The sequence below is a fragment of the Erinaceus europaeus genome, chromosome 11 (genome assembly GCF_950295315.1).
Source record: "Erinaceus europaeus chromosome 11, mEriEur2.1, whole genome shotgun sequence".
NCBI classification, from domain to species: Eukaryota; Metazoa; Chordata; class Mammalia; order Eulipotyphla; family Erinaceidae; genus Erinaceus; species Erinaceus europaeus.
In genome coordinates this window covers 54,786,832-54,857,366 of record NC_080172.1, presented here as the reverse complement: position 1 = coordinate 54,857,366, position 70,535 = coordinate 54,786,832, and the positions used below count along the sequence as shown (strand labels likewise).

At 46.5% G+C, this 70,535-nt stretch overlaps 3 protein-coding genes across 6 annotated transcripts in view; 1 reads left to right on the top strand and 2 right to left on the bottom strand.

Moving 5' to 3' along the window:
- Window positions 1–11,887: 11,887 nt before the first annotated feature.
- Window positions 11,888–12,806, bottom strand: LOC103121055 (10 kDa heat shock protein, mitochondrial-like). The gene has a single exon (XM_060201738.1). The coding sequence runs from the start codon at window positions 12,318–12,320 to the stop codon at window positions 12,015–12,017; it is 306 nt and encodes a 101-aa protein (XP_060057721.1). The 5' UTR covers window positions 12,321–12,806; the 3' UTR covers window positions 11,888–12,014.
- Window positions 12,807–29,057: 16,251 nt separating this feature from the next.
- On the top strand, window positions 29,058–50,770 carry ADAMTSL4 (ADAMTS like 4). 4 transcript variants are annotated; one of them, XM_016191886.2, is made up of 19 exons: window positions 29,078–29,213; window positions 29,538–29,714; window positions 31,620–31,732; window positions 31,911–31,968; window positions 32,128–32,456; window positions 32,698–33,340; window positions 33,529–33,631; window positions 36,717–36,853; window positions 37,853–38,057; window positions 38,241–38,413; window positions 44,241–44,352; window positions 44,434–44,619; window positions 44,714–44,846; window positions 45,874–46,078; window positions 46,205–46,381; window positions 49,133–49,318; window positions 49,404–49,583; window positions 49,769–49,913; window positions 50,029–50,770. In XM_016191886.2, the coding sequence occupies exons 3-19, from the start codon at window positions 31,710–31,712 to the stop codon at window positions 50,163–50,165; spliced, it is 3,132 nt and encodes a 1,043-aa protein (XP_016047372.1). In that variant the 5' UTR covers window positions 29,078–29,213; window positions 29,538–29,714; window positions 31,620–31,709; the 3' UTR covers window positions 50,166–50,770. The 4 variants fall into 4 exon arrangements, with proteins under 4 accessions (XP_007531647.1, XP_016047371.1, XP_016047372.1 ...); XM_060201739.1 differs by having other exon boundaries at window positions 29,081–29,213; window positions 29,538–29,566; XM_007531585.3 differs by lacking the exon at window positions 29,538–29,714 and having other exon boundaries at window positions 29,058–29,213; window positions 44,717–44,846.
- A 17,798-nt stretch (window positions 50,771–68,568) lies between these two features.
- The window catches only part of MCL1 (MCL1 apoptosis regulator, BCL2 family member), a 5,193-nt gene continuing 3,226 nt past the window's right edge, over window positions 68,569–70,535 (bottom strand). Inside the window, exon 3 of the mRNA XM_007531548.3 lies at window positions 68,569–70,535. This exon is cut by the window's right edge and continues 839 nt beyond it. The gene's annotated coding sequence lies outside the window, so the exon portion shown is untranslated.

Below are 70,535 nucleotides of genomic sequence, written 5' to 3'. Positions count from 1 at the left end.
GAGGCCACACCTGCCCAGAGAGAGGGATAGGAAGGCTCTCAGGTCACTGAACCACTGTCCTCCTGTGGTTGTGCCCAGGCCTGTGGCTCAGATCTGAACCCTCTCAGCAGCTATTTCCAACGTACTGGCTTGCAGCTTTGCCCTGAGTAAACTCCCCTTATCTGCCCACTCTCTGTGCCCCATGGAGGCTGGGATGGGAGTGTTTTTTTCCAGTTCTCCATAGAATCTTGGCTTGAATCTACCTCCCCACAAATAGGCCTGTCGCACCTGTTCCCAGCACTCATCCATCAGCAGGCGGGGGTCAAGTGATGTGTTTCAATTCCTGGTAATCTCTGGCCATGAATGGGGAGTAGAGGCAGCTGCTGGTGACAGGACCCTGGCTGTGGGCCTTCTGGTCCCTGCTTCTTTAGGGAAGGCAAAAGGAGGTCTCTGTTCAGGACAATTAGCCACAAAGCTACTCTCTTATGGGAGAACAGCTCAGACCTGTCAGAGCTGCCTCTGTAGAGGGTTGACTATAATTAATTATTTGAGTGGTCCAGGAGGTTTCGCAGAGAATGAAGCATTGGACTCTCAAGCATGTGGTCCTGAATTAGATCCCCGGCAGCACATGTACCAGAGTAAGAAGGTCCAGTTCTTTCTCTCTCTCCCTACCTTTCAAGTAAATAAATAAATCATCTTAAAAAAATATATTGGGGCGGTAAAAAAAAAATATATATATATATTGGGGGCCGGGCATAGCGGGTTAAGCATACATGGCACGAAGCGCAAGGATTAGCATAAGGATCCCAGTTAGAGCCTCCGGCTCCCCACCTGCAGGGAGGTTGCTTCACAAGTGGTGAAGCAGGTATGCAGATGTTTTTCTCCTCCCCTCCTTCTCTCAATTTCTCTCTGTCCTATCCAACAAGGGCAACAAAAATGGGAAAAATGGCATCCAGGAGTGGTGGATTCATAGTGCAGGCACCGAGCCCCAGTAATAACCTTGGAGGCAGAGAGAGAGAGACAGAGAGACAGAGAGAGAGTGTGTGTGTGTTATGTGCAGAGAGAAGCCAGAGCACCACTCTGCTACCTGTGGTGTTGGAAATCAAACTGGGAACCTTGGGCACGTAAATCCTGTGCTCTACCAGTTTAGCAATCGCCTCTGTCACTGAATTAGACATTTCCTTTTCAGTTTATGTCCCTGGCTCCTAGGATTAGTGGACATTTATCAGCATTTTTCTAGTTTCTGCTCTTGGCATATACCACCCAAACAATGACAATTTTTAGTAGAGTCATCACAGCCAGTCCCTGCAAGGAAAACCAGCAAGCTTGATGGTCAAGCTCTTCCCACCCCATCAGCTCCACGTCTGGCAATGTATCATGTGACTGCTGGGAAAGAGTGGAGGTGTAGGGGGGACAGCAGTGGTTCTGTAAAACCCTTTCATGCCTATGGCTCTCAAGTCCCAGCACCACCATAAGCCAGAGCAGAGCAGTGCTCTGATCTTTCTCTGTGTCTATATTTCTTTCTCATTAAAAAGAAAGTGGGTCTGTGTGGTGGCATAGCCAATTGAGGTTCTTACATATTGCCATATGTAAGAACCCAGGTTCGATCCCCCACTCCTCACCTGCAGGGGAGACATTTTATAAGCAGTAAAGCAGGTCTACAGGAGTCTGTCTTTCTCTCACCCTCTCTATTGCCTTCTCCTCTCTCAATTTCTCTCTGTCCTATCCAATAAAATGGGGGAGGGGGGAGGGCAGGAATGGCTGCTGGGAGCAGTGGAAAAAAAAATAAGAAAAAAAGAAATCATCTGGCAGTTGAAAAGTTCATAGTAAAGAGAATACTTGGTACAGCACACACTTTGCCTTGCACCAGGACTTGGATTCAAATCCCCAAGTCCCCACCTGCAGGGAGGATGTTTCACTAGTGGTAGAGCAGTACTTGGAGATGTCTCTCCTGCTCTCTGTCTCTCTCAGCCTTTATTAAAGAAAGAAAAAAAAGAAAAGAACATTTCTCTCTGTCTCGTTCTTCCTATCTCTCTCTGTCTCTCACCATCTAAAAAAAGAGGAGGCATTCCATGGCTGCCCTGAGCTAAGGTTGCTAAGGCTATAGTGGCCATGGAACTCTGAAGCCTTTGTGTTGTATTCTCCTGGAATGGGAGAGAAATGGAAGAAAGGGGACTCTCAGGTCTGGAAGGACAGCCCCCACTGCAGGAAGAGAGAAGTGTAAAGTGGAGGGGGGCGGGACATCTGCCTTCAGCTGCTGCTGTCCCCTTCATGACCCTGCCCTGTCCTGGCCTGGTCCCTGCAGCCACATACCAGTCTCTCCCTAGTCTCCCAGGGTGGCCACTTCCCTAGGGGGTGGGGAGGATGACCCCTGGGCCTTAGGTCCTGAGACCAGAGCACAAAGAGGAAGTGGCCTCTGCTCCTTCTGGTGGGATTTAGCAGGAAGCAGCAGTGCTACTGGGTGCTGCAGGTGAGTGCAGGGGACCCCTAAATTAACAACTGTGTTGCCCACTCCCCAGGGAAGAGGTGCTCAGAACAAATGTTAGCTTGTTAGAAGTCAGTTTTATTACTTTCTTTTTTATTATTATTAAATTTTTAAAAATACTTATTTCCTTTTGTTGCCCTTGTTGTTTTTATTGTTGTAATTATTATTCTTGTTGTTATTGATGTCATCATTGTTAGATAGGACAGAGAGAAATGGAGAGAGGAGGGAAAGACAGAGGGGGGGAGAGAAAGATAGACACCTGCAGACCTGCTTCATTGCCTGTGAAGCGACTCCCTTGCAGGTGGGGAGCCGGGGCTCAAACCAGAATCCTTGTGCTTTGCTGGTCCTTGCGCTTTGTACCACCTGTGCTTAACCCATTGTGCTATCACCTGACTCCCAGTTTTATTACTTTCTATTGAATATTGAGTCTAGAGCTTTACATGATGTGCTGTGTCCCAGGCTGATGTATTTATTTATGAGAGAGAGAGAGAGAGAAAACACCAGAGTATCACTGGTACATGCATCTTGCAAGTCCTGTGCTCTTGCCTCTGTACTGCCTCCTGTGTCTCTCTGTTTCATCCTTCACCATCATACATTTGACTCCTATTCCTCAGTTTACTCATGCACCCACCTCCTAGACCACTATTAGTGTATTCTTGTTTTTCTTTCTTTCTTTCTTTCTTTCTTCCTTCTTTCCTTTCTCTCTCTCTCTCTCTCTCTCTCTCTCTCTCTCTCTTTCTTTCTTTCACCAGAGTACTGCTCAGCTCTGGCTTATGGTAGTGCTGGGGACTGAACCTGGGACCTCAGAGCTTCAAGCATGAAAGTTTTGCATTACCATTATGCTATTATGCTATCTCCCCAGTCTTCTTCTTCTTTTTTTTGTCTCAAAGGTTATCGTTGGGGCTCAGTGCCTGCACTATGAATCCACTGTTCCTGGAGGCTATTTTTTCCCTTTTGTTGCCCTTGTTTATGCTGTTGCCATTATTATTATTATTATTATTATTATTATTATTATTATTATTATTTTACCTCCAGGGTTTGCTGTAGTTCAGTGCCAGCACTATGAATCCACTGTTCCTGGAGGCCATTTTTCCCCTTTTATTGCCCTTGTTGTTTATTGGTGTTGTTGTTACTATTATTGTTGTCATTGTAGTTGGATAGGACAGAGAGAAATGTAGAGAGGAGGGGAAGACAGAGAGGGGGAGAGAAAGACACTTGCAGACCTGCTTCACCGCCTGTGAAGCAACTCCCCTGCAGGTGGGGAGCCGGGGGCTCGAACTGGGATCCTTCTGCCGGCCCTTGCACTTTGCGCCACGTACGCCTAACCCGCTGTGCTACCACTGGGCCCCCTGTTGTCATTATTATTGTTGCTATTGCTGTCGTTGTTGTTGGATAGGACAGAGAAAAATGGAGAGAGGAGGGGAAGACAGAGGGGAAGAGAAAGACAGACACCTGCAGACCTGCTTTACCACTTGTAAAGTGACCCCCACTGCAGGTGGGGAGCCAGGAGCTCGAACTGGGATCCTTATGCTGGTCCTTGAGCTTCGAGCCCTGTATGCTTAACCCGCTGCACTTTTTTTAACCAGAGCACTGCTTAGCTCTGGCTTATGGCGGTGCGGGAGATTGAACATGGGACCTTGGAGCCTCTGGCATAAGAGTCTCTTTTCACAATCATTATTATGCTATCCATCCCCACCTCTAGTTTTATTTCTTTTAATAATTCATATAAATTTTCATTATTTTTAGAAACCATTTTTTATTTGTGATTAATAGTGGTTTAGGGGTATAGTCCGGAAGGTGACACAGTGGATAAAGCATTGGACCCTCAAGCAGGAGGTCCCGAGTTCAATCCCTGGCAGCACATGTACCAGAGTGATGCCTGGTTTTTTTTCTCTCTCTCTCTCCTGCTATCTTTCCCATTAATAAATAAATAAAATCTTTTTAAAAAATAGTGGTATAGGGGGCCAGATGGTGGCACACCTGGTTGAACACAAGTTACAATGTGCAAGGACCCAGGTTTGAACCCCAGGGGGAAAGCTTTGAGAGTGGTGAAGCAGTGCTGCAGGTGTCACTCTCTCTCTCTCTTTATCTCCCCCTTCCCTCTCAATTTCTGGCTGTCTCTATCAATAAATAAAAACAGTAAAAATATATAAAAACATTTAACAAAAAAAAATAATGGTTTACAAGGTTGTAAGATTATGGATGTAGTTTGACACCACAACCACCACTGAAGTCTGTGTCCCCATCTCCCCAACTGTAACCATTATAGTAGAGCACTGGCTTTAAAATAAATATGTTTTATATGAGACCTGGGAAGTGGTACAGAGGATAAAGCCTTGAATTTTCAAGCATGGGGTCCTGAATTTGATCCCCAGCATCACATATGCCAGACTGATGGTTCCCCCCCGACCACTAACTTCACTAATAAATAAAATAGAATAAATATTTTAAAATTTATTTATAATAAATTTAATTCATTAACACAAGAGAGAGAAGGAAAGAGAGAAAGAACTAGAGCATCACTCTGACTTATATGAACTCACACCTCATGCTTCAGAGTCCAACACTCTAGATACTGCCATACCTCCCAGGCCACAGATATTTAACAAGATAATGCCTTGGACTCACAAAACATGAGGTCCTGAGTTCAATCCCCATTATCACATGTGCCAGAGTAGTGTGCTCTGGTGTTCTCTCTCCCTCTCTCTTTCTCTCCCTCTCTCCCTTTCCCTCTCTCTTTCCCTCTCCTTCTCATTAATAAGTAAATAAGTTCTTAAACTATAATACATGTAAGGGCCAGGTGGTGGCGCACCTAGCTGAGCACATGTTAGCATGCAGAAGAACCCAAGTTCAGGTTCCACCTGTGTGTGGGGGGGTGTTCAGTGAACTGTGAGCAGTGAAGCAGGTCTGCTGGTATGTCTCTCTCTCCCTATCTCCCCCTTCCCTCTCAATTTCTGTCTCTATCCAGTAAATAACAAAACATAAATAAAATGTTAAAAAATAATAATATATGTATGTGAAAGGAATACAGGTTTTTAAAATTTTTATTGAGGGGATTAATGGTTTACAGTAAATATGTACTGTTTGTATGTGTGTACATTTTCTCAGTTTTCTGCAAAACACTCTCACTTCCAACCTAGGTCCGCCATCATCTTGCACCAGGACCTGTAAGCACTCCCCTTCCCCTGGAGTCCTTGACTTTGGTGCAATACACAGGAATACAGTTTTTGGGGTTTGTTTTGTTTTGTTTTGTTCTCCTTCTCTCTCTCTCTCTCTCTCTCTCTCTCTTTCTCTCTGTGTCTTTCTTTTTTCACCATAGCACTGCTTTGGTTTATAGTGGTGCAGGGGATTGAACTTGAGACCTTGGTGCCTCAAGCATGAAAATATTTTTCATAACCATTATGCTGTTTCCCAGTATTTGTTTATTTATGAGAAAAGAGAGGAGGAGAGAGAGAAAGAAAAGTAGAGCAAAAAAGAAAGAGAGATAGAGATAGAGAAGCAGAGCATTGTTCTGGCATTTGTGATAATGTGGTTGAGCTCAATACCTCACTGCATGCAAGCACGTTATTTAGCCACTGCGACCCTCCCAGCTTTGAATGCAAGCTAAAGGCAGGGACTTGATGCCCAAACTGTCAGGAGAAGGAGGCCATAGCAGTACAGAAAGCCCCTTTCTGGCATCAGAAGTAGAAGTAACCCTTTTTTTGCCCCTCAGGGCTTTACAGTGTCTGAGCTGGGCCTGCAGCCTGGGGGCCAAGCAAGCTGGCCTGGACTCATACCTCTTTTACAGCACCCCGCCCCCCACACCTCCTTTCTGACTTCAAGTCCTTGGTATGTATGAGAGGCCCGCCTCTTCTTGGCTGCCTGGCGTCTCTCAGCAGTGTTTTCTGTTCCCTCACTTCTTCCCTTTTATGTCTGCTTAGCTTGGGTCTCAGCACAATCTGTCAAGAGTAACCTGACACTGAGCTGGCTCTCCAGAAAGGCAGGGAAGTGCGCCATTTGCACAGGGAGGACCACCACAGCCTGGCTTGAGGCAGTCCTGAGGTCAGTGGCTGTCTCCAGTGACCACTCACTAGAGGAAGAAGCTGATTCTAGACACTCAGGTGGTGGGAATAACCTGCTCAGGTTTTGACCCATAGATTCGGCACCTCGCTTCCCTTTGCCTCACCTCACCTCACCTCACCTCACCTCACCTCACCTCACCTCACCTCACCTCACCTCACCTCACCTCACCTCACCTCCCTGCCCTGCTCTGAGGAAAGACATTCAAACTACCCACATTCTCCTCAGAACCTGTCCCTCTGTGTATCTCTGGTCTGCTTAGTGAAATGCTTGGGGCTGAGATAGTTTACATGGCAGAGTGGGTACCTTTCCATACATGGAGCCCCAGGTTTGAGCCATGGCACTACATAGGAACACATGGCAGCTCCAGAAGAGACTCCATGGATGGTATATGGGACTGTGATATTACTTCACTCTCCTTGTATATCTCAAGAAAGAAAAAAGAGAAAGAAGGAAAGAAAGAGAGAAAGAAAAAAGGAAGGAAGGGAGGGAGGGAGGAAGGAAGGAAGGAAGGGAAGATTTAAAGAATAGGGGCCAGGCGGTAGCACCCCTAGTAGAGTTCACATGTTACCACTCACAAGGTTTCCCACCTGCAAAGAGGAAGCTTCACAAGGGGTGAAGCAAGGCTGCAGGTATCTCTTCCCCATTCCACCCCCCCTTCCTCTTTGTCTCTAACAATAACAAAAATAATAGTCGCCAAGAGTAGTGGGTTTGTCTTTCAGGCACAAGTCACCCCTAGCAATAAGCCTGGTGGCAATAGCAACAACAAAAAAAAGTTAGCCAGGAGTTTGGGGCTCATGCAGGATTGAAGCCCCAGGAGAAATCCTGGCTCTGAAAAGAAAAATCCTTAGTTTACCTTTGGATTTAGGTAAGGGATTGAATATCAGGTTTAGTCCCCACGTGGACCTTTATTGCCATCCGGAGGGAGGATGAGTTTCTGTCACCTTCCTCGCATGGACTAGAGACACTTTTATTCCCAACCCCCATCTGCAGTTGATCTTGGAATTGGTCACAGTACCATGTGTGGTCAGTGTATTAAGTACAATTCCAGACCCAGGAATGAAACAATAGGTTGCTCTGTTTCTTGGAGATGCCTGGAGATCTGGTCCCCATCATGAGGCAGTGCCTTCTGAGACCTGACTTGCCTTCCCCTCAGCCCTGCCTGCTCCACAGGCCTGCCAGCTCACAGCACCTCACAGTCCTACCCAGAACCCCAAGGCATCATAGGGCATACCAAACTGGGGAGGGAACCTAGCACTCAGCCTTACTTGCTTTCTCCTTCTCCTCTTCCTTCTTCCTCTTCTCCCTCTCCTATTTCTTCTATAGGGACAAAGAAGCAGAGAGAGAAAGAGAGTGAAAGAGATCATAGCACCAAAGTTTCCTTCAATGTGATAGGAGCCAAACGTGAACCTGGATCACATAAATGGCAAAGCAGTACATTATCCAAATGAGCTATCTCACCAACCCCAGATGTTTTTTTTTTTCCAAAGCATTTATTTTTTCCCTTTTGTTGCCGTTGTTGTTTTTATTGTTGTAGTTATTATTGTTGTTATTGATGTCATTGTTGTTGGATAGGACAGAGAGAAATGGAGAGAGGAGGGGAAAACAGAGAGGGAGAGGGAAAGATAAACACCCACAGACCTGCTTCACCGCTTGTGAAGCGATTCCCCTGCAGGTGGGGAGCCTAGGGCTCGAACCGGGATCCTTCCACTGGTCCTTGCGCTTTGTGCCATGTGCACCTAACCCACTGTGCCTGACTCCCACCAGACATTCTTTCTTAGGCAAGAAGATGGCTTCTGTCCAAATAGCAAGACCCCCATACCCACCCCCCAATCCTGGCTCAGAGGCGGGGGCACCACAGTTAACCTGCTGTGTGAACACACTGATACATGTATTGTCACCAGCTAGACCTTGCCATCCTCAGCAAAGCGCTTCAGACATCATTCACATAGAGTCCTGGGCTGTGGGGCCCAGGAGCTTTGGAGAAATGTGACCAGCGTTCTCAGTCATGATGGTGACTTACCTTTCTTTCTTTATTAATATTTTATTTTATTATTATTATTTTTAAAATTCCAATTTATTTATTTTTTTAAATCCAATTTATTTATTAATTTTTTTTTTTTTTTTTACCAGAGCACTGTTCAGCTCTGGCTTATGGCAATGTTGGGGACTGAACCTGGAACTTGAGAACATCAGGCAAGAAAGTCTCTTTGCATAGCCATTATGCTATACCCCCACCCAATATTTTATTTATTTTAATGAGAGAAAGACAGAGCTACAGATCAGAATACTGCTCAGCTCTTGTTTATGGTGGTGCTGGGGATTGAACCTGGGATCTCAAAGCTTATCCATGATGCTGTCTCCAAGCATTTATGTTTCTTTCTTTTTGAAGAAAGATTTATTTTAAAATATCTAAAAAATATTTTTAAATTTATTTTGGGGAGTCGGGCTGTAGTACAGCGGGCTAAGTGCAGGTGGCGCAAAGCACAAAGACTGGCATAAGGATCCCGGTTCGAGCCCCGGCTCCCCACCTGCAGGGGAGTGGCTTCACAGGCGGTGAAGCAGGTCTGCAGGTGTCTATCTTTCTCTCCTCCTCTCTGTCTTCCCCTCCCTCTCTCCATTTCTCTCTGTCCTATCCAACAACAACAACAACAATAATAACTACAACAATAAAAAAAAAAAAGGGCAACAAAAGGGAATAAATAAATAAAATAAAATAAATAAATAAAAAATAAAAACTTAAAAAAAAATTTTATTTTGGATTGAGCTAGAAGTTGAAAGGGAAGTGGAAGATAGAGAGGGACTACAGGTGAGGACTGGAGGCTTGAACATAGGTCTTTGCATGTGCATAACTGGGTGCACCACTGTGTGGCCCTGAAGGTTTATTTATTTTTGCCACTAGGGTTCTTGCTGGGACTCAGTGCCTGCACAACTCCACCATTTTCAGTGGTTTTTTTTTTTTTCAAATTATCTTTATTTACTTATTGGATAGAAATAGCCAGAAATTGAGAGGAAGGGGGAGATAAAGAGAAACAGAGAGACACCTGCAGAACCTGCTTCGCCTTGAACCCGGGTCCTTGCTCACTGTAATGTGTGTGCTTAATCAGGTACGCCACCACCCAGCCTTTTTTTTTTTAATGGAGGGGGAGAGATATAGAGAAGAAAATAAATTTAAAAATAAATAAATAAAATAATATAAATTCTGGGGACCAGGCAGTGGTACACCTGGTTAAGTGCACACATTACAACATGCAAGGACCCAGGTTCAAGCCCCTGGTCCCCACCTTCAGGGAGGAAGCTTCACAAGTGATGAATCAGGGCTACAGGTCTCTCTCTATCTATTTCCCTCTCTATCTTCCCACTCAATTTCTCTCTGTCTCCATGCAGTAAAATAAAAATAACAACAAAAAGGCTTAAGGATTCCAGTTCGAGCCCCCAGCTTCCCATCTGCAGGGAAGTCGCTTCACAGGTGATGAAGCAGGTCTGCAAGTGACTGTCTTTCTCTTCCCTCTCTGTCTTCCCCTCCTCTCTCCATTTCTCTCTGTCCTATCCAACGACGACGACGTCAATAACAACAACAATAATAACTACAACAATAAAACAACAAGGTCAACAAAAGGAACAAGTAAATAAATTAAATAAAATAAAAAAAAAAAAGAAAGAAATGTAGCACTGCTATACCGTTCCTGAAGCTTGGCCCCAGCAGATGGGGACAGAGTTTTAACCCTGGTTCTTGTACATGGAAATGTGTGTGCTCCCCTAGGTGAGCCAAGACCCAGACCCTAATTTTTTTTATTATGAAAGAGATAGAGATAGACAGCAAGTGTGAGAGAGAGATCTGGTACCCCATGTGTCAGAGTAATGCTCTGGTTCTTCCCCCAACCCCACCCTGAGTAGGTGGCCTGAGAGGTAGCTCAGTGGATAAAGCACTGTGCTCTCAAACATGATGTCTTAAGTTACCTAATGAGTGGTGCTCTGTTCCCTCTACTTCTAATTCTCTCTCTGTTTCATTAATAGATGGGTGAGTCTTTAAAAAGATTATTGCTGGGGCTCAGTGCCTGCTTGACCCCACCATTCCAAGTGGCCATTTTATTTATGATAGAGAGCAACAAAAATAGAGAGGGAGAAAGAGGTGAGACACTTGCAGCACTGTTCCACCACTCCTGAAGCTTTCTTATCTGACTCCAAAACTTCACACATATGCTCTCTAGTTTATTATGGTTCCTAAAATAACCTGTGAAGTTGATAAGCTGGTTGGGCAATGCAGTTAACTCCAGTTTTAGTGACGAGAAAGCCGAAGTTTAGCTTGTCCAAGGTCACACAGCTCCTAACAGGCAAAATCAGGACTGGAATCCGGAAGCTGGGTGAGTGCTCCTTCTCTCACACTTAGTGACCACATAACCTAGGGGGAATCTGGCTGCCTTACAGCCAGCAGCAGCAGCAGCAGCAGCGTGTGTGTGTGTGTGTGTGTGTGTGTGTGTGTGTGTGTGTGTGTCCCAGTTTTTCAGAGCTTCAGGGCACTGGGCACTGTTTTCTAATAGCCTAAGGATGGGATTGAGTGGAAACTTTTCAGAGGGCTCTGTCCTATCCCCTGACATAGGTACAACTCCATCAAATATAAAACAGCTGTGTCAAGATTGTATAAAAAAGGTTTGAAGATCTGTACCACCATAAGCCAGAGCTGATTAGTGTTTAGGTAAAAAAAAAAAAAAAAACAACAACTACCAGGAGTAGGAGTGGTTGAATCATCATGCAAGCCCCAGCATTAACCCTGCAACCCTGGTGGCAGGAAAAACAAAAAGGAGAAAGAGCAAAGAAAGGGGTGGGGGGGTGGGGAGAGAGGGAAGGAGGGGGAGAAGAAGAAAGAAAGAGAGAGTAAAACAACAAGGGCAACAAAAGGGAATAAATAAATATTTTAAAAAAGAGAGAGAGAGAGAGAGGAGAAAGGAAAGGAAAAGAAAAGAACACACAAGGCGTGAAGCTCAAGGACCAGACTAAGGATCTGGGTTCGAGCCCCCGGTTCCCCACGTGCAGGGGGGTGGCTTCACAAGTAGTGAAACAGGTTTGCAGGTGTCTTTCCTTTCCTCCTCTCTGTCTTCCCCTCCTCCCTCGGATTTTTCTCCTGTCCAACAGCAAAGACAGCAGCAGCAGCAACAACAATAATAATGATGATAAACAATGGCAACAAAAGAAAAAAACAGCCTCCAGGAGCAGTGGATTTGTAATGCGGGCACTGAGCCCCAGCAATAACCCTGGAGGAAAAAAAAGAAAGGAAGGAAGGAAGGAAAGAAGGAAAAAGAAAAAAGAAAAGGAAAGAACTGAGCAGTCTAGGAGATAAAGCAATAGATAAAACACTGGAATTTCTTTTTTTTTTTTTTTTTTTGGATATCACAGTTTATTATAAAAGAGACATGGAAATTATTTACATGATGAAGGATTTCAACTTCCGTGGAATGAAGCAGCTTCATATGATGCCACTTGAACAGTGATTTCAGTCTACATACTTTCCAAAAATATTGCCATCTCGAAATAAATAATCCTTGTCCTCTAGAACCACTTTGGTGCCTCCATATTCTGGCAGAAGAACTTTAGCTCCAACTTTAACACTAACTGGTTGAATCGCTCCAGTCTTTCCTTTGGAGCCGGATCCGATGGCCACCACAGTCGCCTGCAACACCTTCCCCTGCGACTTCTCCAGAAGCATGATGCCTCCCTCGGTCACAGTTTCAGCAGCGCTCCTCTCCATCAGGACCCGGTTGAAGAGGGGAAGGAACTTCCTGAACGCCTGGCCGGCCATGACTGCGACACGACAGGCCACAGCGAGCTGCGCTCTCCAGCCGAGCCCAAAGGAGAGAAGAACACTGGACTTTCAAGCATGAGATTCAAACTCAGTCACCAGCATCTCATGTGCCAAAATAATGCTCTGGTTTTTTTTTTTATTTTTTTGCTTCTTTCACTAATACAACATAAAACCGGGGGCTGGCGGTGGCACACCAGGTTAAGCGCACATAGTGAGAAGCACACATAGTGCAAAGCACAAGGACCCTTGCAAGGATCCCAGTTTGAGCCCCTGGTTCCCCACCTTCACAAATGGTGAAACAGGTCTGCAGGTATCTTTTTCTCTCCCTTTTTCTCTCTCTCTCCACTCTCAATTTCTCTCTGTCCTATTCAACAACAACAAAATGGAAAAAATGGCCTCTGGGAGCAGTGGATTCATAGTGCAGGCACCAAGCCCTAGAGATAACCCTGGAGGCAATAAATAAATACTAAAATTTTTTTCATTATTAATTATTTTTGAGAGAGATGCAGAGAGAGAGAAACACCAGAGCACTGCTCAGCTCAGGCTTATGGTGGTGTGGGGGATTGAACCTGGGACTGAGGAGCCTCAGGCATGAGAGTCTGTTTGCATAACCATTATGCTGTCTCCCCTGCCCCTAAAAATTTTTTAAAAGTAAAGACATGGCCAGATTGGCACACTTGGTTGAACACACATGTCACAATGTGCAAAGACCTAGGTTCAAGCCCCTGGTCCCTACATGCAGAGGGAAAGCTTCATTATTTGTGAAGCAGTACTGCAGGTGTCTCTGTCTCTCTCCATTTCTATTTCTGCTCCCCTCTCGATTTCTCTCTGCCTCTATCTAATTAAAATAATAATAATAAAGACAAAAAAGAATTAGCTGAAAAATCTTCCCAGTTTAGCAATTCACCAATTTAGCCTGCAACATTCTTCTGTTTAATTTACTTACTAGTGAGAGAGAGAACCAGAACATTACTCTGGTACATATGCTAGAAAGAGACCAAAGTTTGGACCAGCGATCCTTGCGAGTTCAGTGTTTACCTTTCAGGCTATCTTCAAGCTTTCTGGAGACCTAATCCAGAACATCTAGTTCAGGATCACAGTTTGAAACACATCTGTAGGAAGATAGTCACATGAGTCCAAACCACATGATACAGTTGTTAAATAGCAATGAGTTTGTAAACTTATGGGCTCTCAAGATTGTGCCTGGCCAGTACATATGATTTCATAAATGTTTATCCTTACTGAGTGCTTCCTGTTTCCAGAATTTTGAAGAGCCATAGACATCTGCCCCCAGTCTCCAGAAACTGCCCTAAATCAAGGGGGACCGTAGGGTGGGAGTAGATAGCATAATGGTTATGCAAAGAGTCTCTCGTGTCTGAGGCTCCAAAGTCCCAAGTTCAGTCCCCTGCACCATCAAAAGCCAGAGCTGAGTAGTACTCTGGTAAAAAAAAAAAAAAAAAGAGTGGGGAACAGTAGATTAAGAAGAATTCTATATTGGGGAATTGAGTGAGTCTCCAGAGCAGTGACAAGGAGACTAGAACTTCCTATCTCCCTCCTGGTCTTCATCTTACCAAATGGATAACATCCCGCCTGCCCCCTCATCATTTCATCACCCCATTAGCTCAGACACCATGGGTGATACATCAACCAGAATGTGCTGGAATAGAATCAGAGCTGAGGCAGGCCACATTCCACCTTTCTCACTCATGGGCTCGCCCCACAAGCGTGTGTTCAATGAATGCCTACTGTGTGCACGTTGAGGGTGTGACTGGAAAGGTAAACATGGGCCTGGGGCCCCACCCTTGAACCTACTGGACAGGTCACAATAGGTTGTTCATAGAATTGTGGTGGGGAGGAAGTTGACTGGATTTAGGCCAATTTAAACTGTCAGAAAAATGCAATTAGTTTAAAAAGAAAAAAAGAAAGAAAAGGTGACACAGTGACACTGGGGATGGAGGCTGGAGAACAGAGTGGCTCTTCTGGAACAAAGCAGGATTCTTGGAGGTGGGAAGACAGGCTTGTTCTGAAAATGGCTGCTGTGACTACAACCCACCTGTCAGCTCTAATCCTCATGGATTAGAGCCAATGCCTCACAGGAAGCAGTTTTTATTGTACAAATTGCAGTGCATTGATTAATTGCATCAGTGTAATTAAATATTGCCTTCATTAAACATTTATTAAGTGTGATTTAACTCAATACTAATAAAAACTTCCCTAATTTACTGGCAGAAAGAAAGCCATTAAATGAATTCCATTAAATTTCTGAAAATAAGTGGACTAGGAGGTGGCATAATGGTTAAAAGCTTTGGACCCTGGTGACCTGGGAGGTGGTGCTGTTTATAAGGCATTGGACTTTCAAAGCAGGATGTCTTGAGCTCAGTTCCCCAGCATCACATGTGCCAGAGTGATGCTTTCATTCTCTCTCTCTCTCCTTTCACTAATGTTAATAATAAATAAATTTAGGGGAAAAATTAGGGAAACAACATAATGGTTATGCAAACGACTGTCAGACCTGAGGTTCTGAGCTTTCAGGTTCAATCTAGCACTACCATAAACCACAGCTGAGCAGTGTTTCCACTTAGGATACTGAAATGCAGAAGTGAGAGTCCATCACCCATGGTGTTTTTTCTCTCCTTCACTCTTTTGCCTGTGGATTTTTCATTCCAAAAGAGTTTCACAAGAAAAGAGAGAAAGAAAAGAGAGTTTCACAAGAGAGAAAGAGAGATAAAGACCAGAGCACCATTCCAGAACATTTGGTGCTGGCAGTTGAACCAGCTATCTCTGGCATGCAAGTAAAGTGGTCTCTACCAGTTGAACCATTTCCCAGTAGCTATTAGTACTAAATTGCTATACTAAACCCAAAGTCAGGCCAATACTCAGCTGTCTCTTCTTCTCACCCTTTATTTGTCCTCTCCCAAGAGGGACTTCTGGGTGAATATTATTTGTTTTAATCAGAACATTGTTTAGCTCTGGTTTATAGTGGTGTGGGCGATTGAACCTGGGATGTTTGGTGCTTCAGGCATGGAAGTCTGTTTGCATAACCATTATGTTATCTATCCCCTCCCTTGAAAGTCTTTTATATAAGCATTATATTATCTCCCTGTCCTTAATACATAATCTATTTTATTTCATGAAGGACAGACAGACACAGAAAGACCAGAGCAACACACTGGCATATGTGGTGCCAGGGGTTTGAACTTAGGATGTTATGCTTCTAGTCACTGTGCTACCTCCTGTGCTGCACCAATATAACCTTTAAGAATTTTTGTTTGTGGTCTGGGAGGTGTCGCAGTGGATAAAGCATTGGATTCTCAACCATGAGGTTCTGAGTTCAATCCTAGGCAGCACATGTACCAGAGTGATGTCTGGTTCTTTCTCTCCTCCTATCCTTCTCATGAATAAATAACTAAATTCTTAAAAAAAGAAAAAGAGTTTTTGTTTTTACCTTGAGAAAATGTTCACAGATTGAACCTGGGCCTTCACATTAGTGTAGGCATAGGAAAATCTCTTTTTATAATATTTCCAGGGGTTGAGGAAATAGGATAATGGTTATGTAAAAAAAAAAAAAAAAAAAGACTTTCATGCCTAAGGATCCAAGGTCCCAGGTTCAATCCCCTGCATCACCATAAGCCAGAGCTGAGCAGTGCTCTGGTGCAAAACAAAGCAAAACAGAACAAAACACAGTATTTTCAGACTACTAAGTCATGAGAAGTGACACCTACTGTAAGTCTCCAGCCTCCTTGGTCTACAGTCACTTCTTAATGGAAAAGACTATGCCCTTCAGCTCATGGCAGTGACAAATGTCAAAGGTGGCAAGCTCCCTCCCCCTAGATTCCCTGACTGCTCTGCCGTCCTTAGTCCTACCTGCTTGTCCTACAGCTTGACTCCCTGCAGATAAGTGGGAACTGGTGGGGTGTGACTGAGGGGCAAGGAAGGTGCCCTCCTGTGCCCTATGTACTGGGTCTTTCACCATCTGATTTGTACTTCCAGCTCAGAACTATAAATATGCCTCTGGACTAGGACTCTGTGTCAACAGAATCCCAAGATAAAGCACTGGAGGGAGGCCTAACTCATGATCTACCCAAATGCGTAGAGACATAATACTGAACCTGAGGGCATTTGAAAGCAGGATCAAAAGTCTGCATGTACATTTGATTGATAATCATGTTTGATGGAGTGTACTTGATTTTTTTCTTTCTTTTTTTTTTATTGCCACCAGGGTTATTGCTGGGACTTGGTGCTAGTACTACCTATCTACTGCTCTCAGAGATCTCTTTCTTCCTTTTTTTTAAAAAAAAAAAATATTTATTTATACCCTTTTGTTGACCTTGTTGTTTCATTGTTGTAGTTACTATTGTTGTTGTTAATTGATGTCATCATTGTTGGATAGGACAGAGAGAAATGGAGAGAGGAGGGAAAGACAGAGGGAGGGGAGAAAGACAGACATCTGCAGACCTGCTTCGCAACCTGTGAAGTGACCCCACTGCAGGAGGGGAGCTGGAGGCTCGAACCGGGATCCTTACGCCTGTCCTTGTGCTTTGCGCCACCTGCACTTAACCCGCTGTGCTACCGCCCAACTCTCTTTTTTCCCTTTATTTTTTTAAAATTTATTTATTTTCTTTTTTGTTGCCCTTGTTTTTATTGTTGTAGTTATTATTGTTGATGTCGTCATTGTTGAATAGGACAGAGAGGAATGGAGAGAGAGGAGGGGAAGACAAAGAGGGGGAAAGAAAGACAGACACCTGCAGACCTGCTTCACCGCTTGTGAAGTGACGCCTCTGCAGGTGGGGAGCAGGGGCTCGAACTGGGATCCTTATGCCGGTCCTTGTGCTTTGTGCCACGTGCGCTTAACCCGCTGCGCTACTGCCTGACTGCCCCCTTTTTTTCTTTCTTTCTACTTTATTCGACAAGAGAGCAAAGAGAGGGCGATAGAGAGGGAGAGAGAAAGATAGATACCTATAGACCTGTTTCACTGCTCATGAAGTTTTCCCATTCCAGGTGGGGAGTGAGGGCTCCAACCTGGCTCCTTGCAGTACATGGGGACATGAGCACTTAATTGGGTGTGTTACCACCTGACCCCCCCTACACTTGATATTTTATGTTGTTGCTGTTGTAACTATTATTATTATTTGTAGGTGATACAAAGGAGCATACATACATTTTGTTTACAAAGACCTAGTGAATTATTGACAAAAACAAAAAGTCAGCCTGGGCTTCACCACTCTGACAGAGACAGAGAGAGAAAGAGACACCATAGGGGTTGGGCAGTGGTGCACACAAAAGGATACATGGATGGACCCGGGTATCCCACCTGCAGGATGAATGTTTCACGAGCTGTGAAGAGGATTTGCAGGTGTCTTTCTCCCCCTCACTCTGTCTCCTCATCTTCTCTGAATTTCTCTGTTCTATCGAAGAAGGAGGAAGAAAAGGAGAAGAAGAAAAAGAAGAGAAAGGAAGGAAGGAAGGAAGGAAGGAAGGAAGGAAGGAAGGAAGGAAGGAGGAAGGAAGACACCACAGCACCCAAGCTTTCTTCATTGTGGTGGGGGCTGGGCTTGAACCTCAGTCAAGCACATGGCAAGCTTCCCACTATCTGCTGTGGCATAAATTTATAAGTATGGGGAGTCAGGTGGTAGTGCAGCCAGTTAAGCACAAAGCACAAGGACCGGCTTAAGGGTCTGGTTCCAGCCCGGGCTCCCCACCTGCTGGTCTGCAGGTGTCTATCTTTCTCTCCCCTCTCTGTCTTCCCCTCTTCTCTCTACTTCTCTCTGTCCTATCCAACAATGACAACATAAATAACAACAACAGTAACAACTACAACATCCTGCTCCCCACTTGCAGGGGAGTCACTTCACAGTGGTGAAGCAGGTCTGCAGGTGTCTATCTTTCTCTCTCCCTCTCTTTCTTCCCCTCCTCTCTCCATTTCTCTCTGTTCTATCTAACAATGGTGACAGCTGTAATAATTACAATAAACTATAATAATAATAAAATAACTATAACAATAAAACAACAAAAGGGAATGAATAAATATTTTTTAAACTTTTATAATTATGGCTTTTTGCCGCGCCAGTGAGGTAAACACCGCTCAAAAAACCGAGCCAGAGAAAACTCTCAGCTCCTAGACTTTGGTTTAAAACAATAGCAAGTGAGGACTGACTGGGATGCCTGAGGCTCCATAGGTTCCAAATTCAATCCCCAGAGCTCTAGTAAAAAAAAAATAATAAAAAAAAGACAGGGTGTGAGGATGTGAACTCTAATTCCCAGCCACCCTAAGAACCTAAGAATGTCAATAGGGAAGGCTCCTGCCCCTACCACAGGTAGTAAGACAGAAACAGACTTCTATCTCCACACCTAGTAATTGAATAAGACAGAAAACTGTCCCCTATGGAGACAAACTGCTACCTCTGCTTCCCCAAAAGACCCCATTAAAAGCATACAACTCCTGCTTAACAGTAGGCAGTCAATGTCCTCTGTCAATTTGCCCCCTCTCTGCCTCGCTTTTGGCAGTTGGTTCTTTATTTCTCGACTTGTCTAATTCTAATAAACTAAGTTTTCTGTAACTTTGCTTCATGTTGTCATAATCTCTTGGGTCCTTCCCACACTGCTGGTCAGAAACTGCAAAATACATTTTAACTATCCAGAAGAGCTGTTCTGCCAGTCCTTTATTTCTATATTAATTTGTTTGTTGCCACTAGGGTTTGTTTTTTTTTTCTGGGGTCTCAGTGACTACAGTTACTTCACTGTTCTCAGTAGCCTTTATTTACTGATTTTTGTTTTGTTTCTCTCTTTTTTTTCTTTGATAAAGGCTGAGAGACAGAGAGACAGAGAAAAGCAACATTTGCAGCATTGTTCAACCACTTGTGAAGCTTTCTCCTCTGTAGGTAGGAACCAGGGGCTCAAACCACTTTGCCCAAATCCAGGATACTCACCCACCCCACCCTACCCAAAAAAAAAAAAGGAAACAAAAAGAAAGTAACGGGAGGAGGGTAGATAGCATAATAGTTATGCAAACAGACTCTTATGCCTGAGGCTCCAGAGTCCCAGGTTCAATTCCCCGCACCACCATAATCCAGAGCTGAACAGTGCTCTGGTTATAATAATAATAATAATAATAATAATAATAATAATAATAATTTTAAAAAAGAAAAAAGGGGGATTCGACTTCCGGAGGCGGAGCTACGAGCAGCAGATCACTTTCTCTCCTCTCCTCTCCTCTCCTGGATCAACTAGGAATACCAAAGGAGACCACCCGGACCGAAACAAGACAGGACTAGAATGACCACAGAAACCCAGTAAATCACCCGTGAGTACAAACACGCGTGGCTGGTGACAGAGAGGAGAGAGGGGCCTAAGGAGAGATTAAGTGACTGCTAACAGTTCGACAGTTTGTCAGTGGAGACACCACCTCCAGTCTGCTCCACCAACAAGGGGACAGCTGAAGGGAGGAAAGGACTCCCCAGAGACTCACCAAGTACAACTCTGAGTCTCCATTGCTACTACCCTCAGAATCTGGAGCAGCAACAGGGAGGGACACCAGGGCACAGAGATCTAACCGGGAAACTCAGGAGAAGACCTATACCTCGGTGGCATAGCTGAAGGGCTGTGAAAGTCTCTTTGCATAACCACTGGATTATCTCTGCCACACCCTGCTTTATCTCTTGGTCAGGAGTCATTGATTAAGCCAAGAAGCCTATTGATAGTTTAAAAGCCCTCAGGCTACCATAGCCTACAGGGGGGGAAAAAAAAAAAGGCTTTTACACCACTGAACTCCAACTCAGGGATTGAAAAAACTGTTAACTTATATAAAATGGTTAAAACAACAAGAAAAAATAATGGAGACTCGAACCAGGACAAGAGTCCAGCTAAAAGTCCTCCAGAGGGCGAAGCACAAAACAACGAGTTCAACATCCAAACATTAGCTAAGGAAATAATAACAGGAGTGAGTAAAGAATTTGAAAAAATTGTAATCAGAACTGCAGGAACAACAAATGAAAATATGGAAGAAAATTCTAATAATCTCATGGTTATTAGAGAGCTGAAAGCTGAAATTGCTGAGCTAAGAAGGCAACTAGCTGAACAAGCTAAAACAGTATCAGAGCAGGGCAACAAAATAGATGAACTCCAGAAAGCAGTAGAGGACAGAGAGAATAGAATCAATGAGGCTGAAGACAGAATTAGCAAGATTGAGGATGAATTAGAGACAACTAAAAAAGAAGTCAGAGATCTCAAAAAGAGATTAAGAGATGCTGAAAACAACAACAGAGTCCTATGGGATGACTTCAAAAGAAACAATATACGCATTATTGACTTACCAGAGGAAGAAAGAGAAGGGGAGGAAGAAACCGTTCTCCAGGCCATAATAGCTGAAAATTTCTCTAGTCTAGACAACACCAAAGACATAAAGATTCAAGAAGCCCAGAGGGTCCCAAACAGAATTAACCCAGACCTAAAGACACCAAGACATGTCATACTTAGATTGGAAAGGAATAAGGATAAAGAAAGGATCCTCAAGGCTGCAAGAGAAAAACAAAGAGTCACCTACAAAGGAAAACCCATAAGATTAGCAGCAGACTTCTCCATACAAACACTACAGGCCAGAAGAGAATGGCAAGATATCTATCGAGTGCTCAATGAGAAAGGCTTTCAGCCAAGAATACTATATCCTGCTAGATTGTCATTCAGACTAGATGGAAGCATCAAAACCTTCTCAGACAAGCAACAGTTGAAGGAAGCAACCATCACCAAGCCTGCCTTGAAAGAAGTTCTGAAAGGTTTCCTATAAACAACCAGACCACCACAAATAGAACATATATCAAAACACTCTAAAACTCTACAAGAATGGCGTTAAAATATCTTCAATCTTTGATATCAATAAATGTGAATGGCCTGAATTCACCTATTAAAAGACACAGAGTAGGAAGATGGATCAGAAAACACAACCCAACAATATGTTGTCTACAGGAAACTCACATAACGCAACAAGACAAACACAGACTTAAAGTGAAAGGATGGAAAACTATCATTCAAGCCAATGGCCCACAAAAAAGGGCAGGAACAGCTATTCTCATATCTGACATGATAGACTTTAAAATAGATAAGATTAAAAAAGATAGGAATGGACACTACTTAATGCTTAGAGGATCAGTCAATCAAGAGGACTTAACAATTATTAATATCTATGCACCCAATGAGAAGCCATCTAAATACATCAAACTTCTACTGAAAGAGCTACAGCAATATATTAACAGTAACACAATCATAGTAGGGGACTTCAACACCCCACTATCTCAACTTGACAGATCATCCAGGAAGAAAATCAGTAAAGACATAAGGGAGCTAAATGAAGAGATAGATAAACTAGACCTATTGGACATTTTCAGAGTCATTCATCCCAAGAAACTGGAATACACATTTTACTCAAATCCACATGGATCATTCTCAAGGATAGACCATATGTTAGGCCACAAAGACAGCATCAGCCAATTCAAGAGCACTGAAATCATCCCAAGCATCTTCTCAGACCACAGTGGAATTAAACTAACACTTAACAATCAACAAAAGATTAGTAACAGTGCCAAAATGTGGAAGCTCAACAGTACACTTCTTAACAACTTCTGGGCCAAAGAGCAAATCAAGGAAGAAATCAAAATGTTTCGAGAGTTCAATGAAAATGAAGACACAAGCTATCAAAATATTTGGGACACAGCTAAAGCAGTCCTAAGAGGGAAGTTCATAGCTATACAAGCACACATTAGGAAACAAGAAAAGGCACAAATAAACAGCCTGATTGCACATCTTAAAGACCTAGAAGAAGAACAACAAAGGAACCCTAAAGCAACCAGAAGGACAGAAATTACTAAAGTTAGGGCAGAAATCAATAACATTGAGAATAGGAAAACCATACAAAAGATCAATGAAAGTAAATGTTGGTTCTTCGAAAGAGTAAACAAAATCGACAAACCTTTAGCCAGACTCACAAAACAAAAAAGGGAGAAGACCCAAATAAATCGGATAGTAAATGAAAGAGGAGATATCACAACAGACACTGCAGAAATTCAACATATCATGCGAGGCTTCTATGAACAACTATATGCCACCAAGCTAGAGAACCTGGAAGAAATGAATGATTTCCTAGATACCTGCCAACTTCCAAAATTAAGTAAAGAGGAAGTGGATAACATGAACAGGCCCATCACAGCTAATGAAATTGAAACAGTTATCAAAAATCTTCCCAAAAATAAAAGTCCTGGACCAGATGGTTTTACAAATGAATTCCACAAAACTTTCAAAGAAGAACTAATACCTCTACTTTTAAAAGTCTTCTAGAAGATTGAAGACACTGGAATACTCCCTGCCAGCTTCTATGAAGCCAACATCACCCTGATACCAAAAGCAGACAGGGACACAACCAAAAAAGAAAACTACAGACCAATATCTCTGATGAACATAGATGCAAAAATATTGAACAAAATTCTAGGCAACCAGATACAGCAGTATATCAAAAAGATTGTTCATCATGACCAAGTGGGGTTTATCCCAGGCATGCAAGGTTGGTTTAATATACGTAAATCAATCAATGTGATCCACCACATCAACAAAAGCAAGACCAAAAACCACATGGTCATATCAATAGATGCAGAGAAAGCCTTTGACAAAATAAACATCCCTTTATGATCAAAACACTACAAAAAATAGGAATAGATGGAAAATTCCTGAAGATAGTGGAGTCTATATATAGCAAACCTACAGCCAACATCATACTCAATGGTGAAAAACTGGAAGCATTTCCCCTCAGATCAGGTACTAGACAGGGCTGCCCACTATCACCATTACTATTCAACATAGTGTTGGAAGTTCTTGCCATAGCAATCAGGCAGGAGCAAGGAATTAAAGGCATACAGATTGGAAGAGAAGAAGTCAAACTCTCCTTATTTGCAGATGACATGATAGTATACATGGAAAAACCTAAGGAATCCAGCAAGAAGCTTTTGGAAATCATCAGGCAATACAGTAATGTGTCAGGCTATAAAATTAACATTCAAAAGTCAGTGGCATTCCTCTATGCAAACACTAAGTTAGAAGAAATTGAAATCCAGAAATCAGTTCCTTTTTCTATAGCAACAAAAACAATAAAATATCTAGGAATAAACCTAACCAAAGAAGTGAAAGACTTATATACTGAAAATTATGAGTCACTACTCAAAGAAATTGAAAAAGACACAAAGAAGTGGAAAGATATTCCATGCTCGTGGGTTGGAAGAATTAACATCATCAAAATGAATATATTACCCAGAGCCATCTACAAATTTAATGCTATCCCCATCAAGATCCCAAGCACATTTTTTAGGAGAATAGAACAAATGCTACAAATGTTTATCTGGAACCAGAAAAGACCTAGAATTGCCAAAACAATCTTGAGAAAAAAGAACAGAACCGGAGGCATCACACTGCCAGATCTCAAACTATATTATAGGGCCATTGTCATCAAAACTGCTTGGTACTGGAACATGAACAGACACACTGACCAGTGGAATAGAATTGAGAGCCCAGAAATGAGGCCCCACACCTATGGACATCTAATCTTTGACAAAGGGGCCCAGACTATTACATGGGGAAAGCAGAGTCTCTTCAACAAATGGTGTTGGAAACAATGGGTTGAAACATGCAGAAGAATGAAGCTGAATCACTGTATTTCACCAAATACAAAAGTAAATTCCAAGTGGATCAAGGACTTGGATGTTAGAACACAAACTATCAGATACTTAGAGGAAAATATTGGCAGAACTTTTTTCCGCATAAATTTTAAAGACATTTTCAATGAAACGAATCCAATTACAAGGAAGACTAAGGCAAGTATAAACCTATGGGACTACATCAAATTAAAAAGCTTCTTCACAGCAAAAGAAACCACTACCCAAACCAAGAGACCCCTCACATAATGGGAGAAGATCTTTACATGCCATACATCAGATAAGAGTTTAATAACCAACATATATAAAGAGCTTACCAGACTCAACAACAAGACAACAAATAACCCCATCCAAAAATGGGGGGAGGACTTGGACAGAATATTCACCACAGAAGAGATCCAAAAGGCCGAGAAACACATGAAAAAATGCTCCAAGTCTCTGATTGTCAGAGAAATGCAAATCAAGACAACAATGAGATATCACTTCACTCCTGTGAGAATGTCACACATTAGAAAAGGTAACAGCAGCAAATGCTGGAGAGGGTGTGGGGTCAAAGGAACCCTCCTGCACTGCTGGTGGGAATGTCAATTGGTCCAACCTCTGTGGAGAACAGTCTGGAGAACTCTCAGAAGGCTAGAAATGGACCTACCCTATGACCCTGCAATTCCCCTCCTGGGGATATATCCTAAGGAACCCAACACATCCATCCAAAAAGATCTGTGTACACATATGTTCTTGGCAGCACAATTTGTAATAGCCAAAACATGGAAGCAACCCAGGTGTCCAACAACAGATGAGTGGCTGAGCAAGTTGTGGTATATATACACAATGGAATACTACTCAGCTGTAAAAAATGGTGACTTCACCATTTTCAGCCGATCTTGGATGGACCTTGAAAAAATCATGTTGAGTGAAATAAGTCAGAAACAGAAGGATGAATATGGGATGATCTCACTCTCAGGCCGAAGTTGAAAAACAAGATTAGAAAAGAAAACACAAGTCGAACCTGAAATGGAATTGGAGTATTACACCAAAGTAAAAGACTCTGGGATGGGTGGGTGGGTGGGGAGAATACAGGTCCATGAAAAATGATGAATGAAATAGTGGGGGTTGTATTGCTAAATGGGAATCTGGGGAATGTTATGCATGTAAAAAAAAAAAAAAGAAGTAGAAACGCAAAGCAGAAATTGACTGAGTTTGGAGTATGGCACCAAAGTAAGAAAGCAGAAGTATACTAGAGTTTGCAGTGAGTACCTCCCTAATACTTCCTCTCCACTTTTCCAAGCTTTGGATCCATGATTGCTCAACAATTTGTTTGGCTTTGTATGTTAACTCTCTTTTCAGTCACCAGGTTCCAGGTGTCATCAGGATGCCGGCCAGACTTCCCTGGATTGAAGACACCACCAATATGTCCTGGAGCTCCGCTTCCCCAGAGACCCATCCTACTAGGGAAAGAGAGAGGCAGACTGGGAGTATGGACCGACCAGTCAACGCCCATGTTCAGCGAGGAAGCAATTACAGAAGCCAGACCTTCTACCTTCTGCAACCCTCAATGACCCTGGGTCCATGCTCCCAGAGAGATAGAGAATGGGAAAGCTGTCGGGGGAGGGGGTGGGATATGGAGATTGGGCGGTGGGAATTGTGTGGAGTTGTACCCCTCCTACCCTATGGTTTTGTTAATTAATCCTTTCTTAAATATAAATAAATAAATAAATAAATAAAAGAAAAAAGGGAAAAAAATGACTTAGAAAAAGGTCCAGGGGGCCGAGTGCTGGTACACCTGGTTGAATGGACATGATATAATGCACAAGGACCTGGGTTTGAGCCCCCAGTTGGAGGGAAGTTTTGCAAGTGGTGAAGTAAGGATGCAGGTATCTCTCTCCCTTTCTTTTTTTTTTTAAGATTAAAAAAATTATCTTTATTTATTTATTTGGATAGAGACAGCCAGAAATCGAGAGAGAAGGAGGTGAGGTGATAGAGAGGGAGAGAGACAGACACCTGAAGCCCTGCTTCACCACTTGTGAAGCTTTCCCCATGCAGGTGGGGCCAGGGGCTCGAACTCAGGTCCTTGTGCACTGTAAGATGTGTGCTCAACCAGGTGTGCCACCACCCGGCCCCTCTCTTTCCCTTTCTATCTCCTGTTCCCTCTCAATTTCTGAGTATCTCTATCCAATAAATAAATATAATACAAAAAAATTTAAAAATAATAATTAGTGGGAGTCGGGCTGTAGCGCAGCGGGTTAAGCGCTGGTGGCGCAAAGCACAAGGACCGGCATAAGGATCCCGGTTCGAACCCCGGCTCCCCACCTGCAGGGGAGTCGCTTCACAGGCGGTGAAGCAGGTCTGCAGGTGTCTGTCTTTCTCTCCTCCTCTCTGTCTTCCCCTCCTCTCTCCATTTCTCTCTGTCCTATCCAACAACGACGACAACAACAATAATAACTACAACAATAAAACAACAAGGGTAACAAAAGGGAATAAATAAATAAAATAAAATATTTTTTTTTAAAAATTAAAAAAAATAATTAGTAGCACAGAAGGTAGTGTAGTCACTTAGGCATTGATTTCTTTCTTTTTTTTAAGTTTTTTTTTTTTTTTTGGCCTTCAGGAGCTTGGTGCCTGCACTACAAATCCACTGCTCCTGGTGGCCATCTGTTTTTCCATTGTTATTGTTGTGCTATTGTTGTTGTTGCTGCTGCTGTTGTTGTTGGATAGGACAGACAGAAGTAGGAGAGAGGAAGGAGAAGACAGAGAGGGGGAAAGAAAGACACCTGTAGGAGGTCGGGTGATAGTGCTGGCCAAGCGGTAGCGCAGTGGGTTAAGCGCACATGGAACAAAGCGCAAGGACTGGCGTAAGGAACCCGGTTAGAGCTCCGGGTTCCCCACCTGTAGTGGGGGGGGGGGGGCTCACTTCACAAGCAGTTAAGCAGGTCTGCAAGTGCCTTTCTCTCCCCCTCTCCGGCTTCCCCTCCTCTCTAGAGTTCTTTCTATCCTATCCAACAACAGCAAACATCACTCTGGTACATGTGCTGTTGGGGATTGAACTTGGGACCTCATACTTGAGAGTCCAATGCTTTATGTACTGTGCCACAGGGCACATGCCACAGGCGTTGTCACATGCCACAGGCGTTGATTTCTCAAGCACAAAATCTCAGGTTCAATCCCCAGCATCGCATATGCTGTAGTGATACTCTGGTTCTCTCTTTTTCCCCATTATTAATAAATATAAATCTTATAAAAAGATATTTTGGGGGGCGGGTGATGGCACATTTAATTGAGCACTTAATTTACATACACAAGGTCCCAGGCTCAAGCCCCTGGTCCCCATCTGCAGGAAACAAGCAGTGAAGCAAAACTTCAGGTATCTCTTTCTCTCCCAAGCCTCTCTCAATTTCTCTTTGTCTCTATCCAATAAATAGATAAATACTTTAAAATAAAGTGATTTAAATATATAAATAACTCTTAAAAGTTATTTATTTTTAGGGAGTCAGGCGGTAGCGCAGCGGGAGTATCCTCGTTCGAGGCCCCAGCTCTCCACATGCATGGGAGTCGTTTCACAAGCAGTGAAGCAGGTCTGCAGGTGTCTTTCTCTCCCCCCCTCTGTCTTCCCCTCCTCTCTCCATTTCTCTCTGTCCTATCCAACAATGACGACATCAATAACAACAATAATATTACAATAATAAAACAAGGGCAACAAAAAGGAAATAAGTATTTTTTATAAATAAATATTTCTTAAAGTCATTTATTTTTATGTTATGCTAGAAAGAGGGAGAGAGAGAAACCACAAAACTGAAGCTTCCTTCAATGCAATGGAGCCCAGACTCAAATCTGGGTCATACACATGGCAAAGTAGTGTACTATCCAAAAAAGCTATTTTGTTAACTTACACTTCTTCTTCTTTTCTTCCAATTTTTTTATTATTATTTATTAAAGAGAGAGACATCCAGAGTATCACTGGCATGTACATACAGTGCCTGGGACTGAACTCAGAACCTTATGCATGTAATTCTGTGCTTTACCACTCTGCCACCTTCTGAGCCACCATGAACTTTTTTTTTTTTTTTAACTTTTCATTCATTTATTAGTGAGAAAGATAGGAGAGAGAAAAAGAACTGGTTCATGTGCTTCCAGGGATTGAACTCAGGACCTCAGGTTTGAGAGTCCAATGCCTTATTTACTGTGCTACCTCCCGGACCACTAAACTTGGTATTTTAAAGTTGTTATTTTAGGGGGCCCAGCGGCAGTGCAGCGAGTTAAGCGCACATGGCACAAAGCAAGGACCGGTGTTAAGATCCCGGTTCAATCCCCCCCCCTTCCCACCTGCTGGGGAGTGGCCTCACAAGTGGTGAAGCAGGTCTGCAGGTGTCTATCTTTCTCTCCCCCTCTCTGTCTTCCCCTCCTCTCTCCATTTCTCTCTGTCCTATCCAACAACGACGACATCAATAACTACAAAAACAATAAAACAACAAGGGGAAAAAAGTTATTATTTTAATGCCCCTAGTGTTTAAAACCCAGAGTATTCTATAACTTCTCTTAAAAAACAAAAACAGAAAGCTGGAAATCTTACAGATGAGGAAGCTGCAGCCCAGAGAGGTTGGGATGTCACATAAACCACAGAGCTAGTGAGTGTTCCTGCAAATTCAAACCCAGATCCCTCATCTGACTCCTAACTCAGGGCCTTCCTTCCGTTGTGCCTCTTGTGTAAAGCTTTAGTGTAAAGCTTTCGGAGGAAAAAGCTGAGGCTCAAAAGTCACATGATTCACAACCAGCTTGGAAGAGCAGGGTGACAGGGTAGCCCGAGAGGTTACGCAGAGGTGGGGACCCAGAGGAGGGGATCAGGCCCGGCGCTCCCCAGCCAGCCGGCGCATCAGGGTAGGGTCAGTTCCCCAGCCACAGAGAAGTTCTGGGACAGCCGGGGCTTTGAGCCCTGCAGCCAAGGGCGAGCGCAGAGCCGGGGGGCCGGGAGAGGGCAGCGGAGGGCGAGGCAGGGGCGGGGCCGGAGCCGGCTCTATGGCTGGAGGTCGGAGGCGGGGCTGACTGTGTGGGCGTGGCCACACCGCGGGACGGGGCCTAGTGGTGGGCGGGGTCTGAGGCCGCGAGTCCAGCTCTGGCTCAGGGTCCGGAGTGGCCGCCGCGGAGCGAGGCTGCCTGCCCGGAACGCCCGGGCGCAGAAGGGTTAACGGGCCGCCGGGGCCGCGCGGAGCAGGTACAGACCCTCCCTGGGACCCCGGCGTGGCCACCTCTCCCCCGGCCCCTTGAGACCCCCTTCCCGCGCCCTGCAGCCGTGCCCGACCACGACCCCAGCCCCGCTCTGAGGACCTTCCAGTGTTTGGGGTCGAATTCCTGGGGAGGGGGCTCAGAGCCCAAGGGATCGCCCTGTCATCGGGAGGAGAATTTGTCAAATTCCTGCTAAGTCACATAGTAAAGTTGGAAAGCATGCCCAGGACCTCCCGCACGCGCCTCAACCCCGCTCGCCAGCTCCAGATGGGTGCTCTTCCTGAGGGGTGGGGACCCCCTCTTTCTCTTGCAGCGTGAGGGGACTGGGGCTCTTGGAGATATGTAAGCAGAAGTTCTTGGGCCAGTTCAGCCTGATGACTAGCAAGGACACCTGTTGACATTCCCCTTCCCCCAGGACCCAGAGTGAGGGCGAGAACTGTGCTTGCCTGTGCCCACACACGCTGTCCAGCCTCCTCCCCATTTCCCAGAGGTGGGTCCTCCAGGGTGTGCAGTCCAGCCCTGCCCAGGTCTCGTGTTATCTTCTCTGAGCCGTGTGGCGTTTGGCCAGGGTCAGGTCAGGTTTGTCCCAGCCCGAGTGCAGCCTGGCACCACAGTGCCCACTGCTGACCTCCCTTGAATGTCCTGGTTGCTAAGACCACAGAGGAGGGTTCCATCAGGGTTGAAAAGCGCCGACATGTGACTGTTTGCTGTGACGGAGGTGACGCTCCCCTGCCCAGCTGTGCAGGGTGTGTGTGTGTGTGTGTGTGTGTGTGTGTGTGTGTGTATGTGACTTTTCCAGCAAGGGAGCCAGGCCTGGCTGGGGCCTCAAGAGCTCACGTCACTCCCACCCCTCACTTCTCCGGGGAACTGCCAAGGCCAACCCCAGCTCAGGATGGGATTAGATGTACCTGGTAGACCGACAGAGAAAGACAGCAGAGTCCAGATCGGGGCAGCAGAGGGTGTGGAGAGGTGGACTGGGCTGGCTGGCCTTTACCCTCTGTCCCCTTCCTCCCCACCTTGGGAAACAGAGTTAGGCAGAAAGCCACAGCTTTGCATGGGATGTTGGCCATTCTCTGAAGCCCTTATCCCCCATCCCCACCCCCTAAGCAGGGTGGAGTTGCTGACTTCAATAGTTAGCCCTGCCAGGGGGCAGACTAGCCAGCAGCACCTTCTCCTGAGCCTCTGAGATTTAGGCTCATCCCTATGAGCTCTTCTTCCAACACTGGGTGACCCAGGGTCTCAAGCCCATCCCTGCCTGTCCCCTGTCATCTGTCTCTGGCCCATCTTGGCATTGGCTCCTTGGAACCCTTTCCTGGGTGCTTTTGAGATCCAACAGAAGGTTTTTTTTTTTTTTTTCCTGGAAAGCAGAACTAAGAACAGGGTGCGGGTGGGGTCAGGAAAGCCTCCCAGTGAGTGGGAAGGAGATGGAGGGCAAAGGGGGTGTGCCCCCTCCCAGCTCTGCTGCCAGGGTAACAGTTCAAGCCCTACTTGCCTGACACAAAACTAGATTTCAGGATGGACTTCCTTTCTCTTGAGAAAGTCAACGACTGGGGAGCAATCTGGTTTCCACTCTCCTCTCTAAATTCCCCAGCCCATCAGAGTAACCCCTGAAATACCCCCCCCCCATTCAACCCCATTGAGCTCTGGACCCTAGCGGGAAATTAAGCCGCAATAAGAAGTCACCTGCTTCTCTAGACATTAAAACACTCAGCACACTGAATTTATCCTTAGACTAAGTATGTAATGTGCCCAAGTATTCCCCCAAGGAGTTCAGCTAAGAGCAGGCCATTCAGAGGAGCAGGTAGGAAAGGGACAGGCAGGAAAGGTTGGGGGTGGGGTTCTTTTTTTTTTTTAAGTATTTTTATTTATTTTATTTTTGAGAGAGATGCAGAGAAAGACACAGAGAGAAACACCAAAGCACTGCTCAGCTCTGGCTTATGGTGGTGCGGGGGGATTGAACCTGGGACTTCAGAGCCTCAGGCTTGACAGTCTCTTTGCATAAACATTATGCTATCCACCCCTGCAGTGGGTGGGGCTCTTATCTGTGCCTCAGAGGGGGTCTGGCAGGTCCTCAGCTCTCCAGCACCCCCAGGAGGCTAGGAAGGGCAGCCAGATGAAAAGTATCCCCAGAAAGACACGTGCCAGAGCTGGCCCAGAACCAGCCCTGGCTGGGGTGGGGAGGAGCTGATTTCCTTCAGGGCCAAGGGAGGACACAAAGCCTGAGCTGGAGGCTGAGGTCAGACCCCCACCCCAGACTCAGCAGATGGCCAAGGGCATTCTTCCCTCTCATGCGCATCCCTGAGCTAGTCTCCCCACCCTTGTGTGCTTATTCTGAGCTCGGTCCTCCCAGCCCTGACTCTCTGCAGGGGTAACCACCAGGCTTCTGTCCCTGCAGTGTGCTCCCCTCTGTGCTCAGATGTTTCTCATGCCGGAGTAGCTTGCTTCTGTCTGGGCCCCTCCTCCCTGGGGCCACCAAGGGAGGAGCATGGAGAAGAAAAGGGCAGCCAGGTGAGAGGGGGTAGCACTTCTCTGGAAGTGAGGGTGAGGTGGTCACTTCGAAGGGCTGGGAAGAGATGACTAACTGTCTTTTAAGAGAAGACAGTTTCAGGATGTGGGGAGCCTGCTGGGTGTGTTGTAATACATCTACCTCCTTGCTGACACCCCAATTCCTGCCTTTGCACTGCAGGCTACACATCTGTCTGGTGCTGTTTCTGTCCCTCCCTCAGCTCTGCCTGGACCAGGAGGTGAGCCAACTCCTCGCCAAATTGCATCCAGCCCCACCTCTGCTACTGAGCGTGACCTGGGGCAGAACCAACCTCCATGGAGCCCTAGCTGTGAACTGGATACTCTACAGTTCCCACTAAACCCTTTCCAATGTTGTCTGGCCTTTTTGTCTTATGTAGGTATTGTCTGGACACTCTCTTCAGACCCCTCCTGAGGAGGCCCAGGGCACTGAAGGCATTTGGGGGCCTTGGGACCAATGGGCCTCTTGCTCCCAGCCCTGTGGGGTGGGGGTGCAGCGCAGGCACCGTGCCTGTCAGCTCCCCACAGCTCACTCCCACCAGGGCTTGCCCCTCCCTCCCCGGCCACCAAGACATCCAGAAGCTCTGGGCCCCAGGCCCCAGACTGCCCGAGAAATTCTACCCCTGCACAGACCACTGCCTCGGGGAAGAGGTGGCCCAGCTTCTCAGTCAGGAAGAGAGGAACTCCAGGAGACTCCAGGAGCCAGGAGGTGAGGGGTGTGGTGTCAAGAAGGGTATGTGTGTGGGGTACAATGAGCAGAGTGAGACTTTGAAGAAAGGGGCCTTGACAAAGTGCATGTCTTTGATGAAATGGGCGGGGTATTGAGAAAAGGGGCATGGTCGGTGAACCTTGTTTAGGGGACTTGAGTACTAAGAGATACTGGGAAGACTAGGCAAACCTGAGCCATAGCTATTCAGAGCTTTGACCTTATGTCTACCACACCTTGTCAGGTCCCGGCTTCGAGATCCCATCAAGCCAGGCATGTTTGGTTATGGCAGAGTGCCCTTTGCTATGCCACTTCATCGGAACCGCAGGCACTCAGAGAGGCCACCCAGATCTGCTCATCTCCAGACCTCAGACCCTCCATCCCTGACATCCTCTGTGAACTACAGCCCTCAAACTCAGCAACTGCCTACAGAACTACCCATGAGGAAAGCCCCAAGCCCCAAAGCTGATGGCACAGAGGTGCCTTCCAGAACTGGGCCTGCCCCCAAAAGGCCTCACTCCAGAGTCCAGGCCTCTGGCACAGAACCTCCCTGGGCCACCCCCTTCCCAGGAGAAAATAGTTCCTTCCATGCATTCCTTCAGCCAAGGATGCCAAGTCCCCAGCTCAGGACCAGTCCCCATCTGGCAGATAAACCCCCTAGTCTCTTCCTTCCCACCCCTCGGAGAAGAGGCCGAGGCCAGCAGAGCCAGGAGCATCGAAGACCTGGCTACCGGCCTCCTATGCAATCTGCTCCCCCTCTAGCCAGCTGGTTGCCTCTTCTTAGCACCAACCCCCAGGCCCCTTCCCGCTGGAGTCTCTTTGCTCCCAGTAGCCTGGTCCCAAAGTGCTCCGGGGAGATGGAGCAGCTAAGAGCCTGCAGCCAAGCGGTGAGTTCTTCCTGGGATTGCCCCCTCCCCTCGGGGCTTCACTCTTGTGTCTGGCTGCTGGGGGTGGGGGGGGTAGACCAGCTTATCATCTTTCACTCATGGAGCTCTTCCATTGACTGTACCAGCCCTAGCCCTGACCCACCCCCCATTCTCTTCCTAGCACTGACTTTTCTGTCTTCCTGCCTCAGCCCTGCCCTCCTGAACAGCCAGACCCCCGTGCCCTGCAGTGTGCAGCCTTTAACTCCCAAGAGTTCATGGGCCAGCTGTACCAGTGGGAGCCCTTCACAGAAGGTGAGACTTCTGAGCTGCCCCAACAGGTGCGCTGGAGGTTGGAGGGTGAAGAGAAACAGGGCCTGCTCCTTTCATCCCTGCAGGCCCTTGCATTTCTCCTCTGGGTCATGTTTTCCTTAATTTCTAAAGGTTTATTTAGTAAGAGAGAGTGAACAGCCTAGGAGGTGGTGCAATGGATAAGGTATTGGAGTCTCAAGCATGAGGTCCTAAGTTTGATCCTGAATATTGCCTGTGCCAAAATGATACCCTGATTCTCTCTCATTGATAAAGTTTAGCACTGGTAACATAGCTCACTTGGATAGTGTTCTGCTTTACCATGTGTATCCTAGATTTTTAAAAAATATTTATTTACTCCCCTTTTTTTGCCCTTGTTTTATTGTTGTAGTTATTGTTATTGATGTCATTGTTGTTGGATAGGACAGAGAGAAATGGAGAGAGGAGGGGGAAGACAGAGAGGGGGAGAGAAAGACAGACACCCTGCAGACCTGCTTCACTGCCTGTGAAGGGACTCCCCTGCAGGTGGGGAGCTGGGGGCTCGAACCGGGATCCTTACGATGGTCCTTGCTCTTTGAGCCACCTGTGCTTAGCCCACTGCGCTACCACCCAACTCCCATGTATTCCAGATTTAACCTTGAAGGAAAGTTCAGTGTTACAGTCTCTTTTACTTTCTCCCTTTTTTTTAATTAATTTTTTTTTTAAACCAGAGCACTGATTAGCTCTGGCTTATGGTGGTACAGAGGATTGAACCTGGGACTTTGGAGCCTCAGGTATGAGAGTCTCTTTACGTAACTATTATGCTATCTACCCCCACCCCTCTTTCATTTTTTCTCTCTCTAAAATAAATAAATAAATAAACAACTAAATAAATAAAGTTTGAGAGACAGAAGTACACCTCTCTGGCCATAGGCAGTGCCAAGATCAAAAGCAGAGCCTGGAGTTTGCAAAAGCATGTGCTCTAGGGAAGTCGGGCAGTGGTGCAGCGGGTTAAGCACATGTGGCGCAAAGCAGAAGGATCAGCATGAGGATCCCGGTTTGAGCCCCCGGCTCCCCACCTGCAGGGGAGTCACTTCACAAGTGATGAAGCAGGTCTACAGGTGTCTATCTTTCTCTCCCTCTCTCTGTCTCCCCCACTTCTCTCCATTTCTCTCTGCCCTATCCAACAAGGAGAACAACAATAAAACAACAAAGGGCAACAAAAGGGAATAAATATTTAAAAAAAAAAAAAAAAGCATGTGCTCTACACACTGAGCCACCTTCCCAGCTGCCATGTTTTCTATCTGATTCCCCTGGGCTGGGTGAAGAGGTTAGCACAGGCCAAGGAGGGGAGAGGGCTACAGATAGGGTCTTGCGGTAGTCAGCGGACGGTCAGGCTAGGAGAGGGATGTGTCTGTAGATGCTCTATGGCTGTTTTCCTCTGGTAAGAGCTCTCTCCCAAGAGGTGGAATGGGCATGGCTGAAGAGGGGTCAGCAAATCTTGTCCTGCGATGGGGATGGCAGGTGGAGGATGGGCCATGGACCCCACTGGTCACTTACTTCCAGGTTAATATCTCTGGACTCAAGACTTATATTTTTTGTAGTTATTATCTGGACACTCTTCAGACCCCTCCCAAGGAGGCCCAAGGTGCCAAGGGCCTTTGGGGGCCTTGGCACCAATCGGCCTCTTGCTCTCACCTCATCTTGAGAGAAACCCTTATCAGTTCTGAATTCATATACTTATAGACTTCAAGTAGTTCTTTTTTTTTTTTTTTGCCTTCAGGGTTATTGCTGGGACTCAGTGCCTGCACTACAAATCCACTGCTCCTGGAGGCCATTTTTCCCATTTTTGTTGCCCTTGTTGTTGTACTTGTTGTGGTTGCTATTGTTATTATTGTCATAGCTGTTGTTGTTGGATAGGACAGAGAGAAATCGAGAGAGGAGGGGAAGAGAGAGAGGAGGAGAGAAAGAAAGACACCTGCTTCACCACTTGCAAAGCTTTCCCCTTACAGGTGGGGACCAGGACTTGAACCTTGGTCCTTACACATTGTAGCATATGCACTCAACCAGATATGCCACCACCTGCTCCCCCAGATTATCTTAATTAATTTGGCTCTTAATAAGAGAGGTACAGACAGGAGAAAGAAAAGTTATAACACTGCTCACCTCTGGCATATAGTGGTGCAGGGGATTAACCCTGAGACTTCAGAGACTCTGGCATGAATGTCTTTTGCATAACCACTATGCTATTCCCCACTCTGGCTTATTCATTTGTTAATGACAGAGAGAGAGAGAACTAGAGCATTACATGCAATACCCGGGATTAAACTCAGGACCTCATGCTTGCAAGTCCAACATTATCCACTGCACTACTTCCCAGGTTACTGAATCAACTTTAAAAAAAAAAAGTTTATGGGAGTCAGGCAGTAGCGCAGCGGGTTAAGCGCACTTGGCACAAAGCTCAAAAACCAGCATAAGGATCCTGGTTCGAGCCCCTGGCTCCCCACCTGCAGGGGAGTCACTTCACAGGCGGTGAAGCAGGTCTGCAGGTGTCTGTCTTTCTCTCCCCTTCTCTGTCTTCCCCTCCTCTCTTCATTTCTCTTTGTCCTATCCAACAACGATGACATCAATAACTACAGCAATAAAAAAAAAATTTTTTTTTAAGTTTATATAATTTTCCCTTTTGTTGCCCTTGTTGTTTTTTATTGTTATTGTAGTTATTATTGTTGTTGTTATTGATGTCGTCATTGTTAGATAGGACAGAGAGAAATGGAAAGAGGAGGGGAAGACAGAGAGGGGGAGAGAAAGATAGACACCTGAAGACCTCTTTCACCACTTGCAAAGTGACTCCCCTGCAGGTGGGGAGCCAGGGGCTCGAACCGTGATTCTTATGCCGGTCCTGTGCTTTGCACCACGTGTACTTAACCTGCCGCGCTACCACCACCCGACTCCCAACTGAATCAACTCTTATGTGACCTTCACAGGACACAGTTTTCTTGTCCCCTTTCACACACAGTGGCCAAGGTAACCCCTTTAAATAGAGGTCACACTGATATCAGGACTATGCCTGCCCCAGTTAGTTTTCTGCTAACCACCTACTCTCCTGTCTCAGTCCAGGGCTCCCAACGCTGTGAACTCAACTGTCGCCCCCGTGGCTTCCGCTTCTATGTTCGTCACACTGAAAAGGTCCAGGATGGGACCTTGTGTCAGCCTGGAGCCCTGGACATCTGTGTGGCTGGCCGGTGTCTGGTGAGGGAGAAGCAGACACGATCACTTCCTTCTTTCTCTTATGCTGAATCTCTCATTCATCATTACAACAGCAAAACACCAGCCTGAGATCATTTACAGTTTTTTGTTTGTTTATGGGGGTAGAGAACCAGAGTATCACTATGGTATATGTGGTACCTGGAATTGAACTCAGGACCTCATGCTTGAGAGTTCAGTGTTTAATCCACCATGCCAACTCCCAAGCCACCTTTTCTCCTTTTTAAAGTTTTTTCTTTTTTTAATTAGTTTCACAAGGTAGGTAAGAATGGGGTGAGAGGGGTGAGGTGGGGGGAGACCAGAACACTACTCTTGTATGTATATGTAGTGCTGGGGATTGAACTCAGGACCTCATGCTTAAAAATCCAAAGTTTGGGCTGGAGAAATAGTTCACTTGGATAATGTACACTGCTTTGCTAATGTGTATGACTCAGGTTTAAGACTGGCCCCCCACTGCATAGAAGGAAGCTGTGGTCTCTTTCTCTCTCTGCCTCTACTGTTTTATTTATTTGTTAGAGACAGAGAAATTGAGAGGGGAGGGAGAGATAGAGAGTAAGAGAGACTACTGCAGCACTGCTTCACCACTTGCGAAGCTTTCCCCTACACTTAGGGATGAGTGGCCTGAATCTGGGTCCTTGTGCATTGTAACATATGCACTCAACTGGGTGTATCACTGACTAACCCCTCTCTGCCTCTATTAAAAGAAAAAAAAAAATCCAGAGCTCTACCACTGTGCTATTCTCCCATCACCCCCAGTCCGATCTCTGAGAGGGAAGTTCTTCCCTGTCAAGCAAAGTAGAACAGACAAGAAGCAAAGTGCTATAGAGGGGCCCCTTTTGTACACCAGCTTGCCTGGGGATGACTTGGGGGCTTGGTGCGACCAAGGTGCATCTTCACTTGTGCAGGGACAAGACTGGGTGGTGAACAGGAGGGCTGTGGGTGGGGAGGAGACTGGGGATGAAGAGGCTGCCCGGCCTTCCACAGAGCCCTGGCTGTGATGGAATCCTGGGCTCGGGCAGGCGCCCCGACAGCTGTGGAGTCTGCGGTGGAGATGACTCCACCTGCCGCCTGGTCTCAGGGAACCTCACGGACCGCGGAGGCCCCCTGGGCTACCAGAAGATCCTGCTGATCCCCACTGGGGCCTCGAGGCTGCAGATCACCCAGCTGCGGCCCAGCTCCAACTACCTGGGTGAGCACCGGCCACTTGAGCACAGGGTTCTTGGTTCTGCTCAGCACACCCCCATCTAACCAAGTGGGGATGTGTGTGGGGGAAGCCAAGGGGTCCCCCATCTCCACAAGGGCTCTGGGGTCTTTAAGGGGCAGGGGTGAGGGACAATTGGTGACAGCTACCTGCCCTCCTGCCTCCCCTCAGCTCTTCGAGGCCCTGGGGGCCGCTCCATCATCAACGGGAACTGGGCTGTGGACCCTCCCGGGTCCTATACGGCTGGCGGGACCACCTTCCAATACAACCGGCCCCCTCGAGAGGAGGGTGCTGCGGAGAGTCTGTCCGCTGATGGGCCCACCACCCAGCCTGTGGACGTCTATGTGAGCTGGGGCCCCTGGGCTGACCTGACGGCGACCTTTCCCACTAAGGGCAAAGCTGGGGGGGTTGCGAGGAAGCTGGTGGCAGTATGTGCTCCGTGGTCTCCCAGACATACACTACTTTCTCTTTTCATGTTAAATATTATTTATTTATATAGAGAGAGAACCGGTGGAGTAGATAGCATAGTAGTTATGTAAAGAGACTCCCATACCTTAGGCTCCGAAGTCCCAGGATCAATCCATTGCACCATAAACCAGAGCTGAGCAGGGCTGGTTAAAAAAAAAGGGGGGGCGGGGAACCAAAGCATCACTCCTGCACATGTGGTGCTCTAGAGACTGAACTCTGCTCCCGTGCTCCACCTGCTCAGAAACTTACCACTGCTTCTCTTATATTTATTTAGTTAGTTATTTACAAATAGAGTTTTTATCTTCTGGATTTGGGACCTTGCACATGCATGGTTTCACTGCTCAGCGCTGCTCTTATTATTCAGAGGGTTTCAGAGAAGGGGTGACACCACAGCCTCTGGGTCTCCTCCACTGCCATAGTGTCTCCAATGTGGCATCTGGCTGTGCTCATGGTAAGGCATGTGCGGGACCTGGTGAGCGCTCGCTAGCCTTTCGTTCCCTTTCCTTTCCTTTCCTTTTCTTCCTTCCTTCCTTTACTTCTTTCTTTTTAAAAAAAATTATCTTTATTTGTTGCACAGAGACAGTCTGAAATCAAGAGGGTAGGGGGAGACAGAGAGACACCTACAGCACAGCTTCACCACATGTAAAGTTTTCCCCCTGCAGGTGGGGACCAGGGGCTCAAACCTGGGTCCTTGCACATTGTAACATGTGCACTCAACTAGGTACACCACCACCCAGCCCCTCTGGCCTTCTCTTAAAGGCGATAGCGCTCCAGGTTACTAGCGCACATAGCGTGAAATGCAAGGACTGGTATAAGGATCCCAGTTTAAGCCCTTGGCTCCCCAACTGCAGGGGGGTCGCTTCACAAGCTGTGAAGCAGGTCTACAGGTGTCTATATTTCTCTCCCTCTCTCTGTCTTCCCTTCCTCCTTCGATCTCTCTCTATCCTATCCAGCAGCAATAATGACAATAACAACAACAAAAGGCAACAAGGGCAGCAAAAATGGGAAAAATGGCTTACAGGAGCAGTGGATTCATAGTGCAGGCACTGAGTCCCACCAATAACCCTGGATGCAATATATATAGTTCTTTTTTTTTTTTTTTTACCAGAGCACTGTTCACCTCTGGCTTATGGTTGTGCAGGGGACTGAACCTGGAATTTACGAGCCTCAGGCATGAGAGTCTGTTTGCATAACCGTTATGCTATCTACCCTCCGCAATAATAATAATAATAATAATAGCAGCTTTGTTTAGCATGAGAGAATGAACCCAGGGCCGGAATCATCTTTTGAGTTGTTTTGTGTTTTTCATTTATTTTATTTTTTAATGAAAGATTTTGATAAATTTTATTTATGTATTGGTTAGAGACAGACAGAAATTGAGATGGAAGGGGGAGATAGAGAAAGACAGAAAAAGTGGTCCAGGAGATGGTGCAGTGGATAAAGCATTAGACTCTCAAGCATGAGGTCCTCAGTTCAGTCCCTGGCAGCACATGTATCAGAGTGATGTCTGATTCTTTCTCTCTCTCCTCCAGTCTTTATCTTTAATAAATATAAAAGAGAAAGAGGGTGGGATAGATAGCATAATGGTTATGCAAAGAGACTCTCATACCTGAGGCTCCAAAGTCCTCCACACCACCATGAACTAGAGCTGAACAGTGCTCTAGTAAAAATAAAATAAAATAAAATGAGAGAGAAGGACAGAAAAACAAAAGACACTTGTGGCACTGCTCCACTGCTCATGAAGCTTCTCCCCGACTTGGGGCTTCAATTGGATGCACTCTCTGTTGGCCCTGGCCCCTCTGTTCTTTATTTTATGTGTTTTATGGACCCTGATCCTTGCATTCATGATTTCATCTCTCTGGGTTGCTATTTCATTCAGAGCTTGAGAAAGAGAGTGTGAGACCTACAGCATGGAAACTCCACTACTGAAGCACCAGCCCATGTGGTACTGGGGCTCAAACCAGGATCAAGTGCATAGCATGGCAGGGGAGCTCTCTCTCTGACCCACTATTCTTTCTTTTCTTTCTTTACTTTAAAGATTATTTATTTATTTATTTTAAATATTTATTCATTTTCTTTTTGTTGTCCTTGTTGTTTTATTGTTGTACTTATTATTGTTGTTGTTATTGATGTCTTCGTTGTTGGGTAGGACAGAGAGAAATGGAGAGAGGAAGGGGATACAGAGAATGAGAGAGAAAGATAGACACCTGCAAACCTGCTTCACCGCCTGTGAAGCAATTTCCCTGCAGATGGGGAGCCAGGGGCTTGAACCGGGATCCTTATGCCGGTCCTTGTGCTTTGCGCCACCTGCATTTAACCACTGTGCTACGGCCCAACTCCCAAGTTTATTTATTTTTTATTTGTTACCAGAGCACTGCTCAGCTTTACTTCATGGGCACAGGGGATAGAACCTGAGACTATGGAGCCTCAGGCATGAGAGTCTCTTTGCATAAACATTATGCTATCTGCCCTCCATCCTATTTATTTATTTTAGTGATTTAATATTGATTTAGAAAAGCATAAGATAACGGGTATAGCTGCACACTGTTCCCACCACACCAGAGTTCTGTGACCCTATTCCCTCCACTGGAAACAGCAGTTCTCTCAAGGTCCCAGATATGGGTTGGTGTGTGTGTGTGTGTGTGTGTGTGTGTGTGTGTGTGTGTGTACACGTGTGTACGTGTGTACGTGTGTGTGTGTGTGTGTGTGTGTGTGTTAGTGTATTGCACCAAAGTAAAAGATTCTGGGATAGGGGGGAGGGTTCAGGTCCTGGAATACAGAGGAGGACCTAATGGGGTTTGAATTGTTATTGTGGAAAACTGAAAAATGTTACACACGTACAGAACAGTGGGTTAAGCACACATGGTGCAAAGTGCAAGGACTGGAGTAAGAATCCTGATTTGAGCCCCCAACTCCCCACCTGCAGGAAGGTCGCTTCACAAGCAGTGAAGAAGGTCTGCAGGTGTCTGTCTTTCTCTCCCCCTGTCTTCCCGTTCTCTCTCGATTTCTCTTTGTCCTATCCAACAACGACAGCAATCACAACAACAACAATAATAGCAACAACAGTGATAAACAACAAGGGCAACAAAAGGGGAAAAAATAGCCTCCAGGAGCAGTGGATTCGTAGTGCAGACACTGGACCCCAGTGGTAACCCTGGAGGCAATGTATGTGTGTTAAGCTGATAAGAGGGCTCTGAACCCAATTCCCTTGGTACCCAGAGGGAGAAGAGGAAAAAAGGAAGGACACTCAGAAGTAGCAATGGGTGTAGGTGTAGGTGTGACTTAGAAAGAGAGGGAAGGTGGATGGTGGACCACCTGGCTGAGCACACGTTACAAGGCGCAAGGACCCGGTTTTGAGCCCCCAGCCCCCACCTGCAGGGAGAAAGCTTTGTGAATAGTGAAGCAGGTCTGCAGCTGGTTGTCTCTTTCCCTGTCTCGCCCTTCCCTCTTGATTTCTGGCTGTCTATCCAATAAATAAATAAAGATAATAAGAAACATTAAAAAAGGAAGGGGGAGTCAGACGGTAGCACAGAGGGTTGAGTGCATGTGACGCCAATTACAAGGACCAGCATAAGGATCCTGGTTTTAGCCCCCGGCTCCCCTGCCCCCGGCAGGTCTGCAGGTGTCTTTCTTTCTCTCCCCCTCTCTGTCTTCCCCTCCTCTCTCCATTTCTCTCTGTCCTATCTAACAACGAGAACAACAATAATGAATACAATAAAGGACAACAAAAGGGGAAATAAAAATTATATATATATATATTAAAAAAAGGAAGAGAAGGGAGGACCATAGGAAAAATGGGCCATTATATATATGGCCCGATAATATGTGATTCTATGGTCCTGCCTTCTCTTCCTTTCTAAGTCACAACTACAACAATTACTGCTTTTGAGTGTCCTTCCTATTTACCTCTTCTCTCTCCTAGTCCTGATGGAATTGGGGTTCAAAGCCTTCTTACCATCTTCCCTAACATTTTTCCCTCTCTGGGAATATGGACCAGAGTTTTTTCTGAAGTGTAGAAGGTGGGAGTTCTGGCTTCTGTAATTGCTTCTCTTTTTTTTTTTTTTTTAAAGATTTTATTTATTAATGAGAAAGATATGAGGAGAGAGAGAGAGAGAGAGAACCAGACATCACTCTGGTATGTGTGCTGCTGGGATTGAACTTGGGACCTCCTGCTTGAGAGTCCAATGCTTTATCCACTGTGCCACCTCCCGGACTTTTTTTTTTTTTTAACCGGAGCACTGCTCAAGCTCTGTTTATAGTGGTGTGAGAGATTGAACCTGGGACTATGGAGCCTCAGGCATGAGAGTCTGTTTGTATAACCATTATGCTAATGGTAGCTCCACCCTTTTTATTATTTTTTAAATTTTTAAAAAATTATCTTTATTAGATAGAGACAAGTAGAAATTGAGAGGGTAGGAGAAAATAAGAGGGAGAAAGAGGGGCCAGGGGGTAGCAGTGAGGTCAGCGCACATGGTACAAAGCAAAAGGACCAGGACCTGCGTAAGGATCCCGGGCTGAACCCCGGCTCCCCACCTGCAGGGGGGTCACTTCACAAGTGGTGAAGCAGATCTGCAGGTGTCTATCTTTCTCTCCTCCTCTCTGTCTTCCCCATCTCTCTCCATTTCTCTCTGTCCTATCCAATAATGATGACAGCAATAATAATAACAGCACCAAAGAATAACAAGGGCAACAAAAGGGGGGAAATGGCCTCCAGGAGCAGTGGATTCGTAGTATAGGCACCAAGCCCCAGAGATAACCCTGGAGGCAAAATAAATAAATGAAATAAAAAATAAATAAATAAAAAAGAGAGGGAGAGAGAGACACCTGCAGGCCTTCCCACACACAAAGCTTTCCCCCTGCAGGTGGGGGGAGGAGGCTTGAGCCAGGGTCCTTGTGCACTGTAACATGTGCACTCAATCAGGTGCAGCACCTACTGACCCCTGTAATTGCTTCTCCGTTGGACATGGATGTTGGCATACTCCCAGCCTATTTTATCTTTTCCTTCTGGGCTCTTTATTTTTTTAAAGTAAATATCTTTCTTTTTATTATTAATTTTTCCTTTTGTTGCCCTTGTTGTCATCATTGTTAGTTATTGCTGTCGTTGTTGGATAGGACAGAGAGAAATGGAGAGAGGAGGAGAAGACAGGGGGAGAGAAAGACAGACACCTGCAGACCTGCTTCACCACTAGTGAAGCGACTCTCCTGCAGGTGGGGAGCCGGGGGCTCGAACCAGGATCCTTATGCTGGTTTATGTGCTTTCTGCCATGTGTGCTTAACCCACTGCGCCACCACCTGGCTCCCTATTCTTTATTTTTAATGTGTGTCCGTTTGTTTATTTGGTTGTTTTTGTCATCAGAGTGATCACTGACTGTAGGACTCCACCACTCCTGGTAGCCATTTTCCCCTTTTTCTTTAATAGAGAGACTAATAGAGACAGAGAAGGAGAAAGAGATGAAGGGAAACACCGGTTGCACTCTTCTGCTCATAAAGTTTCCCCCTGCAGGCGGGGTCACGGGGCTTCAACCTGGGTCTTCGAGTATGGTCATGTGTGCAGTCTATCCAGCGAGCTACCACTTGGCCCTTTTCTTTTCTTTTCTTTTTTTCTTTTTTTTTTTTGTGTGTGTGTGCGCACATGTGAGTGAGAGAGAGAGGGAGGAGATTCAAACCCAGGCACGTGTCCCTTACCTTCTCTTTTACCCCCAGATGATCTTTCAGGAGGAAAACCCAGGTGTTTTCTATCAGTATGTGATCTCTTCACCTCCTGCAGCCCCTGAGAACCCCACGCCTGAGCCTCGAACCCTCGAGCTCCAGCCAAGTAAGCCTGTGAGCCCAAGCCTGAGAGGAAGCTGGCAGGGTCAGTGAGAACATGTCTGACTGTGCTGCCCCCCTGCCACAGAGATCATGAGAGCAGAGCCTCTGCCTGCCTCGGTACCCCGGCTGGCCCGCACCCCTGGCACCCTCCACCGCCAAGTCCGCATCCCACAGATGCAGCCTCTGCAACACCCTAGGATGCCCCCAGCGGCCCTGCCCGGGTACTGGAAGCGAGTGGGTCAGTCAGAGTGCTCAGTGTCTTGTGGCAAAGGTGGGCTTCTTGCACAGATTGCCTCCCTGGTCTCCCTGGGGTCCCATGAACACTGCACCCTGAGCCAGCTGCCCCCATTTCCTTTCACTCCTAGCAGGTGTCTGGCGCCCCATCTTCCTCTGCATTTCTCGAGAATCAGGAGAAGAACTGCATGAACGTAGCTGTGCTGTGGACACCAGGCCCCCAGTCTCCCAGGAACCCTGCCATGGGCCCCCCTGTCCCCCCTAGTGAGTACTTCCCATGAGGGGGTGGCAGCTGTGGGAGTAAACATCCAAGTGCCAAATGGTCACCCCTGGACTCTTTCTTTCCTATGCAGCACGGGAGAGCAAATCCAGGGTCTCACACGTGTGTATGATGCCACTGGGCAGTCTCCTGGGCCCCATTTTCTGTGCCTTTATTTTTAGAAAGGAAGAGACAGTGAAATGGAGAAACATCACAGCACTGCCCCACCATCTGTGGAGCTCCTCTGGAAACACTGATTGGTTGGTTGACTAAATGACTGACCGAGTGACTTTGCTACCAGGGAGGTGGTGCAGTGGCTAACTCATGAACCTAAAAGCATAAAGTCCCAAGTTCTATCCCCAGCATCACATATGATGGAATGATGCTCTGGTGTTTGTTATCTCTGTCTCATTCTCTCTCAAAGCAAAACCATGCTTATATGCAATTTCACTGCTCCAGCTGCTTTTTAATTCAGACAAAATGATTGAGAGGCACCCCCAAAGTCATAGCATCTCCTTTGTGGTGTTGGAGCTTGAACCTGAGCCCTACCCAGTGAGCTCCCTTTCTGGCCTTATTATCTATTTTTATGAGAGAGAGAAAGAGAGAGAGAGAGAGAGAGAGAGAGAGAGAGAGAGAAGAGCTCTGATCTTCTCTGGTTTATGGTGAAGCTATCTCCTTGGCCTGGATTGTTCACTCAACACCAGTCTGCAGGTGAATAGAAAGGTCTGGGAGATGGCACGGTGGATAAAGCACTGATCTCTCAAGCAGGAGGTCCCGAGTTCAGTCCCTGACAGCACATGTACCAGAGTGATGTCCGGTTCTGTCTCTCCCCTCCTATCTTTCTCATTAATAAATAAAATATTTAAAAAAAGAAAAAGAAAGGCAGCATCCCAGACAAGCAGAGAACCCTGGTGCCTGGGTCCCAGGGAGAGCACAGCACTAGATGCTGGCTGTGCTCACTGCCTTCAGAGGCTCCTCTCCCCTGGGGGCAGCCACACCTATCTCTGTCTTCTTGCCCCTCCCCACCCGCAGCTGGGAGGCTGGAGAGTGGACATCATGTAGCCGCTCCTGTGGGCCAGGCACCCAGCACCGCCAGCTGCACTGCCGGCAGGAGTTTGAGGGGGGTGCCTCCTCGGTGCCCCCAGAGCGCTGTGCACATCTCTCCCGGCCCAATATCACCCAGCCCTGCCAGCTGCGCCTCTGTGGCCACTGGGAGGTCCGCTCTCCCTGGAGCCAGGTGAGTGAGAGGGAGGGGCAGGAAGGCCATGGATGAAGTCCCCAGCAGACCCTGTCCTGACAGGATTGGAGGCTGCTCTGGCCCCTGTGAACATGGCCCCCTGGTTTCTCTCCCATGCCCCCTCAGTGTTCCGTGCTGTGTGGGCGAGGTCAGAGGAGCCGGCAGGTCCGCTGTGTGGGGGACCATGGTGGAGAAGTGAGTGACCAGGAGTGCGCAGCTGGCCCCCCGAGACCCCCCAACAGAGAGGCCTGTGACATGGGGCCCTGCACCACAGCCTGGTTTCACAGCGACTGGAGCTCCAAGGTGGGCCCCTCACCCCCTACAGCTAAGTCCCTCATTTCTGGTGTCCCATACCCAGGAAGCCCTCTCATTAGCTTGTCAGCAATACTGCATAAGTCTTTATATTGGGCCTAAAAGTCATCTCAGCCTGTCAGAGTACCAGTGTGTATGTCTAAGACCTCAGAGGCTACAAGTTCAATCCCCAGCTCCGGCTCATGCCAGAGCTAAGTGGTGCTCTGATTCTCTCAATAATACATATTTTAAAATTATTTTTTGGCACTCTCTGCCTAGGTAAGCCTGCCAACATGTAAGTAAGGACTGTCTCTTTCTCTCTCAGTCCACATGTTTTCCTGAATAAAGTTTAAAATTCCTGAAAAAATATTTTTAAAGATAATTTTTCAAGACTTCAAGATTTGCTTATGAGAAAGAGAGAAGCAGAGCATCACTCTGGCACATGCAATGAAGGGGACTGGACTCAAGACTCATGCTTGGGAATCCAATACCTTATCTACTACTCCACCTCTCAGGCTGCTTAAAGGAAAAAAAAAATTTTTTTTTAATTTACTACCATAAGAGAGAAAAGGAACCCAAACATCATTCTGTTACATGAAGTGTTGGAGATCAAATTCAGTGTGTTATGCTTGAGGCTCCAATGCTTTGTCCTAAGGCACATATAATTAAAAAAAATAAGGGGACAGGTAGTGACTCATCTGGTACAGCATACATGGTACCATGCTCAAAGGCCAGAGTTCAAGCCCCTAACCCTCACCTGTGGGGGTGGGGGTGGGGCTTCAGGAGCAATAGAGCAGTGTTGCAGATGGCTTTTCCCTCTCTCTCTCTCTCTTACCATCTATTTAATTTTTTTTAATATTTATTTTATTTATTCCCTTTTGTTGCCCTTGTTGTTTTATTGCTGTAGTTATTATTGTTGTTGTTGTTGTTGGATAGGACAGAGAGAAATGGAGAGAGGAAGGGAAGACAGAGAGGGGGAGAGAAAGAGACACCTGCAGACCTGCTTCACCGCCTGTGAAGCGACTCCCCTGCAGGTGGGGAGCCGGGGTTCGAACCGGGATCCTTATGCCGATCCTTGTGCTTTGCGCCACCTGCGCTTAACCCGCTGCGCTACAGCCTGACTCCCGACTATTTAATTTTTTTTTTTTAAAGATTTCATTTATTTATTAATGAGAAACATAGGAGGAGAGAGAAAGAGCAGACATCACTCTGGTACATGTGCTGCCGGGGATCAAACTCAGGACCTCATGCTTGAGAGTTCGATGCTTTATCCACTGCGCCACCTCCCGGACCACTATTTAATTTTTTTAAATTGGCTGCAAGGGGCCTAGGGAGACAGCATAATGGTTATGCAAAAGACTTTAATGCCTGAGGCTCTGAGGTCACCAGTTCAATCCCCAGCAGCACCATAAACCAGAGCTGAGCAGTGCTCTGGTCTTTTCCTTCCTCTCTCTCTCTCATTAAAATAAAATATTTTAATAAAAAAAAAATGGTCCAGGAGTGGTCCGGGAGGTGGTGCAGTGGATAAAGCACTGGACTCTCAAGCATGAAGTCCTGAGTTTGATCCCTGGCAGCATATGTACTAGAGTAATGTCTGGCTCTTTCTCTCCTCATAACTTTCTTTTTTAACATTAATTATTTTTTTAAAGGTTTGATTTTTTTTTTTTTTTTGCCTCCAGGGTTATTGCTGGGGCTCAGTGTCTGCACCATGAATCCACTGCTCCTGGAAGCCATTTTTCCCCCTTTCATTGCCCTTGTTGTTTTATTGTTGTGGTGGTTATTATTGTTGTTGTCATTGTTGTTGGATAGGACAGAGAAATCGAGAGAGGAGGGGAAGACAGAGAAGGGGAAATAAAGATAGATACCTGCAGACCTGGTTCACCACTTGTGAAGCGACTCCCCTGCAAGTGAGGAGCCAGGGGCTTAAACCGGGATCCTTCTGCGGGTCCTTGCACTTTGCGCCACGTGCCCTTAACCCGCTGCGCTACCGCCCAACTGCCAAGGTTTGATTTTTTTTTTTTGTCATAATTTTTTGCCTCCAGGGTTGTTGCTGGGGCTTTGTGCCGGCACTAGGAATCCACTGTTCCTGGAGGCCATTTTTTCCATTTTATTGGACAGGATAGAGAGAAATTGAGAGAGATGGGGAACATAGAGAGGAAGAGAGAAAGATAGACACCTGCAGTGCAGACCTGCTTCACCACTTGTGAAGCAACCCCCCTGCAGGTTGGGAGGGGCTCAAACTGGGATCCTTGCACAGGTCCTTATGCTTCGTACTATGTGTGCTTAATCGGCTGCGCCACCACCTGGCCCGATTTTTTAAATTTATTATTGTACAGACACAGCAAGAAATTGAGGTAGAGAGGGAAAGAGACAGAGAGACACCTGCAGCCCTGTTTCACCACTCATGAAACTTACCCCCTGAAGGTAGAGACCAGGGGCTTGAACCAGGGTCCTTGCACACTGTAATCTGTGCACTTAACCAGGTGCCCCACTGTCTGCCCCCCCTTTCTAATAAATAAACAATCCTTTATAAAATGGTTGAAGGCACTGAGTTTCAGTGATAACCATGGTGGCAAAATAAATAAATAAATTTACTGATAAAGCAACCACCCTTCTGGATTCTGCTGCTGATGGAAAAACTCAGAGCAAAGACCCTCTTATTGGGCTGGTCCCCACCCCTTGGGGCACCCTCACTCCCAGGGCTGGGAGCTGGGACTGCAACCTTCAGCCTCACACAGCCCGCTCCTCCTGCTTCCACCGCAGTGCTCAGCTGAGTGCGGGACAGGCATCCAGCGCCGCTCAGTGGTCTGCCTGGGCAGCGGGGAGGCCCAGGGTGCAGGAGCTGGTGAGCTGAGCTGCGTACCGGGCAGCCGCCCCCCAGACATGCGCGCCTGCAGCCTGGGGCCCTGTGAGAGGACCTGGCACTGGTACGCCGGACCCTGGTCGGAGGTGAGCTGGGGCCTGCAGAAGGGCATCTATGGGTGGGACCCGAGTGGGCAGTGAGGGACTCACCTGCCTCATGCCTCCCCATCAGTGCTCTTCAGAGTGTGGCTCAGGCACACAGCGCAGGGACATCATCTGTGTGGCCAAGCTGGGGACGGAGTTCAACGTGACTGCCTCCGAGAGCTGTGCCCACCTGTCGAGGCCCTCCACCCTACAGCCCTGCCAGGGGCAAGACTGCCGCGACCGCTGGTTCTCCACGCCCTGGAGCACAGTGAGCTCAGGGCGCTCCCAGGGAAGGGGGGGGGAATCCTCTTCCTCCCTGCAGGCAGGGAACACACACACAAGAGTCCTGTCCCTGCTGGGTTTCTAAGGCCCCAAAAGAGCCCCTCTCTGTCCCAAAGAAGGAGGTAGCCTGAGTACAGAACAGGTCTGATGGCCCGCCGGGCTTTCTTCCAGTGTTCCCGCTCCTGCCAAGGGGGCACACAGACCAGGGAGGTCCAGTGCCTGACCGCCAACCAGACCCTCAGCCTGCGGTGCCCCCTTCACGTACGGCCTTCCAAGAAGCGCACCTGCAACAGCCAACCTTGCAGCCAGCGCCCCGGTAAGGTGCCCCCTCCCCGGTCTCCGGTAGAATGGAGGAAAAGGGGGTGGGTAGCACGCCTCTGAAGGGGCGGTCTTGGTGCCCTGCAGATGCCCACTGGCCTTTCTGTTCCCAGACGATCAGTGCAAGGACAGCTCTCCACACTGCCCCCTGGTGGTGCAGGCCCGACTCTGCGTCTACCCCTACTACACGGCCACCTGCTGCCGCTCCTGCGCCCAGGTCCTGGAGCGCTCTCCTCCCGAGCCTGCCTGAAGGGGGAGCAGGAGAGCCCTCCTCCTGTCTTCCTCCAGGAGCCGCCAGCCACCCAACTGCCAACCCACTCTACTCTCCGACTCCTCCCAGGACTTCCCAGAGTGAGGTTGCCTGTGACAAGTGACTGAGAGACTCTCAGAGGGGATTCGATGGACGGCCCCCCAAAGTGTGCCCGGGCCTGCGCCGATGCGTGTGCGTTTCTGCACGTGCATCACTCAAGAATATGAGGAGTGGGGAGGAAACTTTTCTAGACTAGAGAAAAGTAATCTGCAGCTCCTTTGTAGGTGAGGCTGGCCTCCCCATCAGCCCCAGCTCCTTCATATCCAGGCCTCTTTCTTTCAGTCCTCTGAGCGTGTCCTCACCCCCACGCCCCTAGTCTGTTGTTACCCCCTCAGCACCAGCAGGGGTGGGGGGCAACCACTGCCAGTTGACCTGCCTGAACCCCGAGAGAGGGACTTCCTCCCCACAGGTGGCGCAGCTGGATGGAGGGTGGAAGAGAGAGAATCTGATTTCCTGGCCCCAGATCTCAATCCTCACCTCTGAAAATGACCCCTGCCCCAGAAGTAATTTATTTTTTATTAAAGATGATTATGATAAATGAGAAACAGGCTCTTCATTGTCCTCATGAGAACCCATTCCGATGAGTGTGAGGGCAGGATGAAGGGAGGGAGCGCAGGCACGGACAGGCCCAGAAAGGCTCACTTGAGCCCGGGCTGCATCGGGTAGAGGGATCCTGAGTGGCCACAGGTCCTGCAGGTTGGCCACCGGCCACTAGAGGTCACCACCTCCTGATTTAAGTATGGGACGGGGCGCTTGGGTGGGGAACCTCCTGATTTAAGTATGGGACGGGGCGCTTGGCCTAAGGTGGGTTTTCTGAGCCTTTCTGCCAAGTGTCTTGGCCCGAGCCGCATTTCTTTGCCTTTGGGGCTGAGCTTCTAAGGGGTCATCTCCCCTGACTCCTTTCTTCAGTTCTGCCTTCCCTCCCCCAACCTTTCTGCTATTTTCCATTTCCCGGTTAGACTGGGGTTGCTGACTTCTCACACCCGCAGGGTGGGGGGGTGTGGTCGGGGAGTGTTTGGGAGGAAGTGACCCCCCCCACCCCCACAGGAACCGGAGGGAGGAGGGGCCTGGCTTAGCTCCAGGGGACCTGGGCGGGGCCGGGGCTGTACTGGATGTCCTGCCAGAGACATTCCTGAGAGATGGCTCAGCTTCTCCCCTCCCTTAGCCTCGCTCAAGGTAAATAGCTCGAAGTGGTGGTGGCAGACTGGGCCTCTTCACCCTGCGGTTTCCAAGTCTGAGTCCACAGCTGCTTCTGGAAGGCCAGGCCTGCCAGGTCACTGTGAGCAATGGCATCACACTCCCTGTGCTGGAAGCACGCCCTGGCCCAGACACTGCGCAGATAAGGTGGCAGTTGCTGGCCACTCCAGACTGAGGACTCAGAGCTAGACAGGACTTCTCTGCTCCAGATGTCCCTGGGCTGGAAGTAGCAGAGAAGGAAGACTTTGTGCAATACCTTGGGAGGAGAGTAGGTAAGGAAGGATCCAAGAAAGAATGAAGGAAAAAGACAGGGACCATGGTCTGGGAGGTGGCGCGGTGGCTAAAGCATTGGACTCTCAAGCATGGGGTCCCAAGTTCAGTGCCCGGCCAGCACATGTACTAGAGTGATATCTGGTTCTCTTATCTCCTGTCTTTCTCATTAGTAAATCTTTTAAAAAAAAAAAAAGAAAGAAAGAAAGAATAGGAGAAAGGGACCAGCAGGGAGGAAGGGGGGGACAACAGGGAGAGGCCAGTGTAAACAGGAGGTGTCAGGCGTGTCCTCTCTTGGATGGATCAGTGCAGGGTTCAAAATTTTTGGGGCCGGGGAAGCAAGGGCTAGACACTGTAGAGATAGGAGTCCAAAGGCCAAGGGAGGGGTGCTGTGACTAGCTGGGGCCCTCCCAGCAATTATTGGAAGCTGCCAGCTGGGTGAGGCCCAGCTCAGCTGACTTAGGCCTCCTCCCTCTGCAGGGCCTCCCAGGGCTGTTGCTGGGCAGGTTTGGAGCTTAGCCTGAGCCTGAGAGCCAATCACAGGTGGGGACTACTGTGGCAGCCCCTGTTGGGCCCCCCCAGCTTGTTCTAAACCTCCTTTATTTTTTCTACTGGCTGCCCCCAACCAGCTCTCTCCCAGCCTTCAGCATCTCATCCTCAGGATGCCAGCTTTCATCTGAGGGGTGGCCTGGGCCCCTGTCATTTGAAACCTGAGCTCCAGAGTACAGCCCCTAGGATTCTTTTCTGCTGATGGCAGAGGTCAGTATGGGGGGGTCACTGAGGAAGCCTTCAGGAAGGGGAAGCTGACCCTAAGCAACCCCCTTTCCTGGCCTCTTAGATAAGGGGGGCAGTATGGCCAGCTGCCTCCTTGCTGACCTCTAAAACCCTCTGGAAGGACTTGAGAGAGAGGAAGCTGCACCCTAAGGTCAGGGAGATGTAGGAGAGGGGCCCCTGGGCTTGGTGCACTAGGGGAGTTTAGGGAAGGACTCAAGAGGAACTAGACCCCTGCAGACTTGGGGGTGGGGGGTGGAGCCTGGGTAGGAAGGAGAGCTCTGCAGAAGGACCCTGCATGGCTGTGGGAATACTATTGTGCTGCTCCTGTCAGTGCACTGATCTGAACTTGTCTGGTCTCAGAAGTTGGGCTGGATCAGAATCCCTCCCCTCCTCCCTTCTGACTCCCTCAAGGTAACTACCCAACCCAGGATGCTGCAGCCTCCAGACTAAATTCAGGTCCCAGATTTCCCCAGCCCAGGGCCTCCCTGCCAGCAGGTGCTCACAGCTGCAGGGCTGGGCTGGGCTGTGGAGAACTCCCCCCCCCCAGGGCTCCACCTCTAGAGCTGGCCTCTCTAGGCCTTTAGGGGAACGCTGACACTGGGACCTAGTGTCTGGGCCTAAAAGCAGTGCTTGTGAGCCCCTGAGGAGAGAGCTGTGATAGGAGGGTCGAAATTAAGTTTGTGGTGGATGGGGGAAGGGAGTCTAAACGGCTGAGGGTGAAGTTCCTCTCAAGCAGACCCACGGGCGGCTTGCCTTCTTTTCCTCCCCAGTCATACAAATGGAAGTTCTGTTTTAAGTTAATAGCCCAGACACACTGGAGGTACTTCTCTCCTAGCACGTTAGAGAAACTTGCCATAGAAGAACTATAGCTGGGTGAGCTGGGGTCTTTTCCCCTCCAGTGGATAGGCCCACATCTGGCCCTCAAGGGGGATGGCACACGTTTCATTGGCTGAGAATGGTGAGGGTAGCCTTGAGGGGCAGGAGGTGCTTCCCCCTCCCCCGCCCAAGCAGAAAGGCTCAGGAAAGTCCCAAAGTCTAAGTCTGCAGTCAGTCAACAAGAGAGATACAGTGAGCCTTGAAATAGCACAAATTCTCAATCAGACACTGAACTCCTTACCCAGGAGACTTGGACTGAGGTTCAAGGGTAAAAAGGTCCAGGAGGTGGCGCAGTGGATAAAGCATTAGATTCTCAAGCATGAGGTCCTGAGTTCAAACCCTGGCAGCACAAACCAGTGATGTCTGGTTTGTTCTGTCTCTCCTCCTATCTTTCTCATTAATAAACAGATAAAATCTCTTTAAAAAGAAGGAAAGAAAGGACCTGTGCAGACTAATTCAAATAAATGAGCTGTTTGTCACAGGGATTTTGCAGAGCTGGGATCTCACGCATGTATGAATGATTTCATCACTCCAAGCTGTTTTTTGTCTTCTCCTTTTTCTTCTCCTCCTCCTTCTTCTGTCTCCAGGGTTATCGCTGGAGCTAGGTGCCTGCACTATGAACCCACGTCTCCTGGAGGCCATTTTTCCCATTTTGTTGCTCTTATTGTTATTGTTGCCACTGCTGTTGTTGTTGGATAGGACAGAGAGAAATGGAGAGAGGCAGAGAAGACTGAGAGGGGGAGAGAAAGACAGACACCTGCAGACCTGCTTCACCGCCTGTGAAACGACTCTTGCAGGTGAGGAGCCGGGGGCTCGAACCAGGATCCTTAAGCCGGCCATTGTGCTTCACACCACGTGAGCTTAACCCGATGTGCTGCCGCCCGACTCCCCTTTTATATATTTTTTTATTATTGGATAAAGACAAATTCAGAGGGGAGGGGGAGGTAGAGAGGGAGAGATAGAGTCATCTGAAGCACTTCTCTAACACTCATGAAGCTTTCTCCCTGCAGGTGGGCAACAGGGACTTGAACCTGCATCCCTGCACACTGTGATGTGTGCATTTAACCAGGTGCACCACTGCCTGCCCCCCCTAATGTTTATTTAGTTTAATGAAAGAGAGAGGGAGAGAGACAGAAAGCAGAGCACTGCTCAGCTCAGGCATATGAACAGAGCACTCACTGCTCAGCTCAGTGCTAGGGACTGAACCTGGGACCTCAGAGCCTCAGGCATGAAAGTCAATTGCAATGGTCCGGGAGGTGGCACAGTGGATTAAGCACTGGACTCTCAAGCATGAGGTCCTGAGTTCATGCCCTGGCAGCACATGTGCCAGAGTGATGTCTGGTTCTCTCTCTCTCTCCCCTCCTATCTTTCTCATGAATAAATAAAATCTTTTTTGAAAACGGAAAATCAATTGCATAACCATGCTATTTCCCCAGAAATATATTTTTATTGTAATATAATATTTTTTTATCTTTATTTATTGGATAGAGACAGCCAGAAGATGGAGGGGGAAGTAGTGAGGGAGAAAGACAGACATCTGCAGAACTGCTTCACCACTTACAAAGCTTTCCCCCTGTAAGTGAGGAACGAGGACTCAAACCCAGGCCCTTGAGCACTGTAACATGTGCACTCAACCAGGTGCATCAAACCTGGCCCCCGTAAGATTTTATTTAATAATACAAGATAGAGAGGGAGGAGACAGAGAGAACCAGAGCATCACTCTGGTACATGGGATGCTGGAGACTGAATGCAGGTTCTTGTGCTTCCAAATTCAGCATTTTACTCACTGTACCAACCTCCTGAGCCCCTACCTGGGTCCTTGGGAATGGCAACATGTGTGCTCAACCAGGTGTGCCTGAGGCTGGTTTTTCAGATAGAAATTCAGAGAAGTACTGTATCCACATCCTCACCGCCAGCACTTCCCATGACGTGGGAGGGCTCAAGCCTGGGCCACAGAAAGCCACTGCACTGCAAGAGAATAACTCTACTCAATGAGTTCTCTCCAGCCCAAATACCTTGTTTCAAATTCAGTATGGCTGTGTTCCCATTAAAAAGCTTCATGACAATGAAATTTTGGGGGCTGGATGGGGTATATGTTGCAATGGTTGAATGCACGTTATAATGGGCAAGGACCTGGGTTCAAGCCCACCACAAGTGGTTGAAGCAGTGCTGCAGGTGTCTCTTTGTCTCTCCCTATCTCCCTCTTCCTCTCAATTTCTGGCTGTCTCTATCCAATGAATAAATAAAGATAGTGGTGTAGTGGTGCACCCAGTTGAGCACACACATTACTATGCACAAGGACCTGTGTTCAAGGCCCCTGTCCCCACTTTCAGGGGGAAAGTTTCATGAAGCAGTGCTACAGAGGTGTCTCTGCCCCCTCAATTTATCTCTGTCCTATAAAAAAAGAGAAGCAAACAAACATGAGGTCCTCAGCATCATATGTGCTAGAGTGATGCTCTGATTCTCTCTCATAAGTAAATTTTTAAGGGGCCGGGTGGTGGTGCACCTGGTTGAGCACACGTTACAATGCACAAGGACCCTGGTTCAATCCCCGAGTCCCCACCTGCAGGGGGAATGCGCTTTCTGAGTGGTGAAGCAGTGTTGCCTCTCTTCCCTTTACTTCCTCTTCCCTCTTGATTTCTTGCTGTCTATCCAATAAATATTATTAAAGACAATTAAAAAAAATTTTTTTAAAGTAAATCTTTTTTAAAAATGAAGAAAAAAATATCCTTGAATTAGGGCAGCTGAACCTGGGGAACTAATCAGCACCATCAACTGAAGGGGAGGTACAGAGGTGGCCATGACCCAGATAGTGCACTGTCTGTGAGTGACTTGGGGAAAAAACCTCAGGGGCGAGGGTAGCATAATGGTTATGCAAAGAGACTCTCATGCCTGAGTCTCAAGTCCCAGGTTCAAACCCCACACCAATATCAGCCAGAGCAAATGGTAAAAAAAAAAAAAAAAAAAAAAAAAAAAAAAAAAAGGAAAGAATGCCAGCACTGAGAGGAGGAACAGCTTCAAGTCCAGAAAGCCCCCCCCCCCCCCCCCCCCCCCCCCCGGTTAAGGTTAAACTGTGCATGCACTACACCCTTGTGAGCTCGCCTGGATCTTTTTGAAAAATGAAGGTACAGAATGTTGAATGAAGAGAGGGATGAAGAAAAGCAACAACTGAGAGGAGGAGCAGACTCTGTCCTTGGGATCCCTGGACTGAATGGCAAGATGGAGCAGCCAGGAGGTGACACAGTGCATAAAGCCTTGGACTTTCAAGCATGATGTCCCAAGTTTGATCCTGGGCATCACATGTGCCAGAGTGATGCTCTGGTTCGTTCTCTCTCTCTCTTTCATTCATTCATAAATTTAAAAAGCAGACTTGGAGTGGCAGCATAACGGGTTAAGCGCACATGGTGTAAAGCACAAGGACTGGTTTAAGGATCCTGGTTTAAGCCCTCAGCTCCCCACCTGCAGGGGGGTCGATTTGCAAGTGGTGAAGCAGGTCTGCAGGTGTCTTTCTCTCCTCCTCTCCATCTTCCCCTCCTCTCTCGATTTCTCTCAGTCCTATCCAACAACAACAGCTATAACAACAATAACAACCACAACAAGGGCAACAAAATGGGAAAAAATAGCCTCCAGAAGCAGTGGATTCGTAGTGCTGGCACTGAGCCCCAGTGATAATCCTGGAGGAAAAAGTAAATAAATGAAAAGCAGACATGGGGGCCGGCGGTAACACACCCGGTTAAGCGTACATAGTACAAAGCGCAAGGATACTGGTTTGGGCCTCTGGCTCCTCACCTGCAGGAGTGCAGGAGGGTCCCTTCACAAGGGGTGAAACAGGTGTGCTGAAGTCTGTCCTCTCTCTCTCTCTCTTTCTCTGTCTTCCCCTCCCCTCTCAATTTCTCTGCCCTATCCAATAAAATGAGAAGAAAATAAAAAAAGGTCTCCAGAAGCAGTGGATTCATAGTGCTGGCAATGAGCACTAGAGATAATCCTGGAGGCAAAAATAAATAAATAAATAAGGCAAGGTGGCAAAGGACCGGCCCCTGATGACAGAAGTAGAATTCATCTGCCCCTAAAGCCAAAGGACCCCTACTTTTTTTTTTTTTTTTTTACCTTCTATTCCCTTCTAAACTACTTTATTGACACTTGGTTACCTTGCTTTCACACAGTAGGACTTCATGTTAGCTTTTAGTAGGGGATTGGGCAACCCTGGTCTCTAAAGGACCACAAAATACACAAGCCTGTAATCTCCATTGCAGCTGCGTGGCTCACAGAGGCAGCCTTTGACAGCACGTCAATACACGGGTGTGGTGTGGCTATGTGCCATGGAATTGTATTTATGACACTGAGCACTTAATCTCACAGAAGTCTTAACATATCCCATGATAATTTCTTCAGTAAATAAAAAAATGCCAAAACAGGGGTCTGAGTAGTGGCACACCCAGTTGAGTAGACATTTTCCAGTGCCAAGTACTAGGGTTCAAGTCCCCTGTCCCCACTTGGAGGGAGGAAGCTTCACAAGTGGTAAAACAGTGCTGCAGGTGGCTCTGCCCCCAGCTCCCCTACCCCTCTCAATTTCTTTGTATCTATCATAAATAAATACTTTTTTTTTATATTTATTTTATTTATTCCCTTTTTGTTGCCCTTGTTATTTTATTGTTGTAGTTATTATTGTCGTTGTCGTTGTTGGATAGGACAGAGAGAAATGGAGAGAGGAGGGGAAGACAGAGAGGAGGAGAGAAAGATAGACACCTGCAGACCTGCTTCACCGCCTGTGAAGCGACTCCCCTGCAGGTGGGGAGCCGGGGTTCGAACCAGGATCCTTATGCCGGTCCTTGTGCTTTGCGCCACCTGCGCTTAACCCGCTGCGCTACAGCCCGACTCCCAAATAAGTACATTTTTAAATTTTTTTTTTTTTTTTTTTTTGTCTCCAGGGTTACTGCTGGGGCCTGGTGCTGGCACTAGGAATCCACTGCTCCTGTTGGCCTTTTGTTATTGGATAGGACAGGGAGAAATTGAGAGGGGAGGGGGAAATAGACAGGGAGTGAGACAGAGACATCTGCAGACCTGCTTCACAGCTTGTGAAGCAACTCCCCTGCAGGTGGGGACCAGAGGCTTGAACTGGGATCTTCTTTTTTTTTTTTTTTTGACTCCAGGATTATTGCTGGAGCTCCCAAATCCACTGCTCCTGGAGACTATTTTTCCCATTTTGTTGCCTTTGTTGTAGTTGTTATTGTTGTCATAGCTGTTGTTATTGGATAGGACAAAGAGAAATCAAGAGAAGGGGAGTCAGGCGGTAGCGCAGCGAGTTAAGCACTGGTGGCACAAAGCACAAGGACCACGTAGGGATCCCAGTTCGAGCCCCTGGCTCCCCACCTGCAGGGGAGTCGCTTCACAGGCGATGAAGCAGGTCTGCAGGTGTCTATCTTTCTCTCCCCCTCTCTGTCTTCCCCTCCTCTCTCCATTTCTCTCTGTCTTATCCAACAATGACGACAACAATAATAACTACAACAATAAAACAAGGGCAACAAAAAGGGAATGAATACTAAATAAATAAATATTAAAAAAAAAAAAAAAGAAAGAAATCGAGAGAAGACAGAGAGGAGAGAAAGATAGACACCTGCAGACCTGCTTCACCACTTGTGAAATGACCCCCCTGCAGGTGGGGAGCCGGGAGCACGAACCAGGATCCTTACTCCAGTCCCTGAACTGGGATCCCTGAGTGGGACCTTGCACTTTGTACTATGTGCACTTAACCCGGTGTACCACTGCTTGGCCCCAATAAATAAGTACGTTAAAATTTTTTTAAAAAAACATTATTTAATTAGATGAGACAGAGAGAAACTGAGAGGGAAAAGGAATAGAGAGGAAGAGAGGCAGAGAGACACCTGCAGCAGTGTTCATCTCTTGTGCCACATTCTATTATTATTATTATTTTTTGCCTCGGGTTATTGCCAGGGCTCAGTGCCTACACTACAAATCCACTGCTTCTGGAGGCCATTTTTGTTCCCTTTTGTTGCCCTTGTTGTTCCATCATTGCTATTATTATTGTTGTTGTTGTTGTGATTGCCATCATTGGATAGGACAGAGAGAAATCTAGAGTAGGAGACAGAGTAGGGGAAAGATAGACACCTGCAGACCTGCTTCACCACTTGTGAAACGACCCCCCCTACAGGTGGAGAGAGCCGGGGGCTTGAACCAGGATCCTTAACTCCAGTCCTTGCGCTTTACACCATGTGTGCTTAACCCGCTGTGCTACTGCCAGTCCCCCAGCTTGTGAAACTTTCTCCCTGCAGGTAGGGACCCAGGGGCTTTAACCTGGGTCCTTGTGCACAGTAACAGATGCACTTAACCAGGTGCATCACCACCCCGGCCCCTTACAATTAATTTTTTTTTTTTTTAACCAGGGTACCGATCAGCCTGGCTTATGGTAGTGTGAGTGTGGAGGATTAACCTGGGACTTTGGAGTCTGAGGCGTGAGAGTCTTTGCATAACCACATTGCTATCTACCCCTACCCCCTCATACATTTTAAAAAATTGTTGTTGTAGTTATTATTGTTATTGATGTTGTAATTGTTGGATAGGACAGAGAGAAATGGAGAGAAGAGGGGAAGGCAGAGAGGGGGAGAGAAAGATAGACACCTGCAGACCTGCTTCACCGCCTGTGAAGCGACCCCCCTACTGGTGGAGAGCCGGGGGCTGGAACCAGGATTATAATGCTGGTCCTTGAGCTTTGCGCCACGTGCACATTACCTGCTGTGCTACCGCCAACTCCCTTAAAATTTTATTTAAAAAAAAAAAAGCTGGGTGGGGGAGACAGCATAGTGGTTATGCAAACAGACTCTCATGCCTGAGGCTCCTAAGTCCCAGGTTCAATCCCCCGCACCACCATAAGCCAAAGCTGAACAGTGCTCTGGTGTTTCTCTCTCTGTGTGTGTCTCTCTGCATCTCTCTCAAAAATAAAATAAATAAAATTAAAAAAAAAAAGCTAAAACCATTCGTGGGGGCAAACACAAGACACTATTGTGGATTTGGCAGGTGTGGAGTTTACTGACCTCTATCTAGGGTTTCTTCCATCTCACTGGGAGGTTCTGTATCCCTGCTGGGTTAGAAATACAGCTGAAGGGCCTCTTAACCCAACATCCTGTCTCCTAGCCTTTCCCCAGAGAATTCAACCACTTGGAAATGGCCAGTAAACTCTTAAGGGTTATTTCCTGAAATTCCTCTCTTATTTTTAGATAGAGATTGAGAAAGAGGGCGGGTAGTAGCACATCTGGTTGATCGCACATGTTATAATGCACAAGGACCCAGGTTCGAGCCCCCAGTCCCCACCTGCAAGGGGAAAGCTTTGCAAGTGGTCAAACAGTGCTACATGTTAGAAATATGAGACACAAATGAGACAAGTAGAGTCAGGTTTGTAAACAAAGGAAAGTTTTAGTGTAGTAGCTGGGGGAGAGCTTGAGAAGTTTAGGAGCCTGCCCTGGGATAGGCTGGTAGGCCATACACAGGGCCTTGGTTCAGGGGGTCCATTCAGGGATATTTCTGGTCAGATGTATCCAGTGCAGGCAGGAATAAGAGAAGTTTTTCCTGTATGGGTGAGGGGTCTGCTTGTTGCCAGCATGTCCCCTTCAGTCTGTTTCTGTAAGGTAAGTTCTTTCCTTGAGGGTAGGGATCAGGCCTCAGAATATTTCCTTCACTGCAGGTATCTGTCTCTCTCCCTATCTCCCCCTTCCCTCTCAATTTCTGACAGTCTCTATCCAATAAATAAATAAAGATAAAAATACAAAATAATAAAAGAGAGATTGAGACAGGGTGGGGGAGAGGGGAACCAACCACAGCAGGACAGCAGGGAAGCCTGAACCTGCCAAAACTAGTCCTGCCTCTACCCTGTTTTCACATGTGCATATTATCATGCTTTAATACACTTGATATATATATTTTTAAATTTTATATTTATTTTCCCTTTTGTTGCCCTTGTTGTTTTTTATTGTTATTGTAGTTATTGTAGTTATTGATGTTGTTAGATAGGACAGAGAGAGGAGGGGAAGACAGAGAGGGGGAAAGAAAGACACCTGCAGACCTGCTTCACTGCCTGTGAAGCAACTCCCCTGCAGGTGGGGAGACAGGGGCTCGAACCGGGACCCTTATGCTGGCCCCTTGCACTTTGCGCCACGTATGCTTACTGCCCAACTCCCGATATATTATTTTTTAATTATTAAATATTTTATATACTTATTGGATATAGAAAGAAAAAAAAAAGAGAAGATAGGGAGAAAGAGGGCGGGGTAGATAGCATAATGTTTATGCAAAGAGATTCTCATGCCTGAGTCTCCAGAGTCCCAGGTTCAATCCCCCACACCACCATAAGCCAGAGCTGAACAGTGCTTTGGTAAAAAATAAATAAATAAATAAATAAATAAGGAGAAAGAGAGACACCTGCAGCACTGTTTCACTGTTCATAAGACTTTCTCCCTGTAGGTGGGAACTATGGGCTTGAAGCTGGTTCCTGTGCACTGTAGCACTTGCTCTCTAACAGATATGCCACCATTTGGCCTCCACTTGATATATTCTGAGAAAAAGGAGGAGAGAGAGAGGGTAGTGGGAGAAGGAGAGGAAAAAGGAGAAAAAGGAAAAGGAAGAAGGAGAAAGAGAGGAAGAGGAGGAAGAGAAAGGAGCAGCAGCAGCGGCTACTGGGCTAGCCGGGAAGTTCACCTAGATAGGGTGCCTGATTCGCCATGAGTGTAATCTAGGTTTTAGCCAGGGCCCCGCCACACTGAGTGTCTGTCTCTGTTTCTTCTTCTATCTGAAAAACTGGCTCACAGCAGTGGTAACATAAACTTGTTTAATCCAATTCACAGGGTCTAATGATCTAGTCTTTCCTCTTCTTAAATTCATTAAAATGTTTAAAAATTGGCGGTGGGTAGATAGCATAATGGTTATTCAAACAGACTTTCATGCCTGAGACTCCAACGTCCCCGCACCACCATAAGCCAGAACTGAACAGTGTTCTGGTAAAAACAAAACAAAAAAAACAAAAAAATAAATTATTTGATGGGACAGAGAAATTGAGGGGGTGTGGAGATAAAGAGTAGGAGAGAGACCTGCAGCTCTGCTTTAGTGACTGTGAAGCTTCTTCCCTTCAGGTGGGGGGACTGGTGGCTTGAATCCGGATCCTTGTGCACTCAACCTGGTGTGCCACTGCCCAGCCCACAGGAATCAAATTTAGGACCACATGCTTGACAGTCAGCTTATCTACTGTGCCAACTCCGGGGCTACACTCTGCATTTCTTTCTTTTTTTAAATTTTATTATTATTATTATTATTATTTTGCCTCCAGGGTTATTGCTGGGGCTCAGTGCCCGCACCATGAATCCACTGTTCCTGGAGGCCATTTTCCCCCCTTTTGTTGCCCTTGTTGTTGTAGCCTTGTTGTGGTTATTATTGTTATTGTTGATGTCATTCCTTGTTGGATAGGACAGAAAGAAATGGAGAGAGGAGGGGAAGACAGAGAGGGGGACAGAAATACAGAAGCCTGCAGACCTGCTTCACCGCCTGTGAAGCAACTCCCTGCAGGTGGTGAGCTGGCGGCTCGAACGGCCATCCTTCCGCAGGTCCTTGCTTGCACCATGTGTGCTTAACCCGCTGCACTACCGCCAGACCCCCTGCATTTCTTTTCTTTTATAAATATTTTATTTATTTTCTATTTTTTGTTGCCCTTGTTTTTCATTGTTGTTGTAATTGATGTCGTCGTTATTAGACAGGTCAGAGAGAAATGGAGAGGAGGGGAAAACAGAGAGGGGAGAGAAAGACACCTGCAGACCTGCTTCACCGCCTGTGAAGCGACTCCCTTGCAGGTGGGGAGCCAGGGGCTTGAACCGGGATCCTTATGCTGGTCCTTGTGCTTAGCACCGCCTGAGCTTAACCTGCTGCGCTACCCCCCAACTCCCCCTGCATTTCTTTTTCTTTTCCCTCCAGGGTTATTGCTGGGCTTGGTGCCTGCACCATGAATCCACCGCTCCTGGAGGCCATTTTTCCCCTTTTGTTGCCCTTGTTGTTGTAGCCTTGTTGTGGTTATTATTATTACCATTGTTGATGTTGTTCCTTGTTGGATAGGACAGAGAGAAATGGAGAGAGGAGGGGAAGACAGAGAGGGGAGAGAAAGATAGACACCCGCAGACCTGCTTCACCGCCTGTAGCGACTCCCCTGCAGGTGGGGAGCCGGGGGCTCGAACCGGGATCCTTAAGACGGTCCCTGCGCTTTGCGCCACATGCGCTTAACCCACTGTGCCACCGCCCGACCCCCCCTGCATTTCTTTTTAGGATAACCTATCTGTGGTTACTTTACCAAACTCTTATTCTGACTTGCATTCATTTCTTTCATTCAGTGGCACTGATCTCTCCCTGATTGTTCACCATCACATATATGGACAGAAAGAGACCTCTGTCCTGACTCAGACCAGGAGCCAACTTCCAAGTTTTGAGGTGCAGGAAGGAGCCATTAAAATGGATGAGCCAGTGCAAGGACGGGCTTTAAGGATCCCGGTTCGAGCCCCCCGGCTCCCCACCTGCAAGGGATTCGCTTCACAGGTGGTGAAGCAGGTCTGCAGCTTTCTTCCCCCTCTGTCTTCCCCTCCTCTCTTTATTTCTCTGTCCTATCCAGCAACAGCAACAATAATAATAACCACAACAATGATAAAACAACAAGGGCAACAAAAGGGGAAAAAAATGGTCTCCAGGAACAGTGGATTCGTGGTGCTGGCACCGAGCCCCAGCAATAAACTTGGAGAAAAAAAAGAAAAGAAAAAGAAATGGATGAGCCACTTCACCCTACCATTACCAAGTGCCTCTGTAGAGCTGTTGTTTCTTAAGGTTGAAAACAAGCCACCTCATTTCAAAACATGCACACAGGCAAAAACCATCTCATTTCCACATGAAGTTGTTTCCCTCTTTCTGTTTCTCAGCTTTGCCTCATGAGTTTCTGAGAAATGAGAAAACATCACCTCCCACAGCTTTTTTTTTTTTTGGGGGGGGTGGTTTTTGATATGATAGAGAAAAGGTTAGGTGCCTAAGCATCTCCCTATTAACCCCAAAAGTGACAAAAATAGAATGCTCTTCCCATAGTAGCCTGTTGAGGTGGGCCCACCTTGCTTTACTGAACTTCTAGGCCTGAGGGTGCTAAGGAAATAAACAAACAATCCTTTCAGGAAATTTCTGTAACAAAGCAGTGAAACTTAGCAGCTGCTCCCTACCAGCAGCCCAGCTGTCTCTAGCCAGCCCCCCACCCCTACCCCCACTTCCACCAAGAAAGGAGATGGGAGGGAACTGGTTCAGGCAGGCTCCAGAAAGGATGTGAGCTGAGGGCAAAATGCATGAATGATACGGGTACAGAGGTAGAGACATTCAGAGACGAGACAAAACACATGTGAAAACCTAGTCCCCTAGACATGCTCTTTGCCTCACCCTGACAATCAGAACAGGGCAGAGTTCCTTAGTTCATAGGGAGGGGTCTAAGTCTAACAGCCCATAAGGAAGACTAGGAAATGGGGAGCCTCTTTTTTTTGGTGGGGCAAACAGTTGAAGGTGTTAAAAGTTTTAAAGTTGGTGGAAAACTCTAACCCAGATTGAATTCAATTACTTTTTTTCCCCCTCCTTGGCTCTCTTGCTCAGCATACCTTGTCCTTGACTAACTTGAATGAAAAAACACCACACACACACACACACATTCTCTCTCTCTCTCTCTCTCTCCCTCTCTCTCTTACACTTGTGAATGGAATGCAGCTCAGACTCGTTAGGGGACCTAGGCTGAGACTGAGACTCGCTGTGAAGTTATAGTTAGAGAAGCCCAAACAATGAGCTCATGGGCAAGAATGCAGCCTGTAGGGAGTCTGGGCAATCGGAGCAAACTGGTTTTTGGAATGGGAATAGCTGGGATTCTTTCTCCCACGGGGGTGGGGGGGTGGGGGGTGGTGAGGGGGGGCTTACAGAAAGTAGGAACCATTATCCAATGTCTTGGGGCCCAGCTGAGTCATTTTTGAGGGTACTGTTCCTTATTAGAGTTCTGTAATGCAGGGAGCGTAGAGCCTTCGGGCCTATCAAATGTGTTGACTCCTTGATTATGAATGTGAAGGAGCTACCCAGTATGAGGCTTTTTATTCACAACAGGTCTCCCCATGCCAGTCAGCTCCTACACCCATGACCCCAAGGGCAATGATCCTGACAATCTATGTTCAGGTCACTCTGACAGAAGAAACATTCAAATAAACACCAAATAAGCACAATCTACCCAGGATTCTAAGACCAACGAAACTTTTTTTAAAAGAGAGGAAGCCACAGCACTGACGCTTCTTCCAAGGCAGTGGGTGGGGCTGAACCTGAGTCTTGCACATTGCAAAGCAAGAGCACTAAGTGAGCTATTTTGCCAAGTCTTAAGTTAAAGAATTCTTAATAAATCAAGCCAATCCTTGAACAGGAAATGTGGAGAGAAGATGAAACAATACAAAACCAGCGGCAGAAGCAAGCCATGGAATGGAGTTCTCAGGAGTAACATCCTGAGAGTAGTATGGACCCTCACCTATTTCCCCATGTCAGGAACTATTCAATGGTGGTCAGGGAAGTAGCACAGTGAATAAAGCACAGGACTATCAAGCATGAGGTAGGTCCTAAATTCAATCCCCCCCAGCAGCAAATGTATGAGTCATGTCTGGTTCTTTCTCCTCCTACCCCTCTCATTAATATATGCATTTTTTCTTTTTTAAAGGGACTATTCTGTGCAGGTTAAAAAGAGTTACAAGAGAGAAAGGTATAGTATATATATATATATAATTTTTTTTTTAACCTTGCAAGATCATTAGTAAAGAACACCGAATTCTCAGAAATGCCTCTTGCATCTGCTTGGAGGTAGGCTCCCAGCCCCCATCTTCCCACATTCTTCACATAACTAAGATAACACTGTAACAACTTTGAAGTGGAAGGAGGACAGTTAAAATTTTGAAATCTTGAAAGAACTCTTTGAACAGCATGGGGAGGGCTTAGTAAGTCCCCCCCTTTTTTTTATAATCACTGAAGAACCAACAAGACTGGGCTAAACATCTTGAACTCCATGCTCTCTTGACAAATGGTAAGAGCCAGTTGTGCAAGTGACTTCACTTTCATTTTTGTAAAATTCTCCAGTTGTCACAATTGCTTTAAAGTAAAATTTTCTGGTGCCTGATGAAACAGCTCAGCTGTTAAAGGTCTTGCATGTTCACATAACAAGTACCTGAGTGATACTAATGGTTTTCTCTCTTGTATGAAATAAAAATCTTAAAATGTCTGAGAGTTATGATTTAACTAGATACACAGTAAAGAATCTAAGTCTTTTTAAAAGGATTTGTATGATCCTGAGCTATACTTAATCTTTTATTTATCAGATAGAGACAGCCAGAAATTGAGAGGGAATTCTGGGGGTGATAGGGAGACAACTGCAGCCCTGCTTCACCACTCATGAAGCTTTCCTGCTGCAGGTGGGGACTAGGGGCTCAAACCCAGGTCCTTGCACATTGCAACTTGTGCACTCAACCAGGTGTGCCACCACCCGCGCCCAAGAACCTAGGTCTTTAGCTAGTATTGCTGTCACTAAATCTAGTGGGTTATCAGAAGTCATGATGTATTGTTTTCCAATGCAAAAATTTATTGGCTTTGACAACCATATTTGTGTGTATATATACATATATTTATAGTTTATATTTAATATATATTTTTGAAAGCAAATATGGGGGCTGGGGGAATAGCATAATGGTTCTGCAAGACTTCCATGCCTCAGGCTCTATAGTCCCACCTTCAATCCCCAGCAGCACCAGAGTTGAACAGTGCTCTGGTCTTTCTATCTTCCTCTGTATCAGTCTCTATCTCTCTGGTAATAAAATATTAAAAGAAAAAGAAAAATGAAAGCAAACATGAAGCAAGAGCTGGCTCTAAAGTCACAAAACAGGAACTGAAAAGTCTGGTTGTGTCAAATGAAGGGAAATGTTACTTTGACTCATCTAGTGATTCTTTTTACTTGGTTACCATCTGACTAGTTTATTTTCCCTTTTTGTTGCCCTTATTTTTTTTATTGTAGTTATTGTTACTGATGTCATAGTTGTTGGATAGGACAGAGAGAAATGGAGAGAGGAGGGGAAGACAGAGAGGGGGAGAGAAAGATAGACACCTGCAGACCTGCTTCACCACCTGTGAAGCGACTCCCCTGCAGGTGGGGAGCCGGGGGCTCAAACCAGGATCCTCACGTTGGTCCTTGTGCTCTGTGCCACGTGCGCTTAACCCGCTGCACTGCCATGACTAATTTTTAAGGCCTCCAACTAAGGAATATTGCCCCAGAAATGGCCAGGTCACAAGGCACTGGGGAGCAGTGGACTGGGCCAAGGTTTAGACCCTTGAATCCTCCGTCCCACAGCCTATGTGCAAAGAATTGCTCTAGTGCATGTCACCTTTTCTTTTTTGTTAACAAAAACAAAAGTGGGTTTTCTGGTCAGAACCAGGAAAAAGGGGGATTTCCAAACAGAAATATTTTAAATGCAGACAAGCCCTACACAGAGGAAAGCAGAGAATCATGTTTGCATGATTAGCATTTAGTGCTTAGGGATTAAAACCAATATGCAAACATTTTATTTGCATTATTTCCTGGTGATTCCACGCCCTCATAATGGAGCTAAAAACAGAGTCCTCTGCAGCCCGCCTACTTTTGGGGAAAGGGAAAAGAACAGTAATAATTCCAGGAACCTGACTATAGCTCTTTATAGGTGTCTTCTTGCTCCATCTCACAAGGCTGAGAGGTGATGGACTTTATGAACCCTCTTGAAATCATACCAACACTTGATAGTTGAAAGGAAAATCTGAACAGAGATTCTGATCGGTTACAGGAACTACTCCAAAATACAAAACTTCATTAAAAACCAAACATTTCTCATTTATGTATATTGAGGGGAGAGAAAAACTAAATTCTTTTTAAGGGTGCCAGTACTGAACCCAGGGGTTAGAGGCATGCCTGACACAGGAGTCATCTTCCTGGCCCAATTTAAATGAAAGAGGTTTTCCTTTTGAAAGGAACTACCCTTTGCTTCAAGGGAAATCAGCTACCAGGGATTTTAGCTTGTATATTCATCTATACCTATTTGCTCAGCTGACTTCCCTAAAAAGCTGGGGGGTGGGGTAGGAGGGAAGATCAGCATCAATTAGAAAACAGCGGCACCACACCTTGCATTTGAATAAAAGATTTATTTTCTTCTCAGGAAAAAACAGGAAGTTAGGGAAATACACATTTTACAGCCCAGATTAGTTTGTAGTTGGTCCTGACCAATCCTGGCACAGCTGTTAACAGCATTCGCTGTTTAACCAGAACAAAGATGTCCCTGGTCTGTCCTACCCCAAGTATATGGACATCAGGACTGCATGTTATTTTCCCTGAGAGAAGCTAAGACAGAAGTTGCTGAGAGCTCTTTCCAAGCAGCCCCATCCCTCTCATTGTGGAGGATTTGCCTGAACTATGCAGCTAGTCAGCACTCTAGAATATTTGCCTCCTCTCCCTAAAAACCGTCACCCTTTCCCAAAGCACTTAGTTCTCACACAAAATTTCAATAGAACCTCATTTACATTTCAGCAGTCATTCCTAGTAAACTGGGTAGTGGGGATCCTCAACTCCAATTTACACTTATGCACTTATTTCCACAAGATTATGGGGAGGCAGGCCTTTCAGTCACCATAACCAGATTTCAGGATTAATTTAAAACTATATAAAGTGCTTTTTAGGTCCTTAGATATAGACATGATATAAATAAGTGGTTTATGATCAAGAGTGATAAATACACAGGTAAAAATAGTTCTAGCTAGATGACTTTATGGCTCAGAGATGGGCAGAACAGGGCAATTCTTCCCTATTACATTCTTAGTCATTTAATTTATGCCTATTTTTATCTGGAATCCAGATTGAAAGGTCATATTCTGAGGTTGAAGCTTTCAGTTCACCAGTAGCTTTTATATAACTTTTAGATTTAACTGAGCCCTCTTGCTGGCTGTATAAATTCTAGGTGAGCATATCTGCATGTAAAAGAAATCATGTCAAATGGTATTCCAGTCTCTGAAAGCCAGGCAGGATACAAACAAAAATGTACCAGTTCAACAAAAGGGAGACTCTTCCTACCTCAGGAGTTACAGTCACTGGACCCATATACTACCTCCCAAGAAAAATTTTATGAAAGATGAAAACCTGTGGACTGAGAGGATTGCCTGGGGCTACTAGTTCCTAGTTCAGATTCATATGCCAAAAGCTGTGAGGGCATTAAGAGCTCAGAGAGGAGGGTCAAAATGTAGGAACTGATAAATATCTGTACAGGAAGCCAAACAAGCAGCAAATATTGAAAGAATAGGAAATAAATGGTGAATTTCACAGAATACCGGACTGAAATCAGAGATGGCAATGCAAAAACTCGAAACGTTTGGGAATCATTTATAGAAATGAAACAGTATTTTTTTTTTTATTGACACCCTAGGCTTAGACCTGTGTTTAACAAGCAAGCCTAATAATAGCACCATGGTTAAGACTAAAGCCTGCTTTGCCAGGACATCATTTTACAGTTTAATATGCAAACAAGAGATCAAATGACTTGTCCACCTGATGTGATATTTTTATACACACACTGCTACTAAGTTCCATTCGGAACAGCTGAAAAATCTTTTAGCAAAAGCTTTGAAGATGAGCTCACAAATTCAGTTTAAATCTCACCAGTTAAACTAGGTCATATAAAAGGAACTCAAATATGTAGTTGCCTAATCAGAGCCCATAATTAAAGTATTGGCCTGTGTGTGTGCTGGGGGGAGGGGTGCGCGCACAAGTGTCCTTCCCCCCCAAAAAAAAAAAAAAAAAAACTGAAACAACTCCACTAGGACTCAATTATTGAAAACCTGCATTTGATGAAGTGAAAAGATTAGTTCCCATTCCTCAATGTCTCAATCCCAGGTTATAAACAAAAACCCCCAAACACACTAAAATTAGATAAGAAAATGAAAGCCTGCATAGTTAAGAATCAGAGTTGTTCCACTACAACCAGATTGCATACAATTAACATTTCTAGAATTGACTGGGACAAAGTTTAGAAAAGTTGTTAAGAAAAAGGTTTCTAACTACAGACATTGTAAATTCCAAAAGGTTATGAAAAAGCCTAAAGT

Bases quoted from the DNA above. Each gene is read 5' to 3' on its own strand.
- LOC103121055 (XM_060201738.1), bottom strand. From the start codon at position 12,320: ATGGCCGGCCAGGCGTTCAGGAAGTTCCTTCCCCTCTTCAACCGGGTC.
- ADAMTSL4 (XM_016191885.2), top strand. From the start codon at position 31,710: ATGGAGAAGAAAAGGGCAGCCAG. The intron at 33,341-33,528 runs GTGAGTTCTTCC...TTCCTGCCTCAG, and splicing joins TAAGAGCCTGCAGCCAAGCG to CCCTGCCCTCCTGAACAGCC. The intron at 49,319-49,403 runs GTGAGCTGGGGC...CCTCCCCATCAG, and splicing joins ACGCCGGACCCTGGTCGGAG to TGCTCTTCAGAGTGTGGCTC.